The sequence below is a fragment of the Thamnophis sirtalis genome, unplaced genomic scaffold (assembly GCF_051295495.1).
Source record: "Thamnophis sirtalis isolate CommonGarterSnake01/CBP01778 unplaced genomic scaffold, rThaSir2_p1.2 scaffold_2, whole genome shotgun sequence".
Lineage (NCBI taxonomy): Eukaryota > Metazoa > Chordata > Lepidosauria > Squamata > Natricidae > Thamnophis > Thamnophis sirtalis.
The window spans coordinates 83,251,761-83,323,849 of record NW_028261382.1 but is presented as its reverse complement, the minus strand read 5'-3'; the positions used below and the strand labels follow the sequence as shown (position 1 = coordinate 83,323,849).

The 72,089-nt window shown below is 39.4% G+C and overlaps 1 long non-coding RNA gene across 1 annotated transcript; it reads right to left on the bottom strand.

The window, feature by feature from the left end:
* Nucleotides 1-63,058: 63,058 nt before the first annotated feature.
* LOC148048965 (uncharacterized) lies at nt 63,059-65,147 on the bottom strand. Its single transcript, XR_015695368.1, has 2 exons — nt 65,014-65,147; nt 63,059-63,280 (listed from the first exon to the last, which is right to left on the bottom strand). It is a non-coding gene; the product is annotated as an uncharacterized LOC148048965 (long non-coding RNA).
* Between the last annotated feature and the right edge of the window lie 6,942 nt (nt 65,148-72,089).

Here is a 72,089-nt window from a genome sequence, read left to right as displayed (position 1 = left end):
CACGAGGCTGGCTCCAGGCGATTACCAATACTTCATTGAGAGAGGGGTTCTTTCCCACCGCCTTGAAGGAGGTGGTGGTGAGGTCCCACCTTAAGAAGCCTTCCCTGGACCCAGCTTCTTTAGCCAACTATTGTCCGGTCTCCAACCTTCGCTTTGTAGCGAAGGTTGCTGAGAGTGTGGTAGCACATCAGCTTCCCCAGTACCTGGATGAAGCTGCCTACCTGGATCCGTTTCAGTCGGGTTTCAGGCCTGGTATGGTCACCTTGGTTGATGATCTCTGGCGGGCCCGGGACAAGGGCTGCTCCTCTATCCTGGTTCTATTAGACCTCTTGGCGGCTTTCAATACCATCGACCATGGTATCCTACTGCGACGACTCGGGGGGTTGGGAGTGGGGGACACCGTTTTAAGGTGGTTCTCCTCCTACCTGTTGGATCGGTCACAGTTCGTGTTGACTGGAGGACAGGGATTGACCCTGAGGCATGTCACTTGTCTCTCATCCCTCCTGTTCAACATATATATGAAACCGCTGGGCGAGATCATCTGGGGTTTGGGGGTATGGTATCATCAATATGCTGATGATAACCAACTTTTCATCTCTATCCCAAACCACCCAAATTATTCCCTTCACGTGATGTCCTGATGCCTGGAGGCTGTGCGGATCTGGATGGGGAGGAACAGGCTCAAGCTCAATCCCACCACAAGTGAGTGGCTGTGGTTTCCGTCATCCCGATTTGTCCATCTTTGATGATAGGGGGAGAAATATTAGCCCCCTCAGAGAGGGCCCTCAATCTGGGAGTCCTCCTGGATACGCAACTTAGTTTAGAAGAACACCTTACGGCCATGACCAGGGAGGGCTTTTACCAGGTTCACCTAGTATGTCAGTTGCGCCCCTTCCTGGATCGGGATGCTTTGTGAAAAGTTGGCCATGCCCACCCAGCCACATGGCTGGTAAGCCCCTCCCACCCACTCACATGGCCAGCAAGCCACTCCCACAAAACAGGCCACACCTACAGAAGAGGTTCTAAAAAAATTTGAAACCCACCACTGACTGTCACTATGGGTAGGCAGCAGTTATCTGGTTATGATTCCATTAGCTTCTAATTCATCTTACTTTAAGGGCACCTTATTAATCTAAGCAAGAAATCTAGGCTTTAGAAGAGATATTCTGAACTAGAGTAATATTTGGGAAGAATTTGATAGGTGGATAAAAACACCACATCAGTCTAAACATCTGGCTGACTGTGCAACCAACCATAATAATAATTGGCCCACTGAATGCCATACTTGGATGGCACAAAATCTGAACATTGACAAAATTTCCATCTGTCAATTGCAAAGACCACCCTGCAATTATTACGGGATACATTACAACATCCTAGGGTTCTTGGGAAGAATTCAATGCATATGATGGCCAACACCAGTTTAAGAACTGGCAGCTGTGACTTCAACAGGTTGTGAACAAATTATAATAATAAGTCATGAAATGCTGCATCCATGTTTATCTACAACTTTCTGTAACCTGCAGAGATTTTATATAGAATGCACAAAGTTGCTTAACTAAATTTTCAAAGGGATCTTCTCCTAATGTGAATAGAGTATCTCCTTGAACTAATTCTTGTTATAGAATTTGTGTTTCAGGGCAATCATGCAGGACTTCCTAAAAGTAATATAAGCAAGGTAAGCAATTTATACTTATTTACTTTTATACAATAAAAATATTTTTATACAGCCCCTTTTGGTATGCAACTTTTCCAAAATAATCATGCATGTTCTTTAAAGATTTTGTGCACCTATAGTACTTTTCCATGAATTTAGGGCTCCAGACAAAGCATACAACCCAGCATACAAAGATACAAATGTAGAGCTCATATCACAGAAGAGTTGGCTTTGCTATGCCTTGTAAATTGTTCTCCAAGGAATCCATGTCAAGTTTCTTCTATAATTCTAGGCCCCAACTTTTTCCCCAAATTCATAGAATTGCTCCTGGAAATGAACTGTTTCACAGTTCTGGTCTGAACTTGGCTTCTAAAATCTAGTAAAGTTTGAGGCCCCTTGAGGTCAAGATCAGGCTTCGTCACATACACACAGACAAAAAAGTCCTGAGTATTGTGATACTCTGGGAGTCCTCCTGGATACGCAGCTTGGTTTAGAAGAACATCTTACGGCCATGACCAGGGGGGCCTTCTACCAGGTCCACCTGGTATGCCAGTTGCATCCCTTCCTGGATTGGGATGCCCTGTGCACAATCACTAATGCCCTCATCCTTTCTCGCCTGGACTACTGTAATGATCTCTACATGGGGCTGCCCTTGAAGAGCACCCGGAGACTCCAGCTGGTCCAGAATGCAGCCGCGCAGGTTGTCATGGGGGTACCTAAGTGCTCCCATGTTACACCCCTTTTAAGTGGCCTGCACTGGTTGCCAGTTGTTTTCCGGATGCGATTCAAGGTGTTAATTATGACCTTTAAAGCGCTCCATGGCTTAGGCCCAGGGTACTTGCAAGACCACCTACTGCCACCGGTAGCCTCCCACCGTCCAGTACGATCCCACAGAGTTGGCCTCCTCAGGGTGCCGTCGGCCAGGCAGTGTCGGCTAGTGACCCCCAGGGGGATAGCCTTCTCTGTGGGAGCGCCTTCCCTCTGGAATGAGCTGCCCCCGGAGCTTTGTATAATCCCGACCTCTGGTCCTCCTACCGAAGCATCCTAAAAAGTTGACTTTTCCAGCAAGTCAGCCTGGCCTGAACAGAATAAAATAAATGATTAATTTTAAATTGTTAATTTTAATCTAATTTTTAAAATTTTATTGTTAATATTAATTGGGTTTGTTTTTGGATACTTTATTTAATTTCCTTTTTAACTTTTGTAATATGTGTTTGTTTTTTTTATGTTGTACACCGCCCCGAGTCCTTTGATAGAAGGGAGGCATATAAATCCAATAAACAAACAAACTACTTTTCATTTAACTTTTTCTCTTTTTTTCCATGTAGGTGGTGCAGTCTAAACTGGTTAGAATCAATATGACACCTCTAGCCCCATTTTTCAAATTTCCTGCTTATAAAATGAGAGAACATCTACATTTTATATTTGGCACCCAGCATTCTGAAACATTTCTCCCTTTTCCCTCCCATTTTATATGCAATTTCACTATACTAACACACACACACACATATACACACACACACATACACACACACACACACACACACACACACACTGTCTCTCTCACACACTTCTTAGGATACATAGTTTTTCATGAAACTGAATACAACTTTCCCTAATACATGATCTTGGGTAGGTGTGCAATACATAATATAGTATAGTATAGTATAGTATAGTATAGTATAGTATAGTGTAGTGTAGTGTAGTGTAGTGTAGTGTAGTGTAGTGTAGTGTAGTGTAGTGTAGTGTAGTGTAGTGTAGTGTAGTGTAGTGTAGTATAGTATAGTATAGTATAAATATAAAATAATATAATTATATTTATTATATTATATTATTATATTATATTATATTAGCAGTTATAGCAATAGCAGTTAGACTTATATACCGCTTCATAGGGCTTTCAGCCCTCTCTAAGCGGTTTACAGAGTCAGCATATCGCCCCCAACAATCCGGGTCCTCATTTTACCCACCTCGGAAGGATGGAAGGCTGAGTCAACCCTGAGCCGGTGAGATTAGAACCGCTGAACTGCAGATAACAGTCAGCTGAAGTGGCCTGCAGTACTGCACCCTAACCACTGCGCCACCTCGGCTCCTATTATATTATATTATATTAAATACAATGCAATGCAATACAATACATACAATACAATACAATTCACAACCTTTGTATATATTATAAGAGATACTGCATTGATGGAAACATGCTTTTTTATTTATGTATTTTTCATTTACACCCCTTCTCAGTGACATGCCCATTTTATATATAAATTGTCTTTTAACACTTTTCAGTGAACATATTCACATGACACATGAACATATTCCAACTGACACAAACAATTTAGAAATGCTTGATTATTTCTTTCCCTGGGAAAACTACTAAGTTAATACAGAGAGATTATTAAATTGATACTTCAGTCCAGGATTTTCCCTGATGTGTTGTTCTCTTGTACCAAATCTGAATATTGGTCTTTCTAACTCAGTAGAGTTTGCATCAGAGGCAGGACTAAGGACATTTATCCATCAAGTGACATAGTAAAAAGCCCATTTGTAAAAAAAAACATAGGCAAGTCCAAGACAAGAACTAACATTCACTGTATTTTCATTTACATCAAATTAAAAATTGGTTACCAATAAGTTTGTCACCGGTAGCCTCCCACCATCCAGTACAATCCCACAGAGTCGGCCTCCTCAGGTTGCTGGCGGCCAGGCAGTGTCGGCTGGCAACCCCCAGGGGGAGAGCCTTCTCTGTGGGAGCACCTTCCCTCTCGAATGAGCTGCCCCCTGAGCTTTGTATAATCCCCGACCTCCGGTCCTTCCGACATGCCCTAAAAGGTTGACTTTTCCAGAAAGCCTGCCTGGCCTGAACAGAATAAAATAAATGATTAATTTTAAACTGTTAATTTTAATTTAATCCTAAATTTGATTGGAAGGTTATTAGATTTCCTATTTAATCTTTTTTAACTTTTGTCATATGTGTTTTTATGTTGCACGCCACCCTGAGTCCTTTGGGAGAAGGGCGGCATATAAATCCAATATAACCAAACTAAACTTTGATTCAGACAACAGTGTTATGACCTCTTCTGGACCACACAATGTGTTTGACACGCAATTCAATGCAAAGCAATGCAATCAAAGGATTTTGAAACTCCAACATGTTGAGGCAGAATCTACAGGAGATGTTTAATACTAATTCCATAAGTATCTAGTTAATGAATCACAATTGTAAGAAATCATGATAATCCAAAAGGCATTAGTGACAGATTAGATTCACAGCTGCAATAAAAGTGCCACAATGCTTACCTAGAATCACGATTGATTCTGGCAATGCATAGTGGCACTATTTGGCAAGGAATGGAATCAAGCCTGTGGCAGCTTGTGCCCGCCAAGACCACACTGGGGGGAAAAGAGCATATTGAGGTTTTCTTTCAGACTTCATTTGTCAATCTTTCTGGAATAGATTCTAGCACCTACATTTGTCCTCTTTATATTTTTCAAATGAAGCTTCCTCTACTAACAATATTATATTAGACAAAGTGAATTATGGCAAATGGAAATGCATGGATGTTATTATTAGACTCCAATTACCAACAACCCTAATCAATGTTTCCTAAGAATGATGGGAGACAGTGCCCAGTGACACAAACAGGGACAATCCTAAAAGAAGACTACTACAAAGCTTCTACATTTTGAGACCACAGCCAGGACCTGTACTGAACCATCAGAACGATGTGAAAAAAGAGTAGACATTCCCATCTTCTTTGCATATCAGATATGTGAACCTTAACTCTCAGAATGTTCAACACATTGTTCAGAATTTGAAGGTTGACTTCTATATGTCCAAAGGTGTCAATTTGGAGAAATCTCCAGTGCAAGAGTGACACAGTCTTGATTCTTGGTTCTGCTTCCAGAGAAGCTGCTCCTGGTTGAGGGTTTTTTTTTTACCTGGACAATTTTAGACCTAGTAAATATATGTCTAGAAAACAAATCAAACCCTGGATTGATTTGCATTTTTTGACCATTTTATAACTGCCTACTGCTCAAATTAGAATCTGAGAACTCCATTAACTTAGCATTCATCACTTGCTGTTAACCTACTGAGGATAATATGGCATGAAGGTCAAATGGAATTGTCTAAAGTTTAAACAAACTGCCTTTAAACACCCAAACAGACCAAAATCATCTCACTGAAATTTAATTAGCATACGCAAATGGAATGTAGAGGGTCTAATGCCAGCCAGAGGTTGTGAATCCAGAAAGAAGGGAGACAAAAGAATACTGCATCCTTTTCAAACCTGTACCCACGTTCCGACTCTTCATCCTCGCATATCCTTGCCATCCACAATTTGCTGAGACACACAGAACTGGATGGAGCAACATTTTGCAGTCAAGCATGTGAAGACATACAATGAAGCAGGGAGTGGGGTAATATTTTGTTACCCATTTCTGAAAGTCTGGAACAGATGGAAGGCTAAAGAAACAAATTGGCCTTAAGCATTTTACCCTTTAAACAATCATTACTACCACCCCAACGTAATCAGAGGTCAGTGGTGGGTTTCAAAAAAATTTTGAACCTACTCTGTGGGTGTGGCCTCCTTTGTGGGAGTGGCTTGCCGGCCATGTGTGTTCTCTCTCTCTCTCTCTCTCTCTCTCTCTCTCTCTCTCTCTCTCTCTCTCTCTCTCTCTCTCTCTCTCTCTCTCTCTCTCTCTCTCTCTCTCCTTTCTTTTGTCTCTCTGTCCCTTCTTCCTTTTTTTCTTTCTGTCTATCTGTGGTGGGTTTCAAAATTTTTTGGAACCTGTAGGTGTGGCCTGCTTTCCGGGTCCACTGGTGGAACCTCTTCTAACTGGTTTGGTAGATTTGACGAACTGGTTCTACCGAACTGGTGCGAACTGGTAGGAAGCCACCTCTGTCACAGGTCATGTAGTGGCAGTGATGTCATCAGATTGGGTGCTGTGATAGGGGCATGAGGTCAGCTCAGTTGCTTCCTAGAATGAATGAAAAAGGACTGTGCTTTCCCTGAGTTAAACAACATGCATATCTAATTGCAATTCTGGAGGATTGTTTTCCTCCTTCTTTATTGCTCAGCTTTACTTAAATTCTCCACTGGGCATGTGCCAAATTTGCTGATCAAATTGCCTGCTGGCAAGTGTGTGGAGATTAGTTCATTTGAGTACAGCACCTCCTGGTTTGACATTCAGCCAAGCAAAATATAGGTTTAATCAAGAGGAAAAAATTAACAAGATGTCTTAGCAAAAGGGACTGGCCCCTGTTTTGACAGCCAAGGCAGAAACTAGTTGACAACCCGAGAATATTGACCAGTCTGGCTATAGAAACAATCATCTAATAAATGTAAATGCCCTTAACTGATTTATAAAAAGCAGTGTAGCTTTGTGTGATCCCAAGCCAGACGGACAATCCCCCGTCCTAAGAGGTGACCATTTTTGTTTTTGTTTTGCACTTATACCAAACATTTAATACAACCTTCTCTGAGCTGGTATCCTCCACATGTCTGGATTTCAACTCCCATTATCTCCAGCAAACATGGCTACCATTTAACATAATGTAAGGTTCGCCTTCAGAACTGCTGTTGCTCTTGAGTTTCCTCCAGCAAGCCTTGTTTATGACATGAGCATCATATGGCACTAGAATTCATTGCTTATACATTTGCATCCTATTTGAATCTCATCCTTCTTCTGCATTACTCTGAGATAAAAGCAACTGGCCATTGAGTAATCACCTTAAGGCACCTCTGAAAGCTGGATCAATTGATCAGCCAGGATGACAAGCCAAGCAGATCAGTCAAGCCACTGAGCATGCAGATGACAACCGAGGGCCCAGCAAGATCTCCTTTTGACCTTCCCCTGACCCAGCACCTCTGTTTTGTCCCTGATGGTTTAGTGCATATGTTCTTTCATTCTCTCATCCTCTTCCCCCCTGACTCTAATTGGTCTTCCATATACTTTCTCCTTTTTGTTTTACCTCTATTTTGTTCACTAGTTCTTCAGATGCCAAGGATCTCATGAGACAAAGAGAGAGACGCCTCTCTCAGTCCATTTCTTCATTTATCAGCCTCTTTTTTAAATATTTCCTTCTTTCCAATGCTTGCTTTGATTATTAGAAGCCTTGTTTTCAATGTTTTCATGATTAAAGGCTGGAGTCTTTAATTGTGAGAACAATTAACCAGTGGGACAGCTTGCCTTCAGAAGTTATGGGTGCTTATCACTGGAGGTTTTTAATACAATAATACAATACAATAGCAGAGTTGGAAGGGACCTTGGAGGTCTTCTAGTCCAACCCCCTGCCTAGGCAGGAAACCCTATACTGTTTCAGACAGATGGCTATCCAACATCTTCTTAAAGACTTCCAGTGTTGGGGCGTTCACAACTTCTGGAGGCAAGCTGTTCCACTGATAAATCGTTCTAACTGTCAGGAAATTTCTCCTCAGTTCTAAGTTGCTTCTCTCCTTGATTAGTTTCCACCCATTGCTTCTTGTTCTACCCTCAGGTGCCTTGGAGAATAGTTTGACTCCCTCTTCTTTGTGGCAACCCCTGAGATATTGGAATACTGCTATCATCTCTCCCCTAGTCCTTCTTTCTATTAAACTAGACATACCCAGTTCCTGCAACTGTTCTTCATGTTTTAGCCTCCAGTCCTCTAATCATCTTTGTTGCTCTTCTCTGCACTCTTTCCAGAGTTTCCACATCTTTTAGGAAAAGACTGGACATCCACTTGTCTCAAATTATACAAAGTCTCCTGCTTCAGCAAGTTGGACAAGAAGACCTCCAAGGTGCTTTCCAGCTCTATTATGATTGAACTTCAATACACTCAACTCAACTACACGTACAACTCAAGCATGCTGCAGCTTAAATTCAAATGTGAATTCAAATAATTGCAATTTGTTCCTCCCCCACCTTCTAACAAATTTATCAATGGGGCCTATTTATCAATTACCTTCAGCCCCCCTGCCATTGATGGTACTGTAAAACAAACATTTCCTTTTTTTTGGAAAGGATGACTTTCCTTTTGGAAACAAAGAAAAGAGTGAAAAAAAGGCTGCTATTCCAACCCCACAATTTTACAGGCGACTGAGCTGGATTTCAGAGATTTCAGTATGGATGATTAAAAACATTCCCATTTCTCAGTATCTTGGCCATTACTCATTCCAAACCTAAGGCTTCTCAATTACATAGCCCAATGCAAGCCAACCATTTTTTTTTCATTGACTGAAACATTGTCTAACTGAAAACAAACTTTTGATCCCTGAGGCTTAGCATATCTCAGGTCCCTTGTGGTATTTAATCAACCAGAGCTAAACATGTTCAACTCATGATGGCTCATTTGAAAAAGAACCTCTGGGTCTTCACTCCTGGTATAATAACTCTCCATTTTTATTTTGGAGGACTCGTTTTTTATTTAATGTTATTGCTCTCCAATGAAAAATTCATCTTTTGAACATTTTTAGTGGATTTCTTCCTAGGTATCATGAAGGGGATCTTTCTTTGGGGGCAGAAATTTCAAGCAGAAGAGGAGGAGGATGAAGGTTAACAGTTATAATCCCAAAGTTGGAATTATTCTAGGCAGAGGATTCTTGATATAACAGAATAACAGAGTTGGAAGGGATCTTGGAAGTCTTCAGACAAATGGTTGTCCAATTTCTTCTTAAATGATGTGATGGAGCACCCAAGTATCAGTAAATTTTCCTTAGTTCAAAGTTGGTTCTCTTCTGAGTTTCCATCCATGTGGCTTCTTGTCTTACCTTTAAGTGCTCTGGAAAATAGGTTGACCACTTTTCTTTGTGGCAGCCCCTCAAATATTGGAATATTGCTATCATGTCACCCCTAGTCCTTCTTTTCACTACAATAGACATATCCAATTGCTGCAAACAATCTTCATATGTTTTAGTCCCGTCCCCTAATCATCTTTGTTGCTCTTGTCTGCATTCTTTCTAGAGTCTCAGGTATATATATGTTGTATTTGTGCTGATAAATAAATAAAGGTAGACTAGTATAGATCTATTTCAAGCTATTTAGCTCTCATCAGCTAGCCATACCCTTACTGGGATTCGAACCTGTGCTGTATTACATCTTAGGCAAACGTCTTAACCATTAAGCCACAGGTCCTCCTCCTTATCAGCTGAGTCCAGGGAGGTAGGTATATATTTAGTGTCACAACCCCTGGTATGCCCCAATTATGGGAGGAAGCTAATTGCTTCCATTCTCTGTCCATCGGCTCGTCACAAGAGACCATCCAGACAGAAAGCCCAATATTTTACTGTTGCCTTTGTTACATTTTGTGTTGTATTTGTGCTGATAAATAAATAAAGGGAGACTAGTATAGATCTATTTCAAGCTATTTAGCTCTCATCAGCTAGCCATACCCTTAATGGTTAAGACGTTTGCCCAAGATGTAATACAGCACAGGTTCGAATCCCAGTAAGGGTATGGCTAGCTGATGAGAGCTAAATAGCTTGAAATAGATCTATACTAGTCTCCCTTTATTTATTTATCAGCACAAATACAACACAAAATGTAACAAAGGCAACAGTAAAATATTGGGCTTTCTGTCTGGATGGTCTCTTGTGACGAGCCGATGGACAGAGAATGGAAGCAATTAGCTTCCTCCCATAATTGGGGCATACCAGGGGTTGTGATACTATATATATATTCACTGTCAGAAGGAAGTCAACCCTCCCCTCCTCAACCATTCCACCACTTTTCATCATTCAAACTTTCGGCCAGTTTCAGGGCAAAAGGTTAGAAATTACACTTATACAGTGGTATCTCAGTACTTATCATTCATTGGTTCGGGGAGGTGCAATGAGTACCAAACACATTTTTCCCATAAAGAATAATATAGTGAGTCATGAGGCAGCTGATACTGAAACTTCCAGCTTGTGCAATGAGTACCAAACAAACAATGAGTACTGTGACAATTTTTTCATGTCAAAATGCATTGAGTACCAAATTAGATGAGTTTCAAAGCAGTTGTGTACCAAGGTACCACTGTACTAATTTCCCCATTCATAAACAGGGTTTTTTTCTTTTGTTTCCAAGGCCATCACCTTTAATCATAATTAAAAATGTCACAAACCCAGCAAAGTGCCTGACCACAGAGCGCTCCCTGTTGGTTGGCTGGCTAATTGGTTGGCTGGCTAATAATTTGGCTAATACACCAACGCTTAGACTGGGGGGTCAAATTTTACACCCCTCAGATAGGGTCCGCAACTTAGGAGTCCTCCTGGATCCACAGCTGACTTTTGATCACCAGCTGTCGGCTGTGACCAGGGGGGCATTTGCCCAGGTTCGCCTGGTCCGCCAGTTGCGGCCCTACTTAGATCGGGGGGCTCTCACAGCAGTCACTCGAGCCCTTGTGATCTCTAGACTGGAATACTGCAATGGGCTCTACATGGGGTTGCCCCTGAAGTGCATCCGGCGACTACAGTTAGTCCAAAATGCAGCCGCGCGAGTGATAGTGGGCGCACCACGGTTCGCCCACGTTACACCTGTCCTCCGCGAGCTGCACTGGCTACCTGTTGGTCTCCGGGTGCGCTTCAGGATACTGATGACCATCTTTAAAGCACTCCATGGTAGTGGATCTGGGTACTTGAGAGACCGCCTTCTGCCGATTACCTCCCTAAATCGACCAATTAGATCTCACAGACTGGGCCTCCTCCGAATTCCATCTGCCAGTCAATACCGACTGGCGACCACGCGGAGGAGAGCCTTTTCTGTTGCTGCTCCAACCCTATGGAACGAGCTCCCCATGGAGATCCGCACCCTCACCACTATCCAGACCTTCCGCGCAGCCCTCAAGATCTGGCTCTCCCAGCAGGCCTGGGGATAGGTTTCTAATCACCCGCCCGAGTGTTTGACTGTTGAATGAAAGTTGGGTTTTTATTACTTTTCTGTTGTTCACATATTGTTTTTGTTTTTGACCTTGCACCTCCCCTCCCTTGTCGTTGTAAGCCGCCCTGAGTCCCCTCAGGGAAAAGGGCGGCATATAAATCCCAATAAATACCTAAATACCTAATTGCACTTTCCAAGACATCCTAGAGGGCCTGTTTCAAGGAACAATAGAAGGGTTTTCCCACCAAAGAAAGTACCCTGGGAAATTGACATGTGTCCACCTTTGAAGAGTTGATCTTGCATTTTGCTTGTTCGATGCCTGCAGAAAGAAACATCTACTCTGCTTCAGGCTAGTGTCCTGTGTTCTTTCAAACAGTTTGGAATAGACCCAATTTTCCTTCTGACGTCACTTTTGGTGTAAAAATGCTTCCATATCAGTAAAAACAAGGTGTAGAACATGGGTGTCCAAGCTTTTGGCTTGCCTGGGCTGCACTGAATGAATGTCTTGGTCCACATATAAAATATGTCATGTAGTTATTATATATAAATTTCAGGGTTTTTAAAAATGTTTTTTATTGTACATTTTCCTTTATTTTACATCAGTGTTTCAATTTTGCAACAGCAGAAGTTTTTTTATATATATAATCTTGTGGGACTGCATTAGCTATAACCTGGCTGAATCCCACCTCTGGATATGAGCATCATAGCTCACCTACTGCTTCTGCTTGTGGCCCCTGATCATATAGCCTGCTGCTTTGATTCTCAAGAAAGTGCACGTCTATCAAGATTAGTAATTACAATGACCTCACCCTAATAGATTTAACAAGTTCCCATTTACGATTATCTTAAAAAGTGGCCAGCAACTGGACAGTGGAACAAGACCTTTCTTCATTAAGCTTTAATTTCCATCAGCAACTCTTAAGACAAAGCTTCCATGGTTTACTATTGATTGCATAAAGCAGTATAGCGTACAACCACTCCTGGATTATTACCCTGAGTCACAGAACAGAAATCATAGCCTGCCCTGTTCTGAGTATACTCAGCAATGGGGAGAATGGAATCCAAACACCAAAAGGCAAGACAAGAAACAATGGATGGAAGCTAATTAAGGAGAGAAACAACCTAGAATTAAGAAGTTTCCTAAGAGTGAGGGCAATCAACCAATGGAATTATTGCCTTCAGAAGTTGAAGTGGTTTTGAAAGCCACTGGAGTCTTTCAAAAAGAGACTGGAGAGCCATTTTATCTGAATTCATATAGCATCTCTTGCTCAAGCAGGGGGTTGGACTAGAAGACCTCCGAGGTCCCTTCCAACTCTATTATTATTTGTGCTTCTGCTAGTGGTGAGACAAAGGAAGGTTGGTGAAGGCTTTGAGGACAAAGTGGTGAGGGGAGAGAATCTGAACAGTGGAGCAAGACCTTTCTTCCTTAAGCTTTAATTTCCTCCCTTTTACCCAAATCCAATTAATATCGGAATGCATGTATGTACATCTTTATTTCAATTTATAAGAGCTGCCACTCTCATCATGATAACTCTGGGTGGCTAAAATCCAACCTAATCAACATCACAACAATAAGTACATAATTAGCAACCAAGATAAAATGGGATGCCTCTTAAATGGTGGCTGGTCCATTGCTTTAAGATCTGGATCTTCCAGCCTGCGTGCATTAAGTGTGTTTCTGCTCCCACTTGTTCCCACCAGAGCTTAAAAAGCATGCAGCCTTCTGCCTGAGCAGCAAAGCCAATCCTTTGTTCTCAAAGCCGGTTTAACAGTCTCAAGGCTTTCCCAGAGATCTGAAGTCCTGCTTTATTCTTTCTCATCCCCCACCCCACCTCTCATCCCCAGCTTCGTACGTTGGAGGTTAAGAAGTGCGCTACACTATTCAATAAATCGCTTGGCACAGTGTATGACAAAACAAGAAAATGTAATTCAGATTAAAGTCACCCTCTGGCTAAAGCGATAGTTTATTAAGTAAACAGCAAGGCTGCCAATCAAGTCTGCTGGCAGTGATCCTTTGACATTAATCTTTGTTGATGTGATTTAAGGTACACCTGGGCCTTTGTAGAGTATCTCCCATAATTTCTTTCCCATCTCCTTGGATCAAGCTGCTGTGCTTGGCGGGATTGACAAATTCCCCAAGTAATCCCTCAAAAGATTGAAGGAATGCTCCAAGTGCTCCATTAAATTTATTTTTCGTGCTTTAAGAGACCCAAAACTGTGTCCAATAAATAAGTGTTCCCTGTGATTTATTGAAACGCTGGTCTGATTTAAAGTTATGGAGCTGGAGGGGGGCAGAATGTCACCCCTGGGAGTTGGGAGACCAGCATTAGAAGTGAGTCCAGATGTGCTATTTCTGCACGGGGTGGGTCGGAGAATGGGGTGGCAGGGTTGAGAGAGGGAGGGGGAGAGAGGAAGGGAGAGAGCCCCAATGCAAAAGAATTCCAAATGACAATAGGAGAACCTTGTTTCCAAAGTTTAACATAAAAGCTCCCCAGTTGTGTTTTTGTTCTGGGAAAAATTTATTGTCATACTTGTTACTGGGGGAATCATCAAACGCCTGGTTCTGGACTTCGCCTTTGCACCACTCTTTTGATAAATATGATACTTAGAAATATGCCTCCCTACAGACAGAAAAGCCATTGAGTTAAAATGAAGTAATCTTTCAGTAAACTCACAGGAATCAAAGCCAGAATGAAATCTGTTAAAAAAAAAACCAAGGGAGGGGGAGATTAAAAAAATGGTGGGGGAGGGAGCCTTTGCTCTCAAGCATTTGAGGAGAAGACAGAGATGAAGGACTGTCCTTTCTACACTATTTTTATCTCCAGAGTTAAAAGTGAAGATTTATTTTTAAAAGGGCCTCTGTGTTTGGCTTTTGAACAGATGGAATCTGTTCTTGACTGGTTTTCTGAATACAGTACCAGGAACTCATCAAAAATTTGCATTCACTCTTTTCCCCACTCCCCCAACGCTGGGGAAGGGTGATTTATCTCTCTTTTACTGCATACTAATCTTTGAAAGATCCATAGTGCTATATATTATTTTTTTCTCTTCTTCAAATACCCTCATCCTTCTTCTTTTCCTTGGAGGAGGGGGAGTACTAATAACGATTTTCTCCCACCTCCAACATCGAAGTATTATAAATTCATACTAAAACTATGATGTAAATTAGGGTGACTGGACACAAATCACCCCATATACTTTGTGATTGAATAGGAGCCCCCATTCACAATTAGACATTCTATTCTGTACACCGTGTTGCACGATGGTCTTCCCAGTATAAGTACCCTTCAGTCATATAGATTTCAGCTCTCAACAAGGCCATGCTGGGTGGAGAGTTCTGGGAATGGAATCCATGATTGGAAGAGATCAAGGTTAAGGAAATCTGTTCTATGTCAAACAAAAACTCACATACCTTCAAATAGAAATGTAAACCACGTCGTAGCATCAATTCACTGCTGTTAAAACAGGACGTCCATGAAGGTATGTAGAAAGATATGTTGTTATGGCCTGAAGGGAAGTGAGGAGAAATGGAGCCAGATCTGTTTCACTCCAGAAAGCATTCTTTAACACCTCACAGAATGAGGCTCTGTCACTCGAGCTTATCTTCGATGCTTCTAACGGTACTGAAACCCAGAACTGGATTTGAAAAAGATTACTCAAGAGCAACATGCTCACTAATATCCACTGTTCATATTGCCCTTTCTTTCAACCTTGAACAGATGAAAAATGACAATCACCCTGGACTTTGGCAACCTGACATTCTCAATCAAGGTTCATCCCATGATTCTGAGATCCAGTTGTGCCTTGGATTGCGCGTTGCATTTCATGTGTCCCTAGTTTCATGCATGTCTACAATCAGAGGGCCTTTACCTCCTATACATAGTCCTTGACTTACAACCACAATTGAGCCCAAAATTTATGTTGCTAAGTGATTCAGTTGTTAGTGAGTTTTGCCCCATTTTATAACTTTTCTTGCCACTGTTGTTAAGTGAATCACTTAACAGTTGTTAAGTTAGTAACACAACTGATGAGTGAGTCTGGTTTCTCCGTTGACGTTGCTTGTCAAAAGATCACCAATGCATGACCCCAAAACACTGCAACCTTCATAAATAGAGTCAGTTGCCAAGTGTCTGGATTTTGATCACATGACCACGGGGATGCTGCAATGGTTGTTAAGTGTGAACAAAAGTCGTAAGTCACTTTCTCCAATGCTGTTATAACTTTGAACAGTCACATCCGTCCCCTTCAGCCACAGTTTTTCTGGAAGTACTGCTGTGTATGCATTGCACATCTGCAAACATCTCTTCCAGCTATAAGAACTGCTGGATAAGACCTTAAAAAAATAGGCAGCATTACTCATTGGAGTAATGAGTAGAATCACATTACTTCCATAGCATGGAGCACTACATTGTGGCAAAGATCAGCCACCTTATACAGACCTGTTAACCAATTCTACTTTACTATTTGGTGGGGATGGAATAAATCATGTTATTACATCTTTTTGCATCCAGAATGTGTACAAATGGGACTCGGAGTATTGGGGAATGGCAGAAGTAGCTAAGTCCAGAGCCTGAGGCTGTGTTTCCATACTTGATGTTCCCCTTTGTCTTATAAACAGCAACTATCCCAGAAAAAGAGAATAGGACTTACTTGTGTAATGACTGGTGATATGGAGCAATTTCCACATCACCACCAGCTTGCATTCTGAATCAGATGCACTGAACCAAATTTATCCTGAGCTTATAGACTGGCTTTGATGACAGAGCACGTCTCCCTCCTTATGCGCAGACCATAGTCCTGCCTCCTGCATTGTCTCAATGAGCTTGGATGAAGATAAAAGGAAACTGTCTCTTGCAGCACCTGTATTTGCACTGCTCATTCTTCAGTTTAATGTGATAAAATCATTTAATACTGTCATTTCTTTTCTCTCTTTTTTTTTCCTGGCAAGCACTGTATTTATGCTGAGTGATACAGAATGAGGCTGACTGACAGTCGCCTGATTAAAACCATAAATCAAAACTGATTTTAACAGGAAGCAACAAGTAAATCAAGTTTGAAGCTTGGGTTTTGGTGTTTGTGGGCCAGCTGTACTTAAGAAACTGCTGATGGGCACACCATTCCTCAGAACTGCTGCCAAGTTACCGAGAGCTGTTCCACTAGTACATAAGCTTGAAAACCAGAAGGGAAGGAGACCAAATACAAGATTTCTCTTGAAACCTCAGCACTTCCAAGCCCTTGGGCTAAGTAATAAATACTGTGAGAACAGCCCTTGGGTGCAGCATCTCAAGACAAGATCAGGAGAAACAGAACAAATGAGGACTTGAGCTTCTTTTATATACCAATTTCAGACAAGGCTCTTTTGATCTCTGAATCTCCATTTTGATTTTATAATCAGGTTTCATTTTTGTTCAGCAGTGCGATGTTTAGAACACCTTTTCAGAAGTACTTTCTTTGGAGGAAGATGTCTAACATGTTCAATTGGAGTTAGGGTTGAATTCACACATGCAATTGTCCCAGAGGAGTTATTTATACACTTAATTCCAGGTCATGGGAAGGGATCATTAATGTATATTAAGATACATCTCGTAGTTTGCCATTCCATGTGAAATTGAATAAAAGGTAGGACTTTTTCAATGTTGATGTAAAACATTTATCTGAAGATGGGGGCTGGCCAACAGGAAGAAAAGGGATATGTAAAGGAAGGCAGACCAGCAGGAATATCAGCGGCAACTGTGGGAAGATGCTGGGAAGATCAGTGGGTGGTCTGGCAGGAAGATCCTGGGGAGATAGTGGGATACATCTGACCTGGTTGTGCCTAATTTAGATAACAACATTTTACAACAGTTCTGTTTTCAGAAGCAGAGGCTAAAACAAACAAAATTAGCTCAAAATGCAATCACTGCAAAGGATGGATAAGAAAGCATCGTGATTTCAGTTCCAGCAAGATTGAAGGCAGACATGAAGAAGCAGACTATGTCATTCCTTAAATAAGCATGGATCAGGATTACAAGGAAGTAAAATGGCACAGTTAGAGGCAATCTCACCAACTCCTGCTCCGGTGGTTCAATAAGAATATGATTAGAAAAGAAATGGAAAGTGCTGAATCTACTGGACTGATCCAACAAGAAATATGAACGACCTCTGCTCTTTCCAGTATTGCTAAACTTCAACTGCCAGCAGCCCCATCAGCATTGCCTGTGGAGCATTCTGGGACTGGTGCTTTAGCAACCTCTGGAAAGCCACACACTCTATGCCCTCATCTTTGGAGCTTTCTCTTAGCATTTCTAATGGAGAAAAGGGAGTGAAGGCTGGAACTCAGGGAAGACTTTTAAAATTCAGAAGATGGAAATGTCAGCATTGACAGAACAGAAAAATTGCCTCTTGGTTGTGAGGATGGCCAGCTTTGAGTTTACTTTTGTGCTGGTTTATTGGCCAAGGAAACCAATCACCTTTAAATATAATCTGTACACAGATTTGTATTAAGAGCCATAAAAGCAGCAGCAAGGCACAGTAAATAATTAGCCACGGGTCAGGTCTATCTGGGGAAAAAAATAATAACACCTTCTCTGTGTTAGCTTGAAAACTTATGCTCCTCTGCACAGATCAGCTTATATGTAATCCACCTTAGACAGAACTGGTTGCATAAATAGCACTTAAAGGGGGCGTACATTTCAATTATATCCACTTGGAAGTGCACTTACACTGCGTATTTTCGATATATTATCAGATTAGATGAAATATTAATTAAAATTAATCAACCACAGACTCAGGGACCCTGTGGGAAGAAGGAACTATAAATACACAGCTTTTAAGAGAGAGAGGAACAATTTCTTTGCTTCTATTTGGCTAATTAATTATTGAAATGTTTCTTTGAGTGGGGAAAGATAAGGGAGTCTGGATAGCTCCGATCTTGAGATTTGTCTGCCACAGAATAATTCAGTTATGACTCTGTGCACATTTTCTTGGCAAAGACAAGGGAAGTCTTTGGGTCTGAAGTCAGTTGCCTTACAGTTTTTCAGTAGGTTTTCCCTTGCAAAAAGAGCCTTCTGCTTTTTTCTATATTATTCTCAAGACGCTGGAGAATTCCTTTTCCACCACTCTAGATGAGTGGTGCTTTTGTGCATTTCTGATGGCTGAAAGATGTTCCTGCTGATGATGTGGGTTTTATTTTTCACTTACACAACTTTCCATTGCTCTGAAGCCTTGTTGTCTGCCTACCATTCTCCATCTGAAGTTATCTTATGATGTTTCTCTAAGGGATTTATTTATTTTTTCTTCTTTCATTTTCTCCCTAGCATTTTCTTACTAGTGGAAAGTCTGCTTTTTTTTCAGATCAACTGAAGGTTGATGCATTGTTTGTAATAGGAATTGAGTGAATGGTTTACTGCTCAAGCCACAGGTTATGGGGAGGGAGGGAGGGGAAGGAGGGAGGGAGGGTGAGAGAAAGGGAGAGAGGGAGAAGATGAGGGGGAGGGAGAAAACTTTCATTCCTAAGGCAGGGCTAAGCTCAGTTTCCTGGTATCTAAACTGGTGCCTTCAGCACTAGACCAAACTGGCTTTTTCCTTAAGGATATAATTGATGTGTGGGAAATCAAAGAGGCTGTAGACCTGTGGAAAACTCATTGCACAATGAAATACAGAACATTTACACCAACTCTTCAGATACCTTGCAACTTTAAGGAGAGCAAAAATAGCACAGGGCACCTATATGAATTCCACTGCAATTCTTATTCTTTGAGAGAGAGAAAATCAAAAGCTTTCAGGAAATTGAACTTGTCGAAAGCAAAACTGGAAGGAGAAATCGCATGTGTGCCTCTCAAACATAATGGTGTACACAACACATGCTCCAAAATAAAAGTGCTCACTGGGAGGTAGGAATGGATGAATCATATCCATTTCAGCCTCTCTCGCTTTCCCTACTTTTAAATTCATTTCATTTCTGCATCAATCTGAAATTGCTTTTACAAAAAGGTTGCATGCAAATTATATTAATAGAGTTTTGTAATAGGAAACTCCTTGTTCTTGGTCTTTCTGTCATTATTCCAAACAACAGTTAAAATCCATTCTCCCAACATTTTTATAAAGACAGCCTGCATCCCAAGATACAATTAGTATCATGAAAATCAAAGTAACATGCACCAGTCTGAAAATTAATTACAGAATTTTGTACCATGTGGAGCCTCTGGATAATTTTCAAGGATATTCTCAGGTAGAGATATTTGCATATATATTTTCCTGTAATTCCCTCCATCCCCACCCATTCCTGTTCGTGGTTTGTTCATAATAATATATTGTCTCACTTGTATTGTGTTTTCAGTTTTGTTTCATCAAACTGATTGTATGTTGCACAAAGGACTCAGATAACAGGTGCGGAATAAAGGAAAACAATTGGTTTAAAACTGATCCAAAACACATTTTGAACCTTAAATTAACAAACCATGAGTAGCCCCAACTTGTTTAACACATTGCTGAGAATGATGGCATGGATACAAAGCAGGAAAAAAAATGTCGTGATAAATCTGTAGTTGATTTCCATCTTTGGTCACATGCAAAGCTAACCCAGTGTTGGACCTGCCACAACTTAAATCTCTAAATAAAAATGATCCTTGGCTTCATTTGTTGAGAAACTTATAGTTTATTAGAGGTCAAGTATATTGTAGTAGTGCAAAGCCAAAACTGAAAATCATGTGCCAAAATCCCTAAGTTCTACTTTTCCCTTCCTTAACTGTCTCTCATTATTCCCACACTGTAACCAATCTGATTCAAGCAAGATGTTTTCCTAATGGACAGTCCAGGGGTGGGTTCCTGCCAGTTCTAACCTCTTCTACAGAAGAGGTTCCACAAATCTACAGTGCCATTTAGAACCGGTTCCAGCTCCCTCGCCCCGTCCATCTGCACATCATCAAGATGAAGAGCGAGAGAAGGAATTCTGGGAGTTGAAGTCCACAAGTCTTAAAGCTGTCAAGTTTGAACACCCCTGGGATTTTTTTTTCTAAGGGGTTGGGGGTGCAAGGGTCTTGTAACTTAACAGCTTTAAGTCTTGCATGCTTCAAATGCCAGAGTTTCTGAGCTAACTTTTTGGCTGCTAAGCAAGAGCGTTGTTAAGTGAGTTTCACCACATTTTACAAGTTGGCCACACCTACCCAGTCACATGGCTGGCAAGCCACTCCCACCCGGTCACATGGCTGGCAATCCACCCCCCACAAAGCAGGCCACATCTACAGAAGAGGTTCTAAAAAACTTTGAAACCCATCACTGGCACAGTCCCAGCATAATTTGGTATACAGCCCACTCCTTCCATGATGATGTTGAGGCCTCAAGGAGATACAGTATTTACTTTAGTTTCTTGAAGCATTCCCCCTTTCATTCCTTTTCCCTTCAGTTCATGGAAGTCTGTCACTGCATGGTAGTGAAGCACAAGCAAGCATAAGGAATCAGCTGACACCCAGGGAAATGGGAGTCCTACTCTGTAGCCCTGTGTTGATCTATTTAAGGATCAGTGTAGGTCATAAAATAGCTGTTATAACCAAACTTATGCTGCTCTAAATTTCACACGAAAATCTCCATTTTACCATATAGCCCATTTAATGACTGACAATGCCTTGGTGGAGAGGGGGCTACTATATTTTTGGAAATGTGTTTAAAATATTGTCCACAAATGCCATCTTTCACAAAGTTTACTATTTAATAGTCCTTCACTCATTTCCTCTCTCTTTCACTTACTGAATCCTGTGTTCACAAGACATTAAAATGTTGCAAGTAAAGAGTAATGTATGTGAGGTTAACACTATTATCAAGTCATTATGTTAACATGTGAATGATCTTGCTTAAACCTCCATCAAGCCACGTACATTGAAGCAGTGTGTACAAAGTTAGAGAGTGTAGTCTCACCACTCCCAATGCACACCCTAGCTTCCCATTCTATTCACAGCTTGGCCATGTCCTACCTCATGAGTGCCTTGTTATAGGCTAAAGATGCCGTGGAAATCCTGTTTTCTTCAACTTCAGTGAAAGAGAAAGAGGACAATGATGATGATGATGGTGATATCCAGATTCACCCTATTCCCTTCAATGTGTAATGATTACAGACTATAACACACAATGGCCTATTGCTTAAGACATCATGTTCCCAGGAACAGAATTCCCAGGTGGGATTTAGGAGTTGTAATTGTTGCTAATATTGCTTTCCTATTTCCAAACCATTTCTTTTCCTTTACAAAAAAAGAGCTTTTATATTGCTTCCTCCCTCTTCATTTGCTTTTCTCGTATTTTTTTCCATGTTTTTCACAATGACTGTGATACTTTCAAGCATGCTTCATGAATATAAGGTGATAGAATGTGTCACTTTTAATTTGTTTTTGTTTTGTGTTTTCTGCTACACCTTTTCTGCCCATGCTCTCAGATCTGAAAGAAGTACCCTCCTTGATGCCTTACCTTGAGAAGCCAGGATGCCATGGAGACTGCAGTTGGTTGGAGAATTTCTTGTAGAAATGATACTTTTCTCTCCTCCTCCCCAATCCTCTTGTAATTAAAGAAAGTATAAGAACCCTTAAATTTCTTCTCCATGGGGAAAAAAACAGAAATAATTTCTGTTCAATCAATTTGAATGATAATGGTTGGGAAAAAATCCACAATTTTTAAAACAGTTCTAGTTTAACACATTGGAGGTTCTATATTGGAGATAGCAATAACATTTATACACCGCTCCATAGTGCTTTACAGTCCTCTCTAAGTGGTTTACAGAGTCAGCATATTGCTCCCAACAATCTAGGTCCTCATTTTACTGACCTCGGAAGATGGAAGCCTGAAAACCTTTAGCTGGTCAGGATCGAACTCCTGGCAGCAGGCAGAGTCAATCTGCAATACTGCATTCTAACCACTGTGCCATCACGGCTCATCCAGATACCTGACAGAAAAGAATTTCTTTATTCCTAATCAGACTTGTTCAAGGAAGTGAAAACTGGATCTTCTTTATCCAGTTCATCCCTTATCTGAACTTAGTAGAGGCTGTGCAATGCAAGTCAAAGAGAAAGTTGGGCAGATTGTTCTGAAATCTAAGGAATGAAATAAAAGTTTATCTAAAAATTAAAGGAGTTAACGTAGCAAATTAGCCAGCATAATGAAACATGATCGAATCTCAGATAATTACTAGTTTTGCTGCAAAATGTTTGTTGCTCGTTTACTGTGCTCAAGCACTACACAATATTTTCAGTGATAGTCGCACTTGAATTTTAAATAGTATAAAAAGCTACAAAGCAGCCACCATTCCTCAGCATTATTTCTTTCTGCCATTTCTCTATTTTTAAATACTAGCAAATTTTTGCAAGTGATTTCCCCTAACGTTGAGCATGCATGCTATGTAGGTATTTTATTGGAGATGTCCATTTAAAATTTCAGAGATGTGCACAATTCAAGATAACCAATTATCAATTGGCATATTGTTTTGAAAGCATATCAAAACATTAAACTACAAATCATATAAGTATCTATCCTTCCTACTCTGAATAGTTGAACAGGCATACTCTTGAATATACAGACGCCGATGAAATTTATGCATTATATACCATATATGGCCAAACCTTAACTATCTAGGCTAGATGGAGAAATCAAACCAAGACGGGGGAGACAAAAGGTTTAGCTGTCTGGATGTGCATCTTTGTGACTCTGAAGGAAACAGGATTTGGGGTCATTTCCTGCCAGATGCTGAACTGCTCCAGCCTGATGAAAGTTTGCCTGTTGAATATCAAAGGATTCCCATGCACAAATGTATTTCCTGCCATTTTGCAGTTTAGCTAATATGTCAGTCAGTGAGCCATGAAACTTAAAAGCTAGGGAGAATATAAGCACTGTATAAATGTGTACAAAAAGTTTGTGAAACTGGGAGGGGAAGGGAGGAGAGCAGCGCAGAGAATTCTAATCATATTCATCCAGCTAATTTGCAGCCATTGCAAACTTTCATAAACCATTTCAACAATCTCTTTCTTTTTCTGTAGGAGGAAGAGAACTCAAAGGTCACATGCTTCCCAGTTGGTTGCCCAGGAATCTGTGAAATGTTACCCTTCTTTCTGTTTTTTAGGAAGTAGCGCCTGCGCATCTGTAAAATGCAGTCACGCATATTAGTTCTGACAGCTTGAATTAATATGTCAGATTCTATGATCCATATTGGCGACAGCCCTTCTGACCCTATCAGCATATGGCTTCCTTGCTGAGAACTAGGAGGCTTTGGATTGACTGGATGTTTTGCAAGGACATCAAGATGGGGACAGAGAAGGAAACCCTCTGTGTGTGTGTTTGTGTGAGAGAGACAGAGAGACAGAGAGACAGAGAGACAGAGAGACAGAGAGACAGAGAGACAGAGAGACAGAGAGACAGAGAGACAGAGAGACAGAGAGACAGAGAGACAGAGAGACAGAGAGACAGAGAGACAGAGAGAGTTTTTGAGTATGTAAATTCACTAATGGGTAACAGGATCATGAGTTAACAAGATGTAAAAAAAACCTGGATTTACAAAATAGGCACAAACCCTAAAATCACAACTGCTATGTTTTTGGATCACACTGTCTCCAAGCAAATAAGCCACAATATAATTTAGCATGATAGTCTGGTTCCCACAACATGTTAAGAGCACATCTTCTCATCCCATCCCACCTCCCTAACCATTTTTAAGGATTATGTCCTTACAATATTGCCTTTGCCTTCTTCCCAGCCTGGTGAAGAGAGAGGCACCAGGATTATGCATTCTTTTTAATTGGGGGTGATGCATTTAATTGGGGAGTATTCTGTGACTGTATATCAGAAGTAGACAATCATTTGAATGTCTTCCACATATTTTGGACTCTATTGCTAAATGTCTGTGGAGATTCTCAGTCATCAAGGTCATTTCTTAAAGGTACGTTTTCAAAACTTCAGAACTGAAGAAGCTTCTTGGATGAGAAGCAAAATGTCTTCAAGTAAAAACAAAGAAAGCACAGTTGCCTTTTGAAAAAGCACATGACTCTCTCCCTAACCATTTTTGCCTTGGCCATGCCTTGATCCAATCCAAAACTCCAGAGGAATGCCAATACTCTTGCCTTCTTCCAAAAATGTGCACAATTTTTAGCATTTTCCTCACAAAATAGACCTGTTTGTATATTCTTTGCTTTAATATACAGCATTTTGTAATTTATATCTGAAGAGAACACAATATATGAGCCACTCTAACATGCCTTTGGAGACAAAGCTAAACATTTGCAAACATTGTAGAAGTGCAAAAATCAAAGGATACAGATACAGATTAACAGAGTTGGAAGGTATCTTATAGGTCATCTAGTCCAACCCTCCCACCCAAACAGGAGACCCTACACCATTTCTGACAGATGGCAGTCCAGTCTCTTCTTGAAAGCTTCGAGTGATGAAGCTCCCACAACTTCTGAAGATAACTTCTGTCCCATTGGTTGATTGCTCTCATTGTCAGAAAATTCCTCCTTATTTCCAGATTGAATCTCTCCTTGATCAATTTCCATCCATTATTCCTTGTCAGCCTTCGGGTGCTTTGGAAAATAACTTGACCCCCCCCTCCTCTCTGTGGCAGCCCCTCAAATATTGGAAGACTGCTATCATGTCTCCCCTGGTCCTTCTCTTCACTAGACTAGCCATGCCCAGTTCCTGTAATTGTTCTTCATAGGTTTTAGCTTCCAGTCCCCTAATCATCCTGGTTGCTCTTCTCTGCACATTTTTTAGAGTTCAACATCTTTTTTATAGTGTGACCATCAAAACTGGATGCAATATGGTTGAGATAAGTTGACAGCTTGTGTATTCTCTCTTCCAATGCAGAGCAATTACCACAGTGGTGGGTTTAAAAAATTGTTTGAACCTACTCTGTGGGTGTGGCCTCCTTTGTGGGAGTGGCTTGCTGCCCATGTGACCGGATGGGAGTGGCTTGCCACCCATGTGACCGGATGGGAGTGGCTTGCCACCCATATGACCGGATATGAAGATGCCAACGACACTTGTCAGAACCACCTTAAATTACCTCACACACAGCACTGGCATGCATAAGAATATGATGTAAACTTGTTTTTTAAAAGGCATCTTTGGTTTGCGTTAAAACAACTTCAACACACGCAATGTTCTGATTGCATCACAAATGCAGTAGTCATCCTTACTTTTCACAGAGGCACTGAGTTTTATAAATATGAGCATGATTGTGTAGAATAATCATATCCAAGGACCAGTGGTGGGTTTCAAAAAATTTTGGAACCTCTTCTGTAGGTGTGGCCTGCTTTCCGGGTCCACTGGTGGAACCTCTTCTAAATGGTTCAGTAGATTTGACGAACCGGTTCTACCGAATAGGTGCGAACTGGTAGGAACCCACCTCTGAGTTACCACATACAGACTTTTCATCTGTGACTAGGAAGAATCCTTCACCTCTTTCTTGCAAAAGAGGAGTTCATAATTTCTCTGTGAGAATTTATTATCTGTGGCAGTTTTCCCATAACAGGGAATAAAGCTTAGTCTGTCTCTGAGGTAATTCCTGGAAAAGTCACAGGTGTAATAACTGCAGCCAATACGGATGAAGGTATTCAGTTTGCTTTGCAAGTAGAACCAGATCAAATCCTAGTTTATTCCTCTCCAAGCTGGCTTTCTAGCCTTCTCCCTAAAGGTGTTGTTGCTGCTGCTGTTCTTATTAGTGACATTTTAATTTAATTTAATGTGTAGATCAGAAGCAGGTGGCCATTTATAAACCCATGAGCATACATTTTGATTTTATTTTTCAGCCTCCAAAACCTTCAGGGAATGTGTAGTAATGTAATAACATCTTCAAAGGAGAAGAAATCATTTAGCTCTTTTAAGGGAATCAGGAATCAAGACTGATTAAACAAAATTGGAATGTTAAATCTCTGGAAGTTTGGTACATCTGTTTTACCATTTATTCTTCAAAAGCATAGGAAAAAATTCCTTGATAGAATGTTGGCAACTGAAACTAACATTTGGCAGTATAAAGTTCAGCCCCTTTCTTCCCACGAGCACCTTTGGCTTACAGTCTATAGGCACAGTTTATCCCCTATCCCATTATTAACAGAATAACAGAGTAGGAAGAGACCTTGGAGGTCTTCTAGTCTAACCCTATGCTCAAGCAGGAAACTCTATACCATTTCAGACAAATGGCTGTCCAATCTCTTCTTAAAAACTTCCAGTGTTGAAGCCCAACTTCCATCCATTGTTCCTTGTCTTGTCTTTTGGTACTTTGAAGAATAGGTTGAAACCCCCCCCCCTTTTTTTTTGTGGCAACGGCTTAGATATTGGATGACTGCTATCATGTCACCCTAGCCTTTCTTTTCATTAAGCTAGCCATACCCAAGTCCTTCAATTGTTTTTCATGTTTTAAGCCTCCAGTCCCCTAATCATCTTTATTGCTCTTCTTTGCACTCTTTCTAGAGTCTCAACGTCTTTTTTACATTGTGGCCAAAACTGGATGCAATATTCAATATTTGTAATATTTATAATGCATGCAATATTTGTGCAAAGGATGTACCCAACCGCAGAACAGCCTTTTCCAATTTATGTGAAATCATTACAGGGCCAATAAATAATATTGCCTTATAAAGCTTTGCCCACTTTTCCATAACAATTTCTGTAAATGAAGTACTGGATTGTATTTTTGATCTTAGAACACAACTATTTTCCTTTTTGCTTCACCTCTTGGCACTAAGGAACATTTCACTGTTGCTTGCGAACGTTGGCTTGTGTGAGAGAAAGTCATGCAAAACACTAAAATAATCATAAATCAACCCTTCCTTGTTTAATAGTTTCAGATTTAACATTTTGGAAAATATGAATTAGGGAGATAATTTTTATAAAATCCATGTATACTGCACAGAAAGCACATATAGTTTTGAATAGATATCTAACAAAACCATGTGAGATACAGAAAGGAACAAGACAAGGCTGCCCATTGTCCCTTCTGTTTATTTTGGTTCTTGAAATACTGAATAGAGATATCAGACAAGATGAGAGCATTGTAGGAATAAAGATTTAAAAAGAAACTCACAAGTTAAAGGCTTTGCCAAATGCCTTGATATTGGTTTTGGAAAATCTTTTAAGGGGATTTGAAATATTAATGGTTAAAGTAAAAAAATTTGGTGCCCAGTTAGGTTTTAAGGTTAATAATCAGAATACAAAGATATTAATAGGAATATGGAAATACAAAATGAAATAGAATTGATGAATGAAACAGGTTTCAAGTAGCTGGGGGAAAAGTCACAGAACTTTGTTTTTATGTATGACAACTGTAGCATAATATATAATAATATATGCACAAAAGTGGAAAGACTCAACATTACCCACACAGGAGAAATGAGTTGGTGAAGATGATGAGCTCTGTAGAGATGGTTAATTGACTTTCTTGATTAGAGAAAAGACAATATCTACCTTCATTGCTGACTGGAAGCCCCTTATAGACCTTTTGCATAAAAGAGCAAAATATGAACTTATAGTATTGATGATTAGGAAAAAATAGCTAATAGAAAAAAGAGTTTGTTTTTGTAATCATAGAATAAGAAGTACTTGAGATTTGTAATTATACTTGTTCTAAAAGAAATTGAAAGCAACTACTTTTAATTTCTTTTCATTTACTTTTGTACTTTTGCCCTTTTCTTCGTCGTTCTTTCTCTTTTCTTTTTGCTTTGCTTTAGTTCTTGTTACTTTTTATATTTTGTTTATAAGTACTAAAGGTAGGGGTAAGGGTAGGAGTAGAGGTAGAGGTAGGAGTAGGGATGAGAGAGAAAGAGATGTAAATAAAGATATATAGATATCGCAATACTAACCATGCATTGCTTGTTTTTTTCCTCTTCTATTTATGCTATCCATTGGACTAAGAAGTTGATATTGACCCAGCCAGCCAAAAAGTCAATAACCACAGACCTTGAAGGTCAGAGAATTGTAATTCCAAATAAGAATATCACCTGCCTTGGGTGAACTGGCCAACCATCTGCTTGCTGTATGGGAAGATGTTTGCGAATGCTATCTGTGAAAACTATTCATATATACAACGTTCCCTTTTGGAGTATCAATGTTATGCAGCGCACAGAAAAGAAATAAAAATAATAACCCAAAGTTATGAAAAAGAAAAAGTACACATACTTAAAATTAGTTTACATTCATATTATTTACTATATCTCTCCATGTCTTTAGTTATAGCACTTTTAGACTGTTTCTTTTTCATAGTGTTTTACAGGCCATTCTAAGCCGTTTACAAAATTCAGCATATTGCCCCCCCCCCCAAATTTGAGTCTTCGTTTTACCAACCTTGGAAGGATGGAAGGCTGAGTCAACCTTGAGCTGGTCAGGATCAAACTGCTGGCAGTCGGCAGAGTCAGCCTGTAATACTGCATTCTAATCACTGTGCCACTCCGGATTTTATACCTCTTCACAAGCCATCCTTCTTTCCGTGCTTCATACATACATCCATAGCAACATCATAGAGATAGTAATTTAGCAGGGGAATTTGAATTATTTATTTATTTATTTATTAGACTTATATACCGCTTCATAGGGATTTCAGCCCTCTCTAAGCAGTTTACAGATTTTTAGCAAATTGAATCAGCAAATTGCCCCCACAGTCTGGGTCCTCATTTCACCCACCTCGGAAGGATGGAAGGCTGAGTCAACCTTGAGCCGGTGAGATTTGAACCGCTAAACTACAGATAACAGTCAGTTGAAATGGCCTGCAGTATTGCACCCTAACCACTGCGCCACCTCGGCTCTTCAATTATGCAAAGTAAATAAGGATAGCTCCCCATTGCTGAGAGAAGAAGAAAAATATTTTGTTAAGGATGAATAAAAGTGGATAAGAACTTTGGCCTTCATATTCTGGATGGGACAACTGATGAATTACTCTGAGAAGTGTGACAACCCTCCAACCACCGTGTTTGATCAAGAAAACTTATTATAATAAGCTCTGGTGGTGTAGCTTTGGCTCTGGACTTCTAGCAAGCAAGGTAGAGAACTGTGAGCTGAAACTTAAAAATATGTTTACCAGATTCAACCATCTTGTTCCCATATGTCTGGAAAACTTGCACAGGGAAAGAACTCATAACTCATCTAGCACCATCTCACAATGTCTCTCTCACAAGGTGGGTGGATGCAGAACTAATATTTCAAGTACCCCTCCATGTGCCAAGGCATGCAGTGTCCAAATCTGGAAATTCTCTCTGTGTCTGATTGCATTCAGCTTTCTTGACCTGGTCATTGAATTAACTGGGGAAACTAGTTCTGACAACATCAGAAGCCAATAGCCTGAATTCAGATTAGTTCATTATAATGGCAAAGGGCAATGTAAGTAGGAAACCTCAAGCCCATTGCACAATGTGGGCAGGATAACAGGCTGGACTTTAAATTTGCAATAAAGAAACTTTGCATTTTATATTTGACAATCGCTAGAATTCTTTTTTTAATAGATTTTCTCACTTATGCAATACATTTGCCTATGAGAAACCTGACCTGGCCCATTTTTTTTTCAACTTAAATAACACCCATAAGAGAAAAAGATTCAACAAGATTCAAACAAATCAACTTTGCCTCTGTGCAGATGCAGCCACTGATCTTAATGATTAATGATGGTGTTATGTGTTGTATGAATGCTGCCTATATCCATCTACGGACACAATTCAGTTAAACCTCAGCATTATTATTATGAAAAACATTGGAACTTTTTAAGGTTTCTAGCCTGCCTTCTAGTCTTCTCCTGATGCCCAGCAATGCGTCTGCATAAAAAGCATTGTGCCAACAATAATAATAATTGCTCTGACAGATTTCCTTCAGCTTTGCAACATAACAAAGAAACTTGACTTCAAAAGCATCCCAACCTGTTTCCTATTCAGTCCTTCAAATACAACTCAATAAAGAAAGCTGACAGGCTGTTCTCTTGAGTGATCACCTCTCTGGTTGTCGCACCCTTTTCTTTGACTGTCAGGCACACCTTCCTTTCTCCTTCCCTCTACCCATCTTCTCTTTAGACAGGTTTAATACACACGAGCATGCAGAGACCTGTAGACTCATCAGTTGCTTATCGGCCTCTGCCCAGCAGCAGAAGAGTAAAGGAGTTGTATAGCAAGGAATAGCAAAGTACTTTCCGTCTTCTGGTTCCCTTTTTTTCCTTTTCTTTTCTTTGTAAACACTATTCTTCTTTGAAGATTCTATTGGGTGGTCCCTCCTGATCAAAATTTTCAGCAAAGAGGCCGAAGATGAATTATAAGCTTGTTGAGGATTCTCTCTGTTAAGTAAGCTCCCCATTGGGAGAGCGAGTACGTTCAATGAAGCATTGTGAGAGTTGTGTTGGAGAACACACAAACCAGCATACAGAGACACTACAGTTTAAATAGGCTTTTATTTTCATGGAAATAGAGGTATCAGAGTCCATCAAACAGTCCAAGTCATACACGGATAGGACAGTCAGTCATCAATGTCTTTCAGTTAAGGGATAATCCAAATAACATAGTCCAGTATCATATAAACAGTTCAGTACTCAAAGTTTGCTAGCAGTTGCAAAACTTACAATACTCACGACACTTTCTAACAGTCAGCTTCCAAAACACTCAGATCAGATCAGCCCAGCATCTAACGAAACAGAGAGGTAACAGTCATTCTGGCTCCCTCTTATGGCCGATTGAGGAAAACAGCAACCAATCACATTTTACAGTATGATTTAAAGAAACAGGTACAACATTGTTACATGATTTATATATTGCCAACCCAACCATTAGATTATATTCCTAACACTCGCTGTACTAAAAATTCATGTCAAGCTGAAGCCAGGTTTTTTTCAAGATTAATGAAATATAAAGGAAAGACTTTCTGCTCTTCTTTCTTCATTCTTGAACCAGCCAATTCATTTGTTATGTCATATTGCTTAGCCAGCATAACAAGAGCTGCTTTTTGCTCATACCGGTGGTCCTCAACTTACAACCACTCATTTAGTAACAACACTGAAAAAAATGACTTGCAATCAATCCTCACATAACACCTACCTCTTACAGAAGCATCCCCACAGTCACATGATCAAAGTTAAGGTGCTTGGCAACTGGCATGTATTCATGACAGTTACAGTGTCCTTGTGTCCCATGGCCCCATTTGTGACTTCACCAACCAGTTTCTGACAAGCAAAGTCAATGCAATAAATTGCACTCACCGAATGACTATGTGACTCACTTAACAACTGCAGTAATTCATCTAACAACCAAAATAGGTTATAAAATAGCAGTAAAGTACTACAGCCTTTATTATAATTGCACAAAACAAATACAATGAAGTTGGTTTTAGCCTTACTGGTGCAATCCATGACAACAAATATAACAACATAAATAGCATAAGGAATGATCCCAATGCAAGTAATTAGGGGAAAAGAAGAGACAAAAGAAAAAAACTAGTCATATGTTTCCACGTATGCATGGAGTGATTGTGGTTCTGTTTAACAGTCTGACAGCCCAAGGATAGAAACCATTTTTAAACCTATTTGTTCGGCTGGCTATACTTTGATGTCTTCTGCCCGATGGTAGAAGTGCGAAGAGACACTGACCAGGGTGTGAATCATCTCTGAGTATCTTCCTTACTCTGCTAAAGTAGCGAAACCTGGTGATGTCATCCAGTGGTGTTAGAGGGCAACCAGTGGTTTCTTGTGCCAAATTGATCACTCTCTGTATTGCTTTCCTGTCTGCAGCAGTTAAACCAGCATACCATACTGTCATGCAATAATAAAACCAAATGTGGCTCACTTAACAACAACCTTGCTTAGTTTAACAATGGAAATTCTGGGCTCAACTGTGGTTCTAAATTGACAACTACCTATATTGAACAAGTAATTCCATACCAAAGATATAAAAAACTATCTTGGTGGCTCCACTCAAACCATTAAACCAAATAAGGCATCTAGATGGTCCTCTGTTCAGACATTATGTGGTTAGTTGGATCAAAGTTACAAATCTGGATTTAACAGAAATTCTCAAATTGAACATACAGTGCTTTGACAGTCCAACTTTGACGGTGCAACTTCTCTGTCTTCATTGAACTAAATCTAATCCTGCTCACCACTCACTTAAAAACTGGACAGAACTTTGAGAATCAGCAATCATGATTTCACTGTGATTTCAGCATCAAATCAACTTATCTATCTGTCTGTCTCTCTGTCTGTCTCTCTGTCTGTCATCTATCTAACATCTATCTATCTGTAACTTTTGTGTTGTTAAAAAATAAATAAATCTAAAATTATTAAAAGACACATTTGGGGAGGTGGGATAATTATGGAGTTGCTGATCAAAGTGTTAGTCACATCACCAGATCTTAAGTGAATTTCAATTGATTGTGCTTATGGAGATGAATTATTTTCAGTTCTTTGTCCCAGTTTTACAAAAAGATTGAAAATTACCAGGATTTGGCTGAACATTCTAACCATGGAGGCATGCTGACAGTCAGATTTCAGATTTCAATAATGAATTCAATTTGCATTGTTATTTCAATCTGCCTCAATGGTTCAAATTGAGTTGGAAGATCAAAGGGCATAAAAAAGAGTTTGATTAAATTTGCTGATTCCATTAAAATGGGTCTTTTTGCATAATGAAATCCACTTGGGGGGAAAATCTAGAAACTGCATTTCAAAATCAAAACTTTGCACAGCCTCATTAACTGCTACAATACATTATCAATATTGCCAAACAGGTTAAATGAAGGGATCACACATGCTATTGTAAAAATATTATAAGCATAGATTGGGTTAGTTATACAGTAACAGAAAAAGTCTAAGTCTGATAGCACCTTTTCTGACTAATAAATGTTATTAAAGTCTTTTGTGATTTGCAATTTATGCCTTTTAATAAAATGTGTTGGTTAGGAAAGGTGGTACCAGACTGTTGACCCAGTGTTATGAAGGATGAGAAAAATTATGTTCCTTCTATTGCACTGGCTTTAGTTAACAGAGTTGAGAGAGAGAGGTACATCCAGCTGTTTTGAGGTTACTCTCTCACTCTTTAAATGTATCCAGTTCAAGGTTAAGTCCATCAGATACTATCAATGCCATGATGCAATTCAAGAAGCATAATTTGAAATTGCACATTAGCCAGTTAATTTCCAGTAACTTCCAAGTATGTCATTCAATTCACATGTATTTTTCTTCCCAGTGCTTTCATTAAAACTAGAATTTATGGAGAAATTTTGCTTTCAACATTTTCCTGTTTCGAAAAAGAAATATCTTGGTAATGTTAGAACAATTAGAAAGCTTCACAGTTATTGAGATGCATTTGGGAAGGAAGGAGGAAACATCACCAAAATAAATTATTAACTACTTTATAAATAAAATAGAAGGTCAGCAGGCTCTTTTGCCCAGAAATAAGCTCCTGAGTAACTGTGAAACAGTTGAGAAGGGCTATCTCCTGAGGTCCAAGAAGCTGCAGAATAACAAAGGTATTCAGGTTAATACATAAAAAAACACCTCCACCATCTTGCAACAACACAATTGTCTTTAAACACACACCTACAAAGAGAGGGAGTTTAAATAAAATTGAAATGGATTTCTTGGGAAAACAGGAAGACAGATTTCAACTGATGCAAAGATAAGGCAACACGGTGTTTTTATAGTTTAGACTGGAAAAGAAGTTTTGATTTAGGGCAGCAAGGCTTCTCTCTAAGCTGTGCCAATGCCTAGCATATTCTTCTCTAAGAACAGAAGGATCTTCCAGATGTTCTAACCAAAGTCTTCTCATAAACCTGGGTGGGATCAGAGAAAATCCTTCTCACACCTCCACCTTGTCAAAAAGAACAGGTTTAAGAGGCTGCCGACAATTGAGACAATGCAAGCTAATCTTACCTGTCTCTCTTCTGTAGGCCAAACTGTTTTCAGGAGCAGCCGTATTTCCTCATCATCAGCTTGACAAAGTTTTCCTCCAGGCGGCTACCACACCCTTATATTTTCTGTTGACAGGAGACAAGGAAGATCTGGAGCTACCTCACTCAGCTCCAGATAGTTTGCATTGTTGCAACAGAGAAAGGGGGAAGGAGTTTCAACACCGTCTACAAAATAGGGTTCTGCTGGCCAAGTTAGGTTCATGTCAGGTTGAATACCACCAAATAACATGGGAAGACTTTAGATGTTTATAAAAGTGTATATTAAGGCTTAGTTCAAGGTATTTCTAAGTATTTGAAATAATTATGTCTGAATGGAGGATACTATCAATAGGTTAAAAACAGATAGAATAATTTGGAACCCTCCACTTGTTTCTGGGTTTTATCTTCCAGCTCCCTCACTATTGGTCAGGCTGACTAAAGCTGCTGGAAAATGAATTTCAACAACCTTTGGAGATTTGGAGAATATTCCACCTAGCTTCAAATGAAAGCCTGGATGATACATGTGTGATGATGTCTACTTAATTGCAAGTATATTAAGGAGCCGAGGTGGCGCAGTGGTTAGGGTGCAGTACTGCAGGTCACTTCAGTTGACTGTTATCTGCAGTTCAGCGGTTCTTATCTCAACGGCTCAAGGTTGACTCAGCCTTCCATCCTTCCGAGGTGGGTGAAATGAGGACCCAGACTGTGGGGGCAATATGCTGACTCTGTAAACTGCTTAGAGAGGGCTGAAAGCCCTATGAAGTGGTATATAAGTCTAACTGCTATTGCTATTGCTATAAGTATATACATCATAGGTTATATGTACCTTGGCATTGTTACACATGCTCCCCACACACACACTATTAGATCTATATCAGTGATTCAGACTGCAAGGACTTTACAGGAAGTTGACTATTTAGAGAACACTCCTATATTTTTTCCCACGACATCCCCCTTGTGAATGGGTTGGGCTAGCCCAAGGTCACTCAATTGGCTTTCATCCCTAAGGGAGAATTAGAACTCCATGTTTCCCAGTTTCTGGTCCAGCATTTGAACCATTAATTACCAAACTGGTTCTCCCTTGCATGTGACTGAAAAAAGGAACTTCTACCTTAAGAATAAAGGTAGACATCTGCATATACCCAAAAGAGGGTTAAAAAGCTCAAAAGGAAACAACACCAAAATACCTCCTCACCAGCTATCAACACCCATATGAGCAGAGATTAACACTAGGATTAATACAAGGCTAACAATCAAGTAAACGATACACCAATCAAAAAACTACCAACACAGACAAACAAGCTAAGAGTAAATAACAGCCTAGTCAAGGAATGATCAAGAACACGCCCACCAAGACTGACAAAACAAATATATAAAAAGAAGAGCAAACTCCACTCCCTTCTAGTACTGATTATGTTATGTAGTTTGGTGATTAAACGCCTTCAAGAAAACTACAAAGTTCAGAGAGCACCACCCCATACCTTAAAAATCTCCCAAATTTTAGTGAGCGTGCATGATTGGCTCCTATACAGTAAAGGCTGATGCATCCATATGATTTGCAACACCAAACATTGTATTCCTTGATCTCTTTATTAGCAATGAAAATAATAGCTTTATGGACAAATTAGTACAGGAAAGAATCAACCCCCATGAACTGATATCTTTTAGCAGTGACCTTGAGATTGAAGAAGAATCTTCTTTCCCTAATCACTAATTTGGCCCATCTTTAAAATAGTAGGTATAAAGTATATTTTGTGTGAATGCCTCTAAAATAATCTTCCCAAATTTCCTAAGTTTCTCCAAGAACATTGAAGTTCTTAACAAATTTGCTGTAAGAGTACTAATCTTATTTTCAGTCATAAACTCACATAAAGTAATATTAAATGATGAAATTTCCATTTCATTGTAAATCGTGACAGCCTGGCTTATACGCTGCAGAAAAATAACTAAAGGTTAAAATTACTAACACAAAGTATAAAATCCTGCTCCCACTAAAATATTAGGGTTGTGGTAACTATAGTATGATGCAGTGCAGTATAAAATTGTAGAGTATAAATGTTAATGCATACAATCTATGGAATAATATCTAAAAATGCAAATTGAGTTATAGAGACATAAAATCACTCTGCAAAATTTTACAACTAAAGTTATAATTAAAATTAATACCATATGAAATAATGAGAACTATAATAAACTAAAATATAAAATCATACACTATAAACATTAAAACAAGCAACAACTTGTTCTTGTCTCCAAAGAGAGGTACTGCATTAGGAAACTTCATTTGCTCCTTTATGTGTTATTATTATTAAGGGGGAAGAAGGGGGATGAAGCGGATTATTTATTATTTGCATATTGGATCAAAAATTGCTGTGTGCATCAAGTCCCAACCTGTAGGAGTAAATGTATGTGTCAATAAACTTGACACAATCTTACAAGATTATGAGTCTTTGTGCCTTTGTATTTAACAGGATTTGATGACTGTTCCATGGTGTGGTATCTTAAACATGGGCAAATTAATATAGACTTAAATGTAGGAGAAGCACAGAAGGAACCCAAAGTGGAATCAAATGAGTTATCAGCCAAGAGTCATTATGTTCCCACAACAGCCTAAGTCCAACTCCTCTTGAATTCATTGACTCTTATCTAGCCCCAATGTAATATGACTATCAGTTGACTAGATTCTTGTGAATAGGCCTGATCAATAAATCTTAACTGGACCTTGATGTGTGGTCCCAATTCTTTGCACATGACATTAAATTTGTCATTGCTAATATTACCATTATATAAGTACTACTCACTTAACTTGAAAACCTTTCACTCTGGTTTCTTTCTATTCTGAGTGAGTAGGATTGCAGGTGGGATTCCAATTGTATGAAATTTAGCAAGTATAGAAATGAACCTCCAGCCTCTATGGGCAAGAAAAGCAAAGACAAGCTTTCCATTGTTCTTATGCCTGTGCAAATAAGGCAGCTTCTTATTTGTAAGCCAACTGACAAGTGAAAACTCTTGTTCTGCCTCAGATGGATTTATGATAGGCTGAAATCCCCTTATCAACATATTCGTTAATGCTGTAGAGAAATCCATAATGGCAGGTTTTATTGTGTTTTTTAAATAAAAAAATATTGTCAGGCCCAAACCAAGAATGACATGTGGCAATATTTCCAAGCAGATGGTTTTTTTAAAAAAAATTCACACAAACAAATTACAAATGTACAAGAAATTGCCAAACTGAAGATTCTACTTTCTGCATCTACCATATATTCTGTGAACTATTAGGAAGGGGGTGTCTTCTTCTCCCTTTTTCACTCATATATCATATCTGAAGTAAGTTGCCTCTTGCTCCTCTGGAATGCATCCCCTCCACCTTCTTACTACAGTCTACAACAATATTTACAACTGTTTAAAGTTGATTGAAAATATGTAGAAAAAGTAAGGTTTTTATTTTTTTTGTAACACTTTTTAATATTATTTATTGTTTTGTCATAAACAATAAAATATAAAACAGAAAAACAAAGTGAAACAGCAAAAGCAAGAATTCAACCGTAGCAACAAAAAAGGAAAAAAAATAGTCCACAAAAAAAGAGGAAAAAGTGATCAATTAAATTTAACATTTAACATCCTGGCTGAAAGAAAAAAAAGCAATAAATTTTCCTCCCCTTTTACAAATATATATATATAAAAGAAGAAAGAAGAAAAAGCAGTCAGCAGGTTAAGCTAAACATTTAAATGAAGAACACTATTGGGTTTAAAGAGATTAGGCTAAAACTATTAGACAGGGTTAATGGTCAGGCACAAGTAATCAGAATCACACATTAAGTTCTATCGGTAGTTTAGGAGATTTATTGCTCAAGACTATGCACAAGAATCTAGGCAACTAATGGTCAGCAGTAAATTGGAGCTACATAAGAGTCAACAGAAATCAAGAGAGACATGACTTGGACAGTGGTGGGTTGCCAATTATTTTTACTACTGGTTTGGGCACACTCGCAGGTGCAGAAGCATCCGGGCAGGTGGGCAGAGTTTCCCACCACCACTATTACCAGTTTGCCTGATCCGGGCCGAATCGAGAGCAACCCACCTCTGGACTTGGATTACTTGTGGGAACATAGTGTCTCCAGACTGATTCTTCTCTTAACTCCACCTCCAAGTGCTGCCTCTTCTTCTCCTATAATAATTCCACTGCCAACCATTCAATAATGGTTGGTGAAGATTTTAGATTTTAGATTTTATTTAGATTTTATTTATTATTTATAGGCCGCCCTTTTCCCTAAGGGGACTCAGGGTGGCTTACAATTCATAGGAGGGGGAGTGCAAGACAAAACATAAGACAATACGTGAGTAAAAATAGAAATAAAATAATAAAACACAACATTCATTCAACATTCGGGTGGGGCGGATTAGAATCTTTATCCCCAGGCCTGACGGGATAGCCAGATCTTAAGGGCTGTGCGGAAGGTCTGGACGGTGGTGAGGGTACGAATCTCCACGGGGAGATCGTTCCAAAGGGTCGGAGCTGCTACTGAGAAGGCTCTCCTCTGCGTAATCGCCAGTCGGCACTGACTGGCGGATGGAACTCGGAGGAGGCCCAATCTGTGCGATCTAATAGGTCGAAGGGAGGTAATTGGCAGGAGGCGGTCTCTCAAGTGAAGATTTGAGATATAACAGTAACTGATATAAATAAATATAGCAGGGAATCTCTAGAAATTGGAGAATTGATTACTTGCCCCTCTCCAGATATACTTGAATTATCAGCTAGCAGCATGCTTATTCATCAACATCTGAAGGATCACAGGCTGCCCATCCCATTTCATTGGAATATGAATATTTGAACTTTGTTGCTTGGGAGTTATTGTCCTGACTTTTTTTCTTTCAATCAACCTTTTTTTTTATTTCAATCACAGGGCAGAATAAAATACAAATAGGCAAAATTGCACTCATTTCAAAAATAATACTAAAACCAGGGGTTGCCACAAAGAAGAGGGAGTCAAACAATTCTCCAAGGCACCTGAGGGTAGAACAAGAAGCAATGGGTGGAAACTAATCAAGGAGAGAACCAACTTAAAACTGAGGAGAAATTTCCTGACAGTTAGAACAATTAAATCAGTGGAACAGAAGTTGCCTCCAGAAGTTGTGAATGCCCCAACACTGGAAGTCTTTAAGAAGATGTTGGATAGCCATTTGTCTGAAACAGTATAAGGTTTCTTGCCTAGGCAGGGGGTTGGACTAGAAGACCTCCAAGGTCCCTTCCAACTTTGCTATTGTATTATTGTAAATAAGAGTAACTAAATATAACTATAATATTGTTGATACAATGCTGTAATACCATAATTCTAAAACATGAAGATCTCTGTATAAAACGTCTTCATATCCATACTAAATTGGGACTAGGGTGGGAGGACTGTGAAGCAAAAAAAAAAAAGCTAAAATAGTTAAAGGTGTTTTTTTTTAAAGGAATTCTCAGTAAGTTTACCCATGTTCAACAACTTTAATTATAAGTTTTCAAATTTCAATTATCCCCAGGCAAAAATGTAGCAACATCTTTAATAACCAGTTTCTTATCTGAGAGGAGAAAATCAAGAAGAAAAATCTGATTATGATCTAGAACATGTCAATAAAGAAAGAATAAAAGATTCTCAACTATCTAAACATTCTCAATAGTGACCTGCATTTTTCTCTGAATTCGAAAAACATCTGATTTGTGTTCTTTTGTTAATGTTTGGTTTAACATATCAATCAGCTTCCAAGAGTATACATACCATAATGCTACCATACCACAAAAAGCATGTAGGGATCATCAAATTTGCTCTCTTAAAAATTAGCTGAAAAGTATAGAAGAATATATTCTTTAGAGAAGCATGCATATTAGTTATTTGGTTCATGATGTTTAAATGGTTTACTGTTGATTCTACTAAATAAACAAAATTGCTTGAACTCACACAAACATAGGTCAGAAGCCCTGTTTAATCAATTTAAATAGCTGAGTTTACAACTCACAATATGACTTGGACTATTGGATCAACCAGATTTAGGACTTTATCTGAGCTGCAAAATTATGATGAACACTAGATGGCAGCAAAGTGATACAGTAAATACTAACTCTTTGCTGCCATCTAATGGTCATTAAGCCTAAATAGCCTGAACTTCTTGGTTATTTTCACACAAAAACTTTTTTATTAAAGGGGGTGTGTGAGAGAGAGGGGGGAGGGAGGAAGGGGGAAGAGAGAGAAATACTCACACAGCTTCTCATGCATTCAAATACATAAGTTTTACATAACAGTTTCAATAAATGATGAATCAAGGATTACCATGTTTCATTTTTGCAATACCAGATCAGATATAAGCCTTACAGTTGCAGAGCAAATTGTAATCCAGTAGTGTCTCAATCAAATTAAATAAATTTGCACAATATGTTAAGCTTGTATTATGTTAAGTCTAAGTAGGGGTTGTGTGTGTGTGTGTGTGTGTTACTATATTGTGCAAATTCAGATCTTTGATTTAGAAATTTAATGTTTTGTACAAACAACCCAGTAACCATGCAAACTGAGACTTTGTGTGATGCATATAGGAAGAAATTCTAATAACATACACCATGTCCACATGGTCGAATAAGAGCCTAAAGCAGCCTCCCTTAACCAGAATGTCTCACGATATTAGGAAACAACGTAAGTGCCTAGGTTTTTTAAAAGTGGACAAAGTGAGCTAAACACTCTTACGAAATTCTTATTTCGAGGCCCTCTTCATCTGAACAAAGGGGGCAAAAGCTGTATTCAGCTCGGTGCTGACTTTCAAAATAAATAGAACAAAGGTAACGAGGATAGCTGAAATAAGCCAGCTTTAATAACAGGGTAATTATTCAGACTTAAGTGCACAATCACTTTGCATTTGGCTAAACTTTATGACAGGTGATGACAAGTTAATAAATGAGCTATTTCACCAGTACTTAAACCAGCTATCTCCTGGCAGTGGATAACCCAAAGCAAGAAAGAAACAAAAACAATATAAAACAGAAGAGGGAAATAACTTATTCTAAAATCCAATGCCTAGAAACTGGTTGTTTGGGTTTGATGAGCTAGACCCTGCAATAAATCATGATTAACAATGCTGTCATTTATCAAAGAAACTCGCTTGCTCAACAACCTTTGAAGTTCCAGCACCTATAATTTCCTACCTATAAAAAGGTACTTTTGTATCTCTGTCATGTTTGAAATTGACAAGAGAGCCAGAAGGCACTAAGCAGTTCCTTGCTCAAACACACCCTTCCCAAGTAAGCTTGTTCTAAGACGGGCAAAGCTGGGATGATCATCACGGTCAAAAGTGAAAGAATTTGCAAAGCTACCCCATCAGATTTCAGGGTGGTCCCTTTGATTAAAAGAACCCTATCATAAAGTAGATCTTGAACGTTTTTGTTTTTTCTCTGTACAAATGCTGGCAGGCCACCAAGATGCAATATTTGCTTTTTGTAAGCTGATCGGCTAGACCGTGTAAACTGATTGGTGGAGTCTAGAAAACTGATTAGCTGACACCTGCAATTTATATGTACATCTGATGTATCTCTTGTTTGGGCAGGTTAACATATTAGTCATTGCTTAGGCTCTAACTTGCTTCTTAGATAGATAGATAATCTATAAATATTTCATAAATACCTGTCAATGCAGTCTTCCTATGGACAGGGCATATTATTGTTGTCTGATTGCATACGGACAGGATTTTTTTTTTATGAAGAACTTCAACATTGGGTGGGAGCACTGTCTTCTTCTGTTGCCTAGGCAATTGTGTTGTGGTTGTTTTGCTATTGATTTTGCTCATTATAAGAGTTCCTCGGGCTACTCCAGGACCCTCCTCAGATTTTTGTATCCAAGAAAAGAGCTGTCCTTAGGTGTTGATTGCCCCTATCTCATGAATCAACATGTCACATTATTACATGAAGCAGATTTTGCCCAACCTCACCACAACTCATAAATCAAAATGAAAACTGTAATGAACAAAGCCATTTCTATGGAATCAACACCGGGGATCTTATATCATTTCGACAGCCGGCCACAAAAGGCAAGTAACACACCCAACTGATGGAGCAAGAGGAGGTATGTTTGAACTAAAGAGAAATGAACCACCTGTACCTCCCACGTGAAAACACCTGGGTGTGTATGGTGTGATAAGAAAGGCATGTGCATGAGAAAAAATCTGGGAAATAATTCCAAATCTATATACAAATGTCATAAGAATGTTGTGAGAGTAAACAGAAGGCTGAAATCCATTGATGGTACTGACTTCAGGTAATCCTCGATTTATGACCATAATTGAACTCAAAATTTATGTTAGCAATAGCAATAGCAGTTAGACTTATATACCGCTTCATAGGGCTTTCAGCCCTCTCTAAGCGGTTTACAGAGTCAGCATATTGCCCCCAACAACAATCCGGGTCCTCATTTTACCCACCTCGGAAGGATGGAAGGCTGAGTCAATCCTGAGCCAGTGAGATTTGAACAGCCGAACTGCAGAACTGCAGTCAGCTGAAGTAGCCTGCAGTGCTGCATTTAACCACTGCGCCACCTCGGCTCTTGTTGCTGAACAAGACAGTTGTTAAGTATATTCTGCCCCATTTTACAACTTAATTGCCACAGTTGTCAAGTGGATCACCACAATTGTTAAATTAGTAGCATGGTTAAATGAATTTGGGTTTCCCATTAACTTTGGGAAAGATTATTGCATAATCCCAGAACACTTCAATGATCAAACATATATGATAGTTGCCAAGCATCTAAATTTTGATCACGTGACTATCAGGAGGTTGCAACGGTCATAAGTATGAAAAACGGTCATAACTCACTTTTGGGGTATTGTTGTAACTTTGAACAGTCGCTAAATGAGCTGTTGTGAATCAAGGACTGCCACCAATGGCCCTTCAAAACATCTCGCCGGTTCTTACCTGGAGGTTCTTACCTGGAGGGGTGAGAAATTTGACGATAATAATTCATTGAAAGTGGGAAATGCATTCTTTAGTGGGAACAGTGAGTTGTTACATAACAACTCATTGTGGATGTCCCGGCAGAAGGCAAGCTATGTACAGAACAATTCTTGAGCAGGGATATAATGGTGGGTTTTGCAAACAGCTGTAGGAAGCAGTCCTCCAGCAGACAAGCAATGGAGCAAAACACAAGCAGATGTGTTTACTTCTGGCTCTGAAGCAGAAGGACGAAAGAAAATCTGATTCTCTTGGGGAAATATCTGTGGCGGTCCAGGAAGACTTTGCTACTATGCTGTGAAAGAAATGAGGGAGTCATTGGAGTTAAACTTGGCATTTTCTCCATGAATGGTAGGGCTCATTAATGCAGCACCTGAAAACAACAGCATGGGAGGCATTTTTACATAATGCTTTTGGGGTTTTTTTCTAAGAATTGGGGGGCCGGGGGGGGCAGTTTCTTGGAAATACAAAGAAATGTGGGATGATCAGCTACAGGTAACAACACAGAAAGAAAGACAGATGAGGATTTGCAATGCAAATTCCTTATATTATGCTCCAACACTGAAGGTTTTTAAGAAGAGATTGAACAATCATTTGCCTGAAATGGTATAAGGTTTCCTGCTTGAGTAGGGGGTTGGACCAGAAGACTTCCAAGGTCCCTTCCAACTTTGTTATGTTTTTATATTAGATAACTGTACAACATAGAGGTGATGGTACAGATAGAGTAGCAGAGAGAAAAAAATGCATTAATCAAACGTGTGTTGGTTTAATGAACAACAGTGCCAAAGTATTTGTTTAAACACTAACAAAACACTAGTTTGCTAAATTAGACTTATGGGTCTTTCCCCCACCTCCTTCTTTTAAAGTAATTTAGTACTGCTGTGGGTAGCATTTTTAATGAAAAGTGACTTGGCAATGCATTAAAAAAAAGCATCAAAATACTTTGAAAGTAGCCAACAGCAAAATAATCAGAGTGAAGCAGATTAAATTGAAGTTAGAAAAAAAAAAAGATGTTCGGTTGGCACCAGAAGGTCTTCAGAATAGAAAGCAGGGAAGACTATACCTTGAGAGTGTATTCCAAAGTCAGAGATCTAACATGGCAAACATGGTTTTGCTGGTAGCTACCTGTCACATGATGGTGATGAACTATATCTCAGGAACCTCCAGGAATATCTCAAATTATAAGCATGGATATGATGAAAGAGAAAGCTGACCTCCTTTACACATTTGTCATAGTTGCAAACCCAGCTTTCTGCTTCAGACTGCTCAAGGTCTAAATTAATGGTGAAGAGTTATGAGATATCATAAATCCTGCACAGGAAGCAGACAGGAGGGAAAAAGAGGAACATTAACAGGGGGATAGAATCAAGAATGCCTTCGTAAGGCCACACTTGGAATACTGCATTCAGTTTTGGTCGCCACGATGTAGACAAGATGTGGAGACTCTGGAAAGAGTGCAGAGAAGAACAACAAAGATGATTAGGGGACTGGAGACTAAAACATGTGAAGAATGGTTGCAGGAACTGGGTAATGTCTAGTTTAATGAAAGGAAGGACTAGGGGAGACATGATAGCAGTGTTCCAATATCTCAGGGGTTGCCACAAAGAAGAGGGAGTCAAACTATTCTCCAAGACACCTGAGGGTAGAACAAGAAGCAATGGGTGGAAACTAATCAAGGAGAGAAGCAACTTAGAACTGAGGAGAAATTTCCTGACAGTTAGAACGATTAATCAGTGGAACAGAAGTTGCCTCCAGAAGTTGTGAATGCCCCAACACTGGAAGTCTTTAAGAAGATGTTGGATAGCCATTTGTCTGGAACGGTATAGGGTTTCCTGCCTAGGCAGGGGGTTGGACTATAAGATCTCAAAGGTCCCTTCCAACTCTGCTATTGTATTGAGAAGAAACAAAACAAAAATGTTGCATCAAGATCTCTGAAAAACATAATTCTGGTTAGGCTGCTCTATGTCCATAATGAAGATTGAGTTGATTTGATTTAGTTCTTGAAAACAAGGAACCAAATGGTATTTGCAATTGTGATAAAGATGGTTAGATTTTAGAAGTAAAGATATGGAACTTTACATTGATTTTTAGCTATAGCAGCAGCTTGTTGAATGTCTGCCTGTCTGTTCATCTCTCCATTTCTTTTATTCCAATCTAGGTGCACAGTTTTGAAGTCTTGGTTGAAAAGTGAGATATGTGTAGTTTAAATAAATGAATATCTTTCCATTGGGAGAACCACATGAAATAATGTAATGAACTTTACTTGCTAATTTAGAGGGGAGGGAGAGATTTCACCCCTACTTTTATTAGTGATGAGAAAGTGCTTGTTTTGGTTTCATGCCAGCAACACAGTTTACTGTTCCGCCACACAAAATGCTTTGAAACATTTATTATCAGCTTTAGAAAACTTTTCTAAGTTTGAGCAGTTGGTTATTAATGGTGATAAAATAAAGACTGTTTTTGATTGATCGGTTTCAGTTTGATTTATTTTAGTTTCCCCCATGTGGCATATTGATGGCCATACCACTGCTAAACAAGTTCTATCTGTTACTTGGAGGGGGGGGGGCTTTCTTTGTAAATCACAGTGGGGGGGGGAAATTATTCTAAACATAAAATAAAAATTGAACTTAATACAAGATCCAAAATGTACTTCCTGCAAAAGGCAGGAAATAGATTTCCTTAATCCTTAATATTTTAGAAATGAAAATTGTATTTTAAACAGGGTGAACTTTACAGGCTGTTGTTCTACTTCACATTTGGTATCAGTTCAAAGCCATTTCTTGAGAACCATTTTAGATTTAGATTTCACTAAGAGCTACAGCTGTCTTCATTAGCTTGAAATGGATGTATTGCCTGGAGAATATGTATTTGGATTTTAAAACTCACAAAGGAGAGAAGTCAGGAAAATCTTCAAGTTTGCAGCTTTATGAATAGATTCTCTTCTGACACCGACAAGAGACATGAGACATGAGGAAATTATTTTACTTTTTATCAGATTATAATAAACAACACTTGAATAAAGGCATACACCAAGGAGGGAGGTAGAGGGAAAGAAGAGGGAGGAGTAAGGAAGGAGTAAGGGGAATGTAAGGAGGGCGTGTTGGGAGTAAGGGGAGAAGGAAGGTTTGAGGGGAAAGGGAAGTAGGAGGGGAGTGTTAGAGGGAGGAAAGGAAAGTTGGAGGGGGTAGATGGGGTGTATGGAGGATGGAAGTGTCAGGTGGGGTTGTGAATGATGAGTTGTGTTTTCTTTTTTATTTTGTTTTATTTATTTATTTATTTTCTTATAGCAAATACCCTGTATATAAGTGATTGTAAAATGGAATGTGAAAATGAATAAAATATATTTTTAAAAAAAAAAGAGACATGAGACACCACCAACAGTTGACCAGACTTGTTGGGCTTCATGGTCTCATGAGAATCCTTTGAGACAGTCATGAAGCAGCAAAACTCAAAATGACCCCCATTACACTTTGATATTAATTTGATTTTATGGCTGGAAAACAAAACATTTTTTGAAAGTTTGAAATTATAGCTGGCTGAGGAACTCTGGGAGTTGAAGTCCACAAGTCTTAAAGTTGCCAAGGTTGGAGACCACTGCACTAGTGGATCTGATGTTCAAAATCACAAAACCTGTGTCTGTGCGTATATTACTTTTCCAGTTCCTAGATTACAACATTATCTATTCTTTCTCGACTTTTTGCATGAAAGAGAAAAAAATGAACTTGTGATGTATGGTTTCAGTAATTAAAATGGATTTTAAAAAAATAAGCTTTCATAATCATATAAGAAGAGGTAACTTTATATTCGTATCTGTATTTGCTGCAAAGGAAATTGGAAGTTTGTTTCTATTTCTTTTATCCTTTCTTTCTACGCTCTTCTTTTTTTCTTCTCCTCTGTCTCTTTGTTCTCTTTATTTTGCATTATTTTTTGTTACTTTATATGTTCTCTTTAAAATTCCTAATAACATTTATATTTTAAGTGTAGACATCATCTACATACTATGCCTGTACCTAATCTCAGTCCTGCCCAGAATTTGCCAAATTTTCTCACACTATCCCAACTGTTTCCTGAAAGGGTCAAACATGTATTGTAATATTGCTGATGTTTGATCTCACTCACAGCCATGTAAATATACCAGAACTGTTGCATCAACCTCAGCGAAGCACAGATGGTAATCCATATGCAGCATTTTGATGCTGTCTCACACAGCAAGATACAGTCTGCCAGAGAAAGGTGTTGATCATTTGCAAAGGTTAAACCAGGCCAGATTACATTCAGATGCTAGTATCCCAAACAAGGAATTACACATGCCCCAATATATTCAACCACAGTCACTATTCACCTCATCCCACATGAATTGTTCACTATATTGAGTCTCTTGATTGACAGTATAAACTTCTCTCCTAGGCCTTCACTCTCCACGGGGAGCCTTCCTTCTGGTTTATAGCAGAATACATTCTACAGGACTGATTACTCTGTGGAACCTCTAAAATGTCTAATTGACTTCTCCATGCCTCATTCAAAGCAACGGCCAAATGTTTCTCTCCAAGCAGGGAGAAGATGCCTGTATAGATCCTGTGCTTCTCTTTTGGTGATGCAGAGGGTGAGAAATGAAGACTTCCAATTTAATGGAATAATAAAGTTGGAAGGGACTTTGGAGGTCTTCTAGTCCAACCCCCTGCTCAAGCACGAGGCCCTATACATTCCAGGTAAATGGCTGTCCAGTCTCTTATTAAAAGGCTCCAGTGCTGGAGCACTCACAACTTCTGAAGGCAAGCCATTCCACTGGTTTATTGTTGTCACTATCTGGAAATTTCTCCTTAGTTCTAGGTTGCTTCTCTCCTTGATTGGTTTCCATCCATTGCTTCTTGTCTTGCCTTCTGCTGCTTTGGAAAATCGGTTGACTACATCTTCTTTGTGGCTGTCCATCAAATATTGGAACACTGCTTGTATATCTCCATACATGCTTAGAGTCTTCAGGGAAACCCACCTTAAAAGAGGCTTTGCCGTTTGGCTTTCTTAGGTTGTCTTTCCCACAAACAACCTGTAAGCAACTCTTGTCATTTTGTAACTGCTACAGACTTCTGTGTTCTCATCCAAATGGCATGAAGCTTGTCTGCCTTCTCTGAATATCTGCCAACAAAAGCCATGTCACCTGCCACCTTCCCTGAAGTAACTTCAGAAAAGAAAATATGATATAACTAGATAACATCGGGCAGAACATCCAGTTTTCCACTACAGCAGCAGATTGCAAACAAACAACCTTGCACAGAGATGGACAGGCTTTCAACATCATTTGATAACACTTGTCAATCATAGAACACCTCTGATCCATCTCTGTAATGATAGATGTCCTAGCTTTCTAGCTAAAGGAGAGGGAGGAGAATGTTTCTTTGAGTATTTAATGCTGAAATAAGCAGAAGAGAGAGAGGTTGGAATGATGTTCAGCATGGTGTTGGAAGAAAGACAACTGAAGTGAAAAGAGGATTATCCGACTGAGAATGGGATTAGGGATTAGGATAGCCTTCCTTTAACCTTAGGCTCCTGTGTTGTTTGAAAATGCAACTCCATACCGGCTAGAAATTATGAAAACTGGAGTTTCAACCGCTGGAAGGGGAGGGCAGGTATTAAATTGAGGAAATTAGTTTAGGGCAGTTTTGTTCATCTGGAACTACAACTCACCATGGATTTGTTCTGATTTTTTCTTCAAAAGAAATCCTAACATATAGTTGTACGTCTATCTACACCTCCATTAGCACTATTAGCACAGCAAAACCATGATGTGTTGTGCTATTTCCCAAAACTGAAATAAAATAATTCATTTTGCTTTATTTCCATTCAAACCATGTTCAATTCTCAAAGACTGCCTGGGCGAGTCCCTGCAGTTTTATTGGCAAAGTGTTTCAGAAGTACTTTGCTATTCTCTCCTTCCTAGGACTGAAGGAAAATTGCTAGTCCAAGATCATCCAGCTGGGTTTTCGCCTAAGGTGGGACTAGAATTCATGGCCTCCCACTTTTTAGCCTGATGCCTTAACCACTACACCATATTGGCTCTCAAATGTAACCCCTCGTAAATGAACTTTGTCTCTGCAGTTTTTGGAGATAATGCCACCACCTTGCTGATATTCAACAGGCTTAAATTTGGTTAATATCTATTTCAGGCAATGCTAGTTAAATTCCATGGTGCAGCCTTTCCTGATTGTCTTCAGTTCCCATATTCCCCTGACTGCATTGTCCACTTTCAGATATTTGGGACTTCCACTCCCATAATGAGGTGATGATAGCTATGAAATTGAAAGGTCTCACTTTCAATTAGTTCTCACTTTCAATTAGTTCAACCTAGTCCTAGAACTAAAGAGAAATTTCCTAACAGTGAGAACAATTAACCAGTGGAACAGCTTCCCTTCAGAAGTTGTGGGTTTTCCATCAATGGAGGCTTTTAAGATGCCTCTATCTTAATGGACCCTATACCATTTCAGTCCCACTTGTCTGAAATGGTATAGAGTCTCCTGCTTAAGCAGTGGATTGGACTAGAAGACCTCCAAGGTCCCTTCCAACTCTGTTTTGTTCTATTCCTCATGTACATTGCATAACTATTATTCAGAAGGAGAAAAAAGAGGAGGAGAAGGAGCAATTAAAGATAACTGATATGCATTATTCCCAATAGAGAATTTGATACCTAAATCAGACAATAATTCTCAATATGTGAAAATAAAAGTGTTTTAATTAACAGATAAAGCATCTCTCCATTCTGGGATGAAAACAACTGATTTATTTTTTTAGTTCCTCCTCATTTGTATATAAAATTTGTTGATCAAATCTCAAAGTCATCTCTCTACAAGTTAGGAAATTAACATCAAGCCCTGTGACAGAGAGAGTAGTGCGTGGGAGAGCAAAAGATAGGTGTGATTTAGTATCTGAAACTCCCATAGGCTGTGACATTTTCAACTGTCAAAATCTGCTTTCCTGCCATATTGGATTCAATAAAGGGAGGGAGGAAGAGCAAAGGGGAAAAAATGCACAAAGGAACGAACTGCCACACATGACCACATCACAAGTTGTAGCAGCTCGCCAAGCAACTCACCCTGTGAAATCACATCTCTCAAGAGTCGTGTGCAGCTGGCACATGTGCACTTGTTACCAAACGTCTCATCTGTCAACTCAGCAAAATTGGGGGCTGAATGAGCTACCCTTCCCCCCCTTCATTTCCCTCTCGTTGCCACATAGAAGAATCTGTCTATGTTTTTTCTCTTTTGCAAGTTCCTCAAATGTCTTCTTTCATTGTTATGTTCTCCTTTTAAACCCAATACTCACCTCTCCTAGGAAGAGCAGTAAATAGGTCTGGAGATTACTAGTCCTTCTGAAACTGATGGTGCTACCTAATTGGGTAATGAGGCACCTGGAACCAAGCTCAAAGAGTGCCAAGGACTCAACAAAGCTCAAGATTTTTTTGACCACATGGCTCAGTGTCCTATAATGCACTACATGAGCATTCTTCTTAATCACTAAGGCAACGTACAAGATTTGTCCTGCAGATCATTTATCCTTCCTCTGCACCAAATATGTTGGGGAATTTGAAGAGTCATGGGGAGAGAGGCGGGAGGAGGGAGAGAGAGAGAGAGAAAGAGAAAGATCTGGGACAAGTTTGGGAGTGTTTGATTTTACAATTTCAGTGTCTGTTGCTCCAGATCATATTATAGCAGGGTCTTTATTCTTACTTGGGCATTCTAGCCATCAGTGACCACTCCGGTAGCCCAACACGTTTATTGCTCCATTATCTTTATTTCCCCACTTTCCTGACCCCCTATCAGTCACATGCAATGTGTTTCTCCTTCATTCACACTGCAAGAGGTGCTCATTAGCTCCAGATACAGCTTTCATAGGGCTCTGCATTTCATTTACCAGGAGATTTACAATCTTATCTACTGTGATGTGTGGCCTCTGATAACCATCAGGTGTATTTGAGTTTCATGGCATAGTTGACTCTGAATACAAAGGGCTTCTAAGGATTTACTAGAATTACGAAAATAGTGATGCTACATTGCATGCCCAAAGAAGAGTAAGAATTCAGGAAGGAAGGAAGAAAGGAAGGAAGGAAGGAAGGAAGGAAGGAAGGGAGGGAGGGAGGGAGGGAGGGAGGGAAGGGAGGGAAGGAAGGGAGGGAGGGAGGGAGGGAAGGGAGGGGAGGGAAGGGAGGGAGGGAAGGAAGGAAGGAAGGAAGGAAGGAAGGAAGGAAGGAAGGAAGGAAGGAAGGAAGGAAGGAAGGAAGGAAGGAAGGAAGGAGTTTCAGGTCTTTCTTTTGGAGCAAAACCAGAGATAAATGGAGTTTCACATTTAATATGTATTAGGGACAAAGAGAATTCTGTTAAAATTAAAAGCAGCCTTGAACAAAAAAGGGAGAGCTTCATAAAATCCAGAAGTGGGGAAGTGATGATTAAAGTTGTTCTCCTTATACTTAGTTATTTCTTATTAGATTATTATGTTTAGTTTGGGGAAAGAAGAATATAAAACAAAAAGCCAAGTCAGTGCAAGGATGAGAAGTTGAAGATGAAGAGGAGCAGAATCTCTGGGAGATTCTTCTGGACTCAAAGTAGATTTACTAGGCTATCTTACCTTGCAAAAGTTCCTTTCTTCCTTCTAAATTACACTGTTGAAAGCAAACCAGTGGATCAGCAACCAATCGGCCTAGAACGACAGCAAATTGAAGGACAGCAAATATTAAAAATTCATCCTCATCATCTTTCAATTGCTCCAGTCAATATCCCTGCCTTCATTTAATTTTTTTCCATATTATGATCCATTCCTCAATTTTTCATGTGAGATTTCTCCCTGAAGTCAGTTTAACATAGGAAAAGGGATAAAAGGTGCTTTTATTAGATATTATATTCCATAGCTTTTGTTATGTAAGCTCCCCATTGGGAGAGCAAGTGCGTTCAGAGAAGCGTTGTTAGAGTTGTGTTGGAGAACACACAAACCAGCATACAGAGACAGTGTAGTTTAAATAGGCTTTTACTTTCATGGAAATAGAGGTATCAGAGTCCATCAAACAGTCCAAGACATACACAGATAAGACAGTCAGTCATCAATGTCTTTCAGTTAAGGGATAATCCAAATAACATAGTCCAGTATCATATAATCAGTTCAGTACTCAAAGTTTGCTAGCAGTTGCAAAACTTACAATAGCTCACGGCACTTTCTAACAGCCAGCTTCCAAAACACTCAGATCAGATCAGCCCAGCATCTAACAAACAGAGAGCTAACAGTCATTCTGGCTCCCTCTTATGGCCAATTGAGGAAAACAGCAACCAATCACATTTTATAGTATGATTTTAAAAAACAGGTACAGCATTGTTACATGATTTATATATTGCCAATCCAACTGTTAGATTATATTCCTAATAGCTTTCAAACTGATATAATTGTTTCCAGAGATACTAGAATTATATTTTACTTAGATCCTAATACTGTCCATCCAACCAATGCTGTGTGTGTGTGTGTGTGTGTGTGTGTGTGTGTGTGTGTGTGTCTGTGTGTGTGTCTGTGTCTGTGTCTGTGTCTGTGTCTGTGTCTGTGTCTGTGTCTGTGTCTGTGTCTGTGTCTGTGTCTGTGTCTCTGTGGTAGGTATGTATTAATACCAAAGTTACCCCAAATCAGAAAATTAACACCAATTGTTGACTTCCAATATTTAATGCTTGACAGCAAACTATCAATTTGAGATACAAATGGCCAGCCTAAAATTATCCCACATCCAATACATTATGCAAAGAGCCCACTAGAGAAATCTGTAAAAGTTAAAAAAAAAAGGTGAAAGAAAAATAAAAGCTGGACTCAGTACTTTGGGAGCAATGACTGCCTCTTTGGAAGTGCTGAAAGAATAGGTATGGGGGCAGGACCTATCTAGGTGTGGCCACAATAACCTGATGGCACAGAATCAATCAATCAATGTACATACATATTTTTTTAAAGGTAAAGTTTTCCCTATCAACCGTGTCCAACTCTAGGACAAGGTGATTATCTCCTTTTCTTAACCAAGACAGACAGTGTTATCAAAAGACAATTCCTGTGATCATGTGGCCAGCATGGCTATATGTAAAAGGCACACAGAATGTTATTATCTTCCCACCAAAGAGGTATCTATTTATCTACTCACATTTGCATGCTTTCAAACTGCTAGGTGAATAGGAGCTGGGGCAAGAACAGGGAATAGGATGGGGTGGTGTGGGGTGGAGAATGGAATGGAATAGAATAGAATAGAATAGAATTATTTATTGGCTGTGTGTGTTTGGAGCTTTTGTAGCTATTACATGGAATCTAGTATGGGTTCTATGAATTTGTTTCCTTGGAGAAGATATGAGATAAGGAAATAATTTTCCAGATTTTACTTATTCATGTGAGACTTGTTTTCCACCATTGGGAAATAAATTCATGGTCTCATTCAATAGCAATAGCAGTAGACTTAGCAGTAGACTTATATACCGCTTCATAGGCCTTTCAGGCCTCTCTAAGCGGTTTACAGAGAGTCAGCATATTGCCCCCAACAATCTGGGTCCTCATTTTACCCACCTCGGAAGGATGGAAGGCTGAGTCAACCCTGAGCCGGTGAGATTTGAACCGCTGACCTGCTGATCTAGCAGTAGCCTGCAGTGCTGCATTTAACCACTGCGCCACCTTGGCTCTTGACTGAAGACCTGATACTACTTGTGAATTGAGAATGAATTGCTTTTAGACATAGGGACTATTATAATGAAATATGATCACATTTCAAATTCACATACATGCATACATATAGATTACAAACATGAATGCAATAATAAATTACATTATAATAAAAAAGCGAAGCAAAGCAATACTCTACATTCCTATGAAGTTGTCCAGAAAGGTTCTATTTTTACTCTCTTCTAAAAGGTCATCGGATTTGGAAAAGGTCTTACTTTTCAGGGAAAGCTACCCCACAACATGGAGAAGACTTCTTCCTAGGTTAACTCTCTTAATATATTGGGAATTCCATGGAATTTTTCTACTTGCATTTTTATTGGACAGGTTAATGCTAGCTACAGTTGGGGCTCCTGAAGGCGCCAAGTCCTATAGAGTTTTCTAGGTTCATTGCAGCATAACCATATTAGTTATTTCCATGTGGAGGTTGAAGATGCTTGTTTTTAGATCTTCTTATTTTCAGAACTGGGCTGAGAGACAAATGAATCATTGTCTGCTTCCTAGAAGTAAAGAGATTTATTCAGAAATGCTTTTCCCCTGAACTTTACTTAAATACCATGGGAAGGAGGAACCAGCTTGAATATTAACAGCCTGTCTGGAGAAGGATAGAAAGAGTAATGTATAGTTCAGTTACAACTGCAAAATATCCTGGAAATCTGATTGGAATGTAGGTAGTCAACTTTAAGGAGTCCATAAATAAAGCATGCTATTTTCAATTCAAGTTGATGCGGGCAACAGTGCTTGCGAACACTTTTAAAGTGTTCTCTGCTTCCGTCTGTGAAACACAGTGTGCCTATATACCTGGGTTTTTTAAACTATGCAAGATGCTTGGGGTTCTTTAACCCTGATTTTTGAAAAAGTCATATTTTCTTCCCTGTGCAGAATGTAATTAAGTTGCTAATGCAGTGTCCATCTTGGGTTAGCAAAGGTAGTGCAGAAACCAGCCATATTGCTTAGCACTGCAGTCCATCCAGGAAAGATGAGATGTCTAAAATTACCCACTCAGCATAAGGAAATGAAACTTTTTTTAATTGGATACTGCTTGGCTAGCAATCATGCTGGAGGCTGTATTATATGGGCTGTGTACAAGGAAAATGAAATTTACAGCATATGTTGACTGTAGCAAATGCAACTAGGTTTCAAGCTCCTGCCTACTCTTGTTTGGAGAAATTTGCAATCCTTTGGAGGAAGAACTGAGGGCTTGCAGAGAAGGGGGAGTCTTTGGAAGAGATAAATGTTGAGAGATTAATTCCCAAATTCTACTGCTAAGACATTGTAGGACTGCAGTTTGTTAAAGGAATGGGAAGGTTTCCAGAAGGATACTTCTGCTGCCAAAGGCATTGTGAGGAAAGATAAATCTCTCCACAACATTAAGGTAATAAGCAACCTTGTATATAGCCATGATCACATCATGAAGGTCTCAAGTTGACTTTACAGTATGTTTTAGCACTCTTATCCAACTTTGTCTTCAGACGTGGAGAGAAAGATGTTAAATCTTCAAATGAGGAATCGGGATGATGCCATCTGTGTTCCCAGCCTTCTCTTTCCCCTCCAAATGGTGCTCAGCTTTGGAACTGGCAAAAAATATATCCCAGATGTAGGGGGATATTAATACTACAAATATTTTACAGAAAAAAGAATACTTTCTTTCAGTCAGTCTCACAAGACTACCTAAAGCCCCTAGGACATCTCAGCAGCTAAACCAATCAGAATCAAGAACTTTGGAACACACATGCTTGATGAACTCCAATGTAACATCAGAAAAAGTCTTCACTTTTACATGAAGCCCAACCATACCTGGTAAATATGTTAGGATTAATAATTTCAGTTGCACTTGTCATCCAACAAACGTCCCCTTTTGCTTCTCACAAGAATGCATTACAAAAGAGCAAACATAAGTTGTTTAGAGTAGAGTAGGGTAGGGTAGGGTAGGGTAGGATAGGATAGGATAGGATAGGATAGAATAGGATTCTTTAGTGGCCAAGAGTGATTAAACACACAAGGAATTTGTCTCTGATGCATCAGCTCTCAGTGTGCCTATAAACAACAAGTGACAAATCATGATTATAATCATAAAATACATTTACCATAAAGCAGAAGATAAAACACTCAGTGATAGTCATAGGATGCTAAAGCTTGTTTCAAAGTAAAAAAAAAGAGGGAAGTGATCACCCACCAAATATATAAATGTGTCTAATTATAACTAAGTGCTGATTTTAGAGAACCCAAGAAAGAGAATTTTTAAAGGTGCATTCATTTCCCCACCAGCGGCCCCATCCACCAACTGACATCAAACAATTGCCCATAAATTCAGATGAAAGCCAGGAAAACACAGAGAGAAAGATCATAAAAGCTTCTCTTGTCCTCCTCTTAAGTGCATTGCTGTCTAGTCTCTTCCATTTCCTATTGTTCCTATCACTTCATAAACAGGTTTCTTAAAACACTGTGCAAAGACATACCTAAGGCCTGTCTAATCCAATATATTGTTTCCTACAGTAGACATTTGTGTTCCTCTGAAAAGCCATCATCCACCCTGGATATGAGCCAAGGTGGCGCAGTGGTTAAATGCAGCACTGCAGGCTACTTCAGCTGACTGCAATTCTGCAGTTCAGCTGTTCAAATCTCACTGGCTCAGGGTTGACTCAGCCTTCCATCCTTCCGAGGTGGGTAAAATGAGAATCCGGATTGTTGTTGGGGGCAATATGCTGACTCTGTAAACCGCTTAGAGAGGGCTGAAAGCCCTATGAAGCGGTATATAAGTCTAACTGCTATTGCTATTGCTATTCTTCCATGGAGATGGTATCTAACAGCTGATCCATTTCATTTCCCCTTAGTTTGGTGCAGTGGTTAAAACATCAGGCCATAATCCAGTTCTATTCCTGGCTTAAGTATGAAGGAATCTGTATGACATTGGACTTGTTGTTTTTTCTCAGCCCAAAGAAGGATGCACTGGCAAGACACTTTGGAAAACATTGCCAAGAAAATTGTAAGGATTTCTCCAGGCAGTCACCAGGAGTCAAAACTGGGTTGAAGGTACAAATTTCCTTTCCACCAAATTTTAAATAGCTGCCTTCATCTGACAGCTTGGGGCAAGTGATTCAAACAAAGATTTGCTAGCCCATCCTTTTTCACCCCCACGTTTAGAAACAAGAAATATGGAAAAATGAGAAAGCCCATAAACAACCATTATTGTGATGCTAGATTTAAAGCATTATTTAGTGGCAGCTAGAAATCTTGCTTCCTTCTAGCCCCTCTCTCCCCCCAAAAAAGATTGAATGAAACATAACACAAAAGAAAGCAAAGTATTTTAAATGGTTAAATGAAATGTTAGTTGACTACTTGTCTACTCTTTAACAGGTTCATTCATCTGGTGTATTTCCATGTTTCCTCAAATTTGAGCCAAAATGCTGAAACAAATGAAAAATGCTTGGCAATTAATGAAGAGAGCTTCTTTCCAAAAGAAGGAAAGTAATATTTTAAAATGCTTTCTTCAGGAAGCACCAAGGTTGGGAAACACCAAGGTGGCGCAGTGGTTAAATGCAGCACTGCAGGCTACTGCTAGATCAGCAGGTCAGCGGTTCAAATCTCACCGGCTCAGGGTTGACTCAGCCTTCCATCCTTCCGAGGTGGGTAAAATGAGGACCCAGATTGTTGGGGGCAATATGCTGACTCTCTGTAAAACTGCTTAGAGAGGCCTGAAAGGCCTATGAAGCGGTATATAAGTCTACTGCTATTGCTATTGCTATAACACAGGTCTGCATATCAACAAGGGATGCTGAATATACCTTGCACACAAACAAAGCATCTTCACTGCACTCAGCCAGAGTGCCTATGCATGACAAACTGATTCCTGATGTCACAACATAGAGAGGGTGGGGTCTGATCACCAGTTTTAACAAGTTGAGATCTGCACCCAAAAGTACAGGCTGAACAGAGTGCAAAAGAGCTGTTTTTGCTCCAATTTTAGAAAAGATGCAATGAAGACATTGGCACCCAACATGAAATAGTCAGGAAGTTGGTTGCTGAGTTCAAAAAGATTGGGGCACATGAAGCGTTATGTATCTTACTATGGTGCAGAGGTTGGGCATCTGTAGCCCACTAGATATACTTGAGTAGCATCCTTCATCTCAGTCATAATACAAGTTACTCCTGTGCGGGTTACAAGTTCTCCACATTTGCCATTTGATATATTCAAGCATAACAAATGAGCAGACATTAATTAAATTAAAAAGAAAAATCTTACCCAAGTATTATGAGCGATATTGTGACTGGGCTACAATAGTCTCATTGGCTCTTACATGGTAGCCACAAAAAATGCAAAAAACAAAATTATTGATGTTTGTTGTGATTTAGTGGTCATCTGCAATTTTACAGTCCATGCTTACAGTTTATCCTTAGTATTTAGGGCTTACTTTGGATAAGCAATATTAGTTTATTTCTTTGGATCATCAAACAGAAAAGAGCCATGGTATGCCTGCTTTAATTTCGTTAACTAGCACCAGCAGATACTTCTAACATTAAGAGCTGTAACAGTTGCCAAGAATTCAGTCTCTTCTTTGAAGTTTGTGGTTAAGAGCCTGATCTTATGATGTGTTACAGATCATAAGATCTAACTCCCATCATTTGCACACAGAGACATATAATTTCTAGCAATAAACCATCAAATACTGGGATACTTTGCTGATGGCTGTATCCTCTCTCTTCTACTGTAGCCTTTCCTTGTTGCGGTTCTAAAAAAGGCATATTGTTTGTTTTTCTTCTCCTCTGGATTAAAGATACACAACTGGAATATTTTGAAAGGGAAAATATTTTAACCTGTTGCATTAAAGAGAGGGAGTGGACAACTTTTTTGATCCAGTTATGTTGATTGGGGATTAAAGAATTATGCTGTAACAACATATTTGACCTAACTGAATTAACTCATGTTATGAGTTTGTACACTGCAATAAATTAAAATAAAATAGCTTATATGAAGACTTGTTGAAGAACTATTAGAGTACACAAAGAACTAACTTCAGATTTATCAGGCATAACATGTTATACAGATACATTTACTAGGTTTGTAACTTATTTGGTTAAGGTTGTTGTAGGAACAAACACAGTTCCATCATATCAGGGACAAACTGACCGGGGGTGGCGGGGGACTTTACCAAGGGTATGAAATCAGGGCTGCATAAAAAACCATACAAACATTGAATAGGGATAAAAGAAACGTCTAACTTCCAGCTGTAATTCAGTACAATAGTTATTTAGATTTTTGCACTTCATATCAGATAACCCTAAGCACAGGGGTCTTAATGAAGGCTGCTTTCTATGCCCATAAGTTCAAACATCTTATTAGGAATGTCTATTCTGAATAAATCTGCAGGGCAGGAATCCTACTCAGCATAAGCAGTTTACCCCTCATGTGTGCATGCAGGCACATGCATGCACATACCCTCCAGATAGGAAAATAGGAGTGGCAATACTTTGTAGTACTTGGACTATCAATATTTCATAGTACTGTACAAAGGCAACTCCCAGAGCTAGTAGAGGAAGAGAAAACAGACAGGATTAAGCAATGCTTGCAACTATTGCTTAGAAAGAGAAGCAGAGTTTAATATATCAAGGGAAATGGATACTTGCAAACCATTGGCTTGTAGGAAACAAAAGAACTCAGTAGTTTAAATGATCATCCATCATATACAAGGAGAGGATCATCTGAAGAGGCAATCCAAGGTAGAATGGCTGGGGTACTACTTCAGGTATTTCATTGAGGTTGTTTCCTGCACTGATGTCACTCACCCTATCATTCCACCAAAAGAAACACCAACTCCTAGAAAGAAGCTTTGTCGTGTTTAATCCAATTGCTTTTTTGGGGCAGGGGGGGAATTAGACTGTTCCATTTCATAAAGAGTTCAGAGAAAAGCAGCAAAGATGATTAGGAGACTGGGGGTTAAAACATACAAAGAACGGTTACAGGAATTGGGTATGTCTAGTTTAATGGGGGAGGAAAGGACTAGTGGTTTTTTTATCTAAGGGGCTTGCAGTATTCCAATATCTAAAGGGCTGCCACAAAGAAGAGGAAGTCAATCTATTCTCCAAAATACTAGAAGGAAGAACAAGAAGGAATGGATGGAAATTAATCAAGAGCAGAACCAACCTAGAAATAAGGAGAAATTTCCTGACGGTTAGAACAATTAATCAATGGAACAACTTGCCTTTAGAAGTTGTGGGTGTTTCATCATTGGAATTTTTTAAGAAGAGATTGGATAAACATTAGTCTGAAACAATAGAGTCTCCTGCTTGAGCAGTGGGTTGGACTAGAAGATCTCCAGGATCTTTCCCAACCCTGTTATTCTGTTATTTAGAAACATAATGGAGGCTTAGGACCCTCATTGCAGTATTTTGACATTTATAGAAAGTTACTTCAAAACTTTAGGCTTTCTCCTTCCTAAATTTCCTAGTGAATGAGGTCCTACCATTAAGCAAACAGCTTGAATATAACATACATCTTGCTGTCTCTTAAGGTGGAAATGATTTTACATTAAGTACCTAGCAAACTGTTACCCCGATCCTGATCACAAAATTAGCATCTTCCAATTATATACAATGATACTCATTTGAGAAAGAACAGCATTTCCTATCTATAGAAGGTAAAAGGGGAGTGGGGGGTGCAAAGAATGGGTAATTGCATTTCTATAGACTTATTATCTTTTATGTAAGGCTATTTCACAGTGTAAGCAGTAAATGAGTTTTTGCTATACAGATTTTTCACACAACCAGGAAGTACTGCACTGCACATGAACATTGAAGAAGCACAATATATTTGCCGTCCCTGTTGGTCAATGATCAGCAGGAACAAAACTATGAACATCATCTCTAGATTTTCAGGTATCAGATGGGCAGCTGTTCTATGATCACTGGAATTGAGCTGAGCAAATTCAGCCTGCTGAAGTCAGGGATCAATTGTAGACTTGCAGAAAACTGAAAGGACTTACAAATACAATAGCAGAGTTGGAAGGGACCTTGGAGGTCTTCTAGTCCAACCCCCTGCCTAGGCAGGAAACCCTATACCATTTCAGACAAATGGCTATCCAACATCTTCTTAAAGACTTCCAATGTTGGGGCATTCACAACATCTGGAGGCAAGCTGTTCCACTGTTTAATTGTTCTAACTGTCAGGAAATTTCTCCTCTGTTCTAAGTTGCTTCTCTCCTTGATTAGTTTCCACCCATTGACTTCATTTTTTGTATCTATGTAGGCATTTCTTTATTTATTTAACCTGTTTATTAGCAAAGCATCTCTAGGCAACAAAGATATTAAACAAGATAAACCTAGCCAACCATTAGTAAATTTAAACAATCTATGTTGGGGGAAAACAACGTAAACAACCTAAACTAGAACATGTACAAATGATCCTATTTCAAGGGCAGTGGAAAAAGCTAAGTATATACAATTTTTCCTAAGGAAAAGATTGGTTTGTTAGCCTCCTTCTTCTATATATTTTGTTGGGAGACTTGAAAGGACAGGTTAGGGATAGAGTGTCATGGAGCAAATCCATCAAGGTGGTTGCTAGGAATTGAAAACAACTTTATGATACATAGTCCATCTCTCTGTATTTTGGGAGAGGGGGAGGGAGGGAGAGGGGGGGAAGAGAGAGAGGGGGTAGCGGGGGAGAGAGGGAGAGAGGGAGAGAGGGAGAGAGGGAGAGAGGGAGAGAGAGAGAGAGAGAGAGAGAGAGGGAGGGAGGGAGGGAGGGAGGGAGGGAGAGAGAGAACCTTTGCCTCAATTCAGGATCAATTAGGCTGTGAATGACCATATCTATATTGTGGCATTAATGAAAAGCTTTCCCAGGATCACTTTTTTATGAATTTAATCTTGTAGTTTACACCCCTCAGAATCCTACATTCATATATTTGGAAGCAAAGATCATTAAGGCTTCTTTTTAAGAACTGCACAACCACTGAAACTGAGTTTTTGGGGTCATGGTAGTGTTGGGCTTTTAGTGACCTGCACCAATTGAAAACCAACTCAACCAAAGACCAAAGAAATGTCAAGACACCCAGCTGTAAAAATAGGAGCCCAATCAGTCCCTGCTCGGTTGCCTGTAATATGCCTAACAGACTATCTTGCTCCGGAGATGCCAGCCACAGTTGCTGGCAAAATGTCAGAAACTTGTTGTTGACACCATGATCTACAGATCTGATTATGGTCAGCAGATACTAAATAAAGCAGATGTAAAAACTTATACAGTATTTTGGAGTGATGTTGTTATGTCACTGAGTCACTGCTGACAAGTCCATGCAGTTTCCTTGACGTCATTTGCAGAAGTGATTTACCATTGCCTTCTTCCTAGGACTGAGAAAGATTAACTGGGCCAAAACCACCCAGCTAATGGGTAGATTCCAAGTCTAAATCAGAACTATCAACTTCTAGCCAGCACATTTTGATAATGCACCAAACTGGCTATTGAAACAGATGTTACTGTGTTGAAATCACTGTCATTAAGACATTTTGAATCAAGACACTCTGCAACCATGATGAAATTTGACCGTCTTTATTTCTAAAGCTACTTTGATGATAATAGGAAATGTCCTATATTCAATAGGTTCAGTGAATTAACATCAAACAATTGGCGTTGACATTTACTTTTAACAATAATAACAGCTGTCATTTTGTTTACTGGGTCATAGGTTATTTTGGTCTATGTAGCACAAAGATTTTACAATGGATTCATTACGGAAGAATATTTATCTATGTGGGATGCAAATAAAACAATTTTATTTTTGGAAGTAAGCTTCAGAAAATAAACATTCTTGGGTGTTTGTAGTAGAAGATAATTGCACAGTTGATAACATCAACTGACTGCTGGCAACACCATCATGAACCCACCTTCCCAATTTTGTATTATTCAGAACAAGTTGGAAATTGACTTTCAGCAAATCCAGGTCATCATCGGGGTAGAGACAAACTTGAACAAGGTGTCCTGGGTGGGTGTCAGCATTCCAAGTATCATGCAGAATTAAATCAGAGTCCAAGGCAAAACGATCCTTAAAGTTCCAATTTAATAAGTAAGACATCTTGGCACATCTGTGAAATCCCAATTCTGGAAGTTACCTAGGATTCCCACCCAGTTGAAAGTTCATGATCTTGTCCCCACACCCACAAAACCATCACATGGTCCAATCTTCTTCTTCCACACTGGTATCTCCACCCAGCTGGTTCCAGTCAGGTACAGAGGTGCGGAGACAAAAGATGACCTTGGGCTTCTAGAAAAGAATGACAACAACACATTCCACCTACTCCTTTCTATTCCCCCCTCCCTAACGAAACAGCATAATGAAATAAGAGAGAGTGTGGCAGGCCAAAGATCCTAAAAGAGATATAACTGCAGGCCTGACAGTGGAATTATCATCTCCCATATTTGAGTACTTGACCTCTTCACTCAATTTCATTCTTTTCTTGGATTTCTTTACTTTCACACAGGGAAAAAGAATTACTTAAATTTCTTTTAACTTTCTTTAAAAGGGGGGAAAATGGAGATTCTGAATTTGGAGGACCCTCCAAGCCAGAGGCAATAGCTCCTCCAAATCCAGAACTTCAAATTTAGTCACACTGTTGGGCGAATCAGTTCTTGATTATAGCAGAAAATTTAAAACTATCTTTGGAGATTCTCAGTCATCCAGGCCATGGACTTTTTTTTTCCCTTGAAGACATTTCACTTCTCATCCAAGGAGCTTCTTCAGTTCTGCAGTTACACTGTCTCATCCAAGCAGCTTCTTCAATTCTCAGTCAGAACTGAAGGAGATTCTTGGATGAGAAGCAAAACAGCTTCAAGGAAAAACGGTGCTTGTTGCCTTTGGAAAAGGCACCTCCTATGCATGCTTTAGAGAAGATCTTGTGAGTAACAGTCACTCTGTTTTGGGAAGACATATGGTAATTTGTCAAATGTAAATCAGTAACATTCAGGAACATCTTGTCATCTGAAAGATCGCAGGTCCCTCTCAATGGGAAAATGTGAGATAGGGAGAGAGGGGAAAAAGAAAGAGGGAGGCTTATAACAGCAAAGAGTCTTAAGCCTTCCAGGTTATAGCAGAGAACACCTGTTACAGACATAAGTGTTAGCAGGCCTAACTGAGTAGCATAGATTTTATTAGCCAAGGCCTGGTATTTGAAGGTCAATGAAGCCAATTCAAAGGGTGCTAGCAAAAAAAGGAGGAGACTTCAATCAAGAGCTGCCGACTCTATTACGTGTGTTCAAACTCTTGCCAGTCATCCATGTAATTGAAATAACTAAGGAGATTTTCTCTGAGCCTGGTGCAAGGAGAAAGGGGGAGGCTAGTCAGATGCTCTTCATGAAACTGAACTCCTAAGTGAGTGGCCCTCACCTTCCCCACAGACTGATGATTTTATTTTCCTGATTTCCATGTCAGTGAGAGATTGTGTTTTCCTCCTCCATGAGGATAAACAGGAAGGAAAGATTCTCATTGGAGTCTGGTGCCCTTGGAAAGTCTGGAGGTTAAAATATACAAAGAATGTTTACAGGAATTGGGTATGTCTAGTCTAGTGAAAAGAAGGACTAAGGGAAATATGATTTCAGTAGCAATAGCAATAGCAATAGCAGTTAGACTTATATACCGCTTCATAGGGCTTTCAGCCCTCTCTAAGCGGTTTACAGAGTCAGCATATCGCCCCCACAGTCTGGGTCCTCATTTTACCCACCTCGGAAGGATGGAAGGCTGAGTCAACCCTGAGCCGGTGAGATTTGAACCGCTGAACTGCTGAACTAGCAGTCAGCTGAAGTGGCCTGCAGTACTGCACTCTACCCACTGCGCCACCTTGGCTGTAAGGGGCTTCTACAAAGATGAGGGGTGGAAACTCTATTTTTCAACAAAATGCAAGACAAGAAACAATGGATGAAACAATGGATGAAAACTAACCAAGGAGAAAAGCAAACTAGAATTAAGGAAGAAATTCCTAACAGCAATCAACCACAGCTTGCCTTCAGAATGTTATGGGTGCCCCTTCATTTCACAACGATACAGGCAACCATTGGTCTGAAATGGTATAGGATCTCTTGCTTGAGCAGAGGGTTGGACCAGAAGACTTCCAAGGTCCCCTCCAACTCTTATTATTAATGTTCTGAAGAATACGGAACTTGTTAGAGCAGAGTTGAAAGTCAACAAGAAAGTTATTATATTTTAGGTCAGAAACAGTGTTTCCAGAGGGAGATAAGAACATTTCCATGAAAGTCCCTCAGCCATTGTATTCCTTACTGATAATAAAAGCCAATTCACAAACATCCCAAAAGCTGTAAGCCAGGGAGCATTCTCTTACTCTCATGTGGCATTCTGAAATGCGGAGAAAGCTAGTGAGACTTGAGCTATGATAACACTAATATCATCAGAGGGAAGACAATGCTTTCTGCCCCTACTTTGCCTGTGGTGATAAAGAGAGAGAGATTAGGATGAACACCAGATCAATTTGAAGGCATACCCTGAAAAACTGAGCAATATAATATTATTTCCTGCTTTGAAAAAAAAATGGTTGCGGAATGAAAGCAAAGACTTGAATACATTCATTATTTCCAGCTTCTTTGACAAAAAGGCTACCTATCACAAAATGCACCCATAGAGAGAATCTGTTTGCCTGCCAGTCAGTTGTGCCATAATATTCCATCTCATGTCATCATCCATTTGATTTCCTGCTTTTCTCCATAATCCTCAATATTCCATAGGCCATGGACTTGAACACTGGGGGTGGGGGGAGGGATCTGCCTGTTACAAGTTAACTGCTCTGCAAATACAAACCAACCAACCAGTCCAGAGGTGGTATGCTGCCAGTTTGCACTGGTTTGGGTGAACTGGTAGTGGCGGTGGCACGAGGCTCTGCCCACCCACCCAGATGTATCATCAAGAACCTTCTGTGCATTCAGAACCAGTCATGAAGAAAATAGGATACCGTTACTGAACCATCCCTACAATTTGAGAGGTTTTTTTGGCTATCTTGCCAAGCCATTGCATTATTGTGCATAGATGGCGGTGCTTTGTCTAAAGCTTTAACCTTGAAAAATAAAGAGTATTAGGAGGAAGGGTCCATCTTTGATTAATAGATTAAATTTGAGGCTGATGAAGCAAGCCAAAAGAAATACAAATACTTCCACCCAAAAGCACCATGAACTAAAGCTGAATTCCAAAATAGAATTCTGAACTCTGATAATCATTAAGACCAGCAGAGCAGGTGTTGTGGAATCTGTTGACTGACAGTGTCATCTTTTAGTTACTCAAGGGTAGACTTCATTGTGGCAATTCTGTTCTGCAATACTGTCCTTCCTAAAGACTATCTTTGGTTCCTTATTTAAGGTCAATCTCTTCTTTCTTCTCTGTGCGAATGACAGGTGACTAAATTGTTTTTCTCTTGTTTCACTTTTCCATTCTTTCCCCATCATCTTTTTCCTGAATATTCATCATTTTACTGTTTTAATTCATCACAGTTTAGCATGGTATTTAATAACTCACATTTTATTGGTCAATCATTTCAGTTGTGAGAATATCATATAGAAATAAGATACAATAATTCATCAGCATCATCAGCTGAGGATGCTAATGATTTTTGCCATTTAAATAGAGTATATTTATTTCATTCAAAGCCAGGTTGAATTCTTTGGGTGCTTCCTTGTGACATATAGCAAATAGTTGAGTTCCAATTTATAGATATAACTATTTGTTCTAGATATTTTGGGCTTATTGTAAGGGCGAAACAAATGTCCTAACAAAGCTTATGTAACAGAAGCTCACCCTAGGAAGTCCCTAATAACAATCAAACTGCGAAAATTAATAGAATTGATGAACAGCAGGACTTATCAAATATATCCTATCCAAACAGTACTGAAATCTAAAAATCCAGTGTGACCAGAAACTAATAATTCAATAAAACACATATAGGGAGGATTCAAAATGGCTTTTGTGCTCTTCTAGAAATGAGTATTGGTATGACTTAATGAGTCTAGACTGCAATTAGACTAATTTGATAGTTAAGGCACCAAGCTAGAAACCTGGAGATCATGAATTCTAGTTTCACTTTTGCCATAAAAGCCAGTTGGGTGAGCTTGCGACAGTCACACACTCTCAGCCCAACTCACCTCACATGGTTGTGGTTGTGAGGACACTTTGAGTTATTTGTAAAAAATAATATACACAGGATGCAAAGAAACAAAAAAGATTTCAGAGAAATGGGACCATTCCAGCAAAGTCCATCATTCTCTTACTGAAGATTTTAACAGCCCTTAGATGTTCAAGATAGACAGGCTCCATCACTGATATTAAACTACAGATAAGTTGATATGGGTGAACATTTTCACCCCCAATGTTTGACTCCCAAGTATGTCTTTATCCAAAAAGAATGCTTTAGAAGAAGCTATAGTTCTCCAAATATAACTGAACTTCAACTCCCATTAGTCCTACACAATATGTCCAATGCTCGAGCATGATAGGAACATTAATCCAACCTCATTTTGAGGGCCACCAGCTCCTGCTCATTTATGAGATAATTGTTAAAACAATATGCATTCTAAATCTCCAGTTTTCATCTTTGGGTTTAATTTCCTTCCTTATTCCATGTTTCTTTGTCCTGACTTGCAGGATTTGAGTGTGGAATCAGGATTTGCTGGAAATGAATCTCCTTAATCTTTTTCCTCATATTATGCCATTACAGAGAGACATAAAAGACAAACGGAAGGAGAGTTAACAAACTGCAGCTTAAGACATGCCTGTACACTGCAGTACCAGTTCATCATGCTGACTGTCATGGCAAAATCAATTCCTTGTGTACTTTTGGGAATTACAGCTCTCATTTGGGTGTGATTTATTTTCTCTCTAACATGAGCAGGGTTATTTGTTTCATCGTTGCAAAAGATCAGCTGAAATTACTTCAAGTTCCTGGTTTTTCAAAAATGGCAGAATGTCTGTCAGTTTCTCTCTGATGATACATGGGTTATTGACTGGAAAAAAAGATCATTTTTTTTCCCATGGAGCTTGGCTTACATTGCATTCAGTTTTATTTGGCACCTTCTCTTTGAGGATAAGAAAGGATATTTTCTATGGAATACATTTTATGCTGTTTCATAAATCTTATATTAAATGAGATGGTATTATTTCAAAATTCTAGACTGGGGAGGAGATGCTGAGGAACAGTGACTTGGCTATAATGGTGTGGCTTATACAATTTCCCTAATACAAGATGGAGAACCTGCGACTATCGTTCCTAACCTCCATCACTGTAGTGATAGCTCTAGCCTGACTTTACTAGAAGTTGTAATTCTGGAAAAGTTCCCTCCAACATCCAAAGCCTAGAGTTGTCTAGGTGATATCTATGGATATTATTGCACTACACTACTTTCTTTGACAGCTTCCAAAGCATTTGCAAAATGGTTTCCAATTCTGTAAATTTGAAATAGGAAACACCCTCCAAATGTTAAATTATAACCGCCAACAACTCCATTCAACTCACTGGGGGTGGAGGGTGATAAGGAATTATGGAATCACACTAAACATAGAAGATATTCTGAAGATACCCAATGAGGTCCTTTCCCCCCCCATCCTCCAATAGGTTTAAAACTCTAATTGTAGAGCCGGAATCCCAGGTTTCCCATCTCTTCTTCTATTTTATTTCTCAGTGCAAAACATTCAATTGGCAACTGAAAGGCAGCATGTTTGCGGAATATTTCTTCATTGGCATCACTAGAGACCACACCTCTAAATGTACATGGACCACACACTTCTGGCTTTGCATTATATCAAGTTACCCCAATACACTAAAAAAAAAACCTCAAAATAAATATAAAAAGCATGTGATTGTCTTTGTTAGGGCTATGTATTGAGTCCATTCAGATTTCTCAGTAAGATATATTTAGCTTATCAGGACTAGGAATCTTGGCTTTTTTCCATGCCTATAGGGTTAGAAGCCATTATAATATAATAGTCCAAACATTTGACATGAGTATGAGATAAAGAACTATTCAGTCCAGGGGATTTATAGCTAGATTCCCAAATGATATTGAGTTCATTTGTAGGCATCCAAGGGAAGTTGGCCATAAGAATCACCCTGCATGCTAAGCTTGGACTCAAATTATTGACTTAAACTGGCTTGACAGAAGCCACTTCATAAAAGAGACCTATTTCTATAATTCAGAATGCTATTAGTTTATCAAAGCATAAAATACAAAACTATAAAGAAAAATGAAAATAAAGGTAAAATAGGGGAGGAAAAGGGAAGAGAGAAAAATGTAGGGTAGAGAGGAAAAAGAAAAAAAAGCACTGACCTGACTCCTTTTGGTGCAATAGAAAAAAAGTTTTAACATGAAACCTCAACTTTTTACTTTTATATAATAATATATACTATAACACCAAACCTAGCTAATCAACAAAAAACAAAATCTAAGTTTCATTTTTTTTCCACCTCAAGCACAAAGTCCAGAAGCCATTTCCAAATAGAAACAAAATTAATTGTGCAAAAGAGACACATTGCCAATTCATTCCAGTTGCTCTGTAGGGGTTGACCAAGCTGAGACCGAGGGAAGGGTCAAATCAGGGGTGGGTTCCTGCCAGGTCTAACCTCTTTTATAGAAGAGGTTCCACAAATCTACAGTGCTGTTTAGAACCAGTTCCAGCTCCCTCCCCCTGCCCGTCCACATATCATCAAGATGAAGAGCGAGAGGAGGAATTCTGGGAGTTGAAGTCCACAAGTCTTAAAGCTGTCAAGTTTGAACACCCCTGGGGTTTTTTTTCAAAAAGGTTAGGGGTGGAAGGGTCTTGTAACTTGACAGCTTTAAGACTAGCGTGCTTCAAATGCCAGAGTTTCTGAGCCAACATTTTTGTTACTAAGCAAGAGCATTGTTAAGTGAGTTTCACCACATTTTACAAGTTGGCCATGCCCACCCAATCACATGGCCAGCAAGCCACTCCCACAAAGCAGGCCACACCTACAGAAGAGGTTCTAAAAAAATTTGAAACCCACCACTGGGTCAAATGCACCTTGAGTCCCTTTGCTCCCCGTATATAATAATAAACCTATATGTTCATCTAAATTGCCTGGACTCCTGATTTCCTGTGCTTGACATGTTCTCTGGGTTAGCTGTCCTTGTTCTTTTATCCTTCCTTGCTTTTATTGAAATTCAGAAATGGCCAAAGTACTATCCAATTACTATTTCTGCTAAGCAGTCAGAAACAACGGGCAAGAACTGCATCTCAAAGGACTTGGAAATGGGAAAGCAGATCTCCAGCTCCTGCTTCCCCCCTCCCACACACACAAACACATTGCTGTTTCTCAGGTGCCCTTTAAACATCTTTCTAATGTGGGTTTAGATAGAAATGATAAAAATATTATTATTGCAGTGTGCTTTCATGAGAAACACAATACATAGCTCAGCAATAATAGAGATGAACCCATGTAGCAGTGGGGGGGTGGGTTGCTGACCGGTTTACTACCCTTTTGCTCGTGCCTGCACGCGCAATGCTTCTGCACATGCTCAGAAGCATCCAGGCAGGTGGGCGGAGCCTCCCGCCGCCACCACTGCCACTACCGGTTCGGCTGAACCGGGCCAAACCAGGAGCAACCCACCTCTGCCATATAATCTAAATTAACCCAAAGAGATAAAACCCAACATCCTTCTTTTAGCCAAAGAAAGGTATGCAGATCTTGCTTTCAATTTTATGGACAATCCAAATATTTCTTTCCTTCTTCAACATGCAGTCAATTTATTTCTGCGGAGGCAAGTGTCAAGTTAGAATTTGCAGCTTCAAGTCATAAGCCTTTTATTAACAATGCTAAATACCTCCAAGACCACTAATATAGGATTTGATTTCCTATCGTCTTACTAATGACCAATGCATATTAATTTACCCAGTTTAAGTTGATAAGAGACTTCAAGCTATTTTCTACCAATAAGTTGTTACCTGGAATATACCTTTGTTTGAATGGAGAATCTGCCCCTTGAGTGCTAAACCTCAGAAAAGACAAACAGCAAAAGAAGAGAGGTAAACCTATACTCAGAGAAAAAAAATTATAGACTTTGGGTGGAGGAGAACAATTAAAACATTGAAAGTTGAGGTTTTTCTTTGATTCCCAAGCCAATGTTAGCCAGGCTCGAACTAATGAAACCCCCACCATTAAGATAACATTGCTTTCAGTTTGGGTCTCAGGTTGTTCAAATGTTCTCATTTTTCAAAACCACAGCAATTTCTCAATCTTCCCTTTTATTTGTGTCATGGCTGTGGCAGTGAAAATGCATTGGCTTTCCCATTAGTGATTACACATCATCATCACATATCCAATTTATAACACGGTACTCCAAAGAACAGATGTAATAAAGTGAGGCCAGGAACAGTAATGTTATAAAACAGAGCACTCTGCTCAAAGGCCTCAGCATGTGTACAGGAAAGAAACCCTTGGCCACCCTTCGATCGGAAGGAGGTGCGGGGGGCGGGGGGGGGGAATATTTAAACTCATAAAGCCAGGCTTTTAAACTTCTATGCATAAACAAGAACAACTCATATACAATTTCTTAAGAGCCCGTCATATAATATAGGTACTGAACTCAAGATTTAGGTTCGTTGGCTGAGACTAGAATAACGACTGAAATGCAGCATCTGGATAAAAGTAAAGCAGAAGTCTTGAGGTGTTAGTGAGCCTATGCATATGTAAACTTGGTTGAACACAAGGAGGATACTAGAAGTACGTATATCAGCTATACATACAGAGTGGCCTAGACTGTAATGATATGTGGCAAAGACCTTGGAGACCAGGCAAAGAGATGCTGCCTAGGAACCAGTCAAACAAGAGACAGCATAGACACATCTGGATAGTGGGTGCAGTAAGGGACCCTCCTTAATTTCCCAGTGTCATTCTATGGCATTCTCTGCATTGCTCTATTGGGTATTTTTATTGATCACTGGTTTATTCTTCAATGTTATTCTCTGTTTCGAATTGTAAACTATCAGAAGTGACTTTCACCTATGGGGGAGGGATAGTGTCTGCCTGCCCCAGTGGTGGGTTTCAAAAATTGTTCGAACCTACTCTGTG